The 72089-nt window shown below is 43.3% G+C and overlaps 1 protein-coding gene across 2 annotated transcripts; it reads left to right on the top strand.

Annotated features, from left to right (window-relative positions):
* Positions 1-3286: 3286 nt before the first annotated feature.
* On the top strand, positions 3287-33515 carry GPR20 (G protein-coupled receptor 20). Of its 2 annotated transcripts, XM_007436399.4 has the most exons (3): positions 3287-3416; positions 6306-6627; positions 31976-33515. In XM_007436399.4, the coding sequence occupies exon 3, from the start codon at positions 31997-31999 to the stop codon at positions 33026-33028; it is 1032 nt and encodes a 343-aa protein (XP_007436461.1). In that variant the 5' UTR covers positions 3287-3416; positions 6306-6627; positions 31976-31996; the 3' UTR covers positions 33029-33515. The 2 variants fall into 2 exon arrangements, with proteins under 2 accessions (XP_007436461.1, XP_025027742.1); XM_025171974.2 differs by lacking the exons at positions 3287-3416; positions 6306-6627 and adding an exon at positions 23588-23707.
* The last annotated feature ends 38574 nt before the right edge of the window (positions 33516-72089 follow it).

The following is a 72089-nucleotide window of genomic DNA, read 5'->3' on the forward strand; positions in this document are numbered from 1 at the left end:
TCTACTCTACTTGGTATCTTTTACTAATGTGATCTTGAGCATTAATTGTATAATTTCAGTAATTACCTGTTCATTCATAGACAATATCCTTTCTTCTGAAAGTACACCTTTGTTTTAAATTAAAAAGAAAAGAAGAAAAACCTGGCATAATTACCCTTCATGCTGGTTCTAAAGTAGGTCTTGAATCCAGGTCTGGGAAGGACTGTGGCCCAGTGCAACAACACGCGCAGGGAGTGTGAAGCCCAGTCTGTGGCTTCTCCCAGGGATGAAAATCTCAAATGAAGTTTTAGGTTTTAATGAAACATGCTTACAACATCAAGACATGTACAAAAGGGGTGAGGTTTGCATTGCAGTGCTCCATCCACCATCTGGCCATGTTTGACCTCACCTCGCAGACACCATTGGAGTCTCACCCTTCGGGTTGACTGAGGTTCAATTGAGCAATTTTCAATTGTGGGTTTGAAAGGTAGTCTCCCCCAAGTCAAGTCTGATTCCTTCCTCACAGACAAATCCATGGAGTTTTCTTAGCCATAATATGGAAGTGGTTCCCACTGGCTTTCTGTCAGTTGCTTTTTTAACCACCCATTCATGCCTACATCTCTTGATGGTCTCCAATTCTGACCCTTCTTTTTTCAGCCAAGGTTATGCTGTCCCCAGCTCAACAATTGTGAAAGGCCAGTTGCCTTTTTAGTTCTATGTAATTGTCTTGCTAGCTGCTCTGGCTGCTCTAAGTAGAAGAACAGGATACAAATATTCTAAATACATTAATTAAACTGAGCAAGGAGTCTCAGGATGGGTGCTGTAGCCCTACCCCTTCTCCTACCCCCACTTCCTCTCTCCCTCCTACCACAGCCTCATTTTTCAATTCGCAGGCAGAGGGTAACCCTTATAATCCTCTCTTCCTTACTGCAACTACCTGATCACAATCACAGCCTGTTTGGGACAGGAAAGAACTGGGTCTGGAGGCCCAATCTTAGCAATGTTATTTTTCTGCAAACCCCACTTGAACATTAGTGTACATACAGACACAAAGACAACGCCACCTTCCTCGGGCCAAAGATCTGAACGCAAACAAAAAGCCAACAAATCTTTCCCTTCTTTACCATGTCCCAAAGATTTTTGTTTTAAGGATTTTATGTATCATTTCTCCCGAATACAGTAGAGCATAATCTGAAATATGAGCATCAGACAACTGTCCTGGAAGATGCAGGTGTGCAGTACAAGGAAATTCTTCTACCTTCCGTTCGAAAGTTTGGAGTGACAACCAATGCATTGCGTGCCTTTGTACAGAACCACTTTGATCAGTTGCCCTCCCTACATCACTTTTTTCCATGTGTACCCAAACGGGAACGGGTTGCTATCATTCTCTGACAAATAATCAATTTAAAAATAGAAAATATACCCGCTATATATAGCAAAAGGCCAGAGCAGTCTTAGTTCATCTGCATTTTTTCTCAGTCTTAACCAACTAGAGAACCTAACCAAGAGAACTCATTCTTGGCCTGGTGCCCAAGAAAAAACTCACATCCCAAAGGCAGGATCCAGTGAGTGGCAGATCAGAACTAACAGTTCACAACTCTCAATATTTGTGAGAAACATAACATCCAGATGGTTGACGTGTGAATCTTGCCCACCACGTCAGGAAAGATCTTTTTTTCGGGGGGGGGGCGGGAATTAGCTGTGACACTCGTCCCAGTTATTCCAGTAAGTTTCTTTTGCAATAATCAAATATTCCAGATTCCTAATGTCACTTTTCTTCAACCGGATACCAAGCATGCAAAAGAGCCTAATGTGCAACTTAGTATATTTTTTTTATTTCTTAGTCATATATATATGCCCCCTCATTTAAAAAAAAATTGCTTACTCTGTTTACAATTTTTTTAAAAAAAAATGAAAATAGAATTTATCACAGCAACAGGGACAAACTGTGCAAGGAAAAACAGTCAGTACCAACAAATACATACTGCAAGCTTTCGAGGGATTCACCTTTTGTATTAATTGGCCCAGTAGTAGATTAGAAATCAAAGGGACTCTCTGAACAGATAGGATCAGACGGGTGCATTCAGTTCATATTTTGCTTCACCTTTCAGAGGCATCTTCCACAGATAACACATTACCGTAATCTAGCAAAGCTGATAGTAGTCAATGGCATGTAGTAGTTAAGGTGTTGGTCTAGGACTGGGAGGCCAGGGTTTAAGTCTCCCCTCAGCCATGGAAGCTCCTGGCATGACTTTTCACCAGTGATTGCCTTTCACCTCAACCTACCTCACAGGTTGTAGGGGAAAATAGGTTCTGCGCTGCAGTTAGATATCCGCCCGTATCCAATCAAAACACTAATACCATTTATTTATTTATTTATTTATTTATTTAACATATTTATATGGCTGCCCATCTCACAAAATGCAACTCTGGGCTGCGTACAATAAAAATGAACATGTGTTGGAATGGCGTGGGACTGGAAGGGGGGTAAAGAACGTGATCTCGTCTCCAGAGCAACGCACTGGAGATAAGAGGCGAAAGCTGACGCCCCCCTAACATTCCAGGAGAGAGTGAATTCCTGTTCCTGGGAACTGCCGGCCAGTCTGAGAAGATTCTGTAAACAAGCACTAGCTAATAAACCTTGCTGATTGAACCTGCACGGTCTCCAGGAGTTCCTTGGGCTAGGCCTGACAGAACAATATTTAAAAAAACATTCCGCAATTAAAACATGAATATTGTTAAAAGGCTAGGAGAGAGCATTAGATGTTACAAACAAGGTAGCTGCTTCATTACATCACCATTTCCTTGAGATCCCCAAGCCCGTTGATGCAGTCATGTTTTGAGGGACTTCCAGAAGGACATCAAGGCTGGGGCCAGTCTCCCCTCATCGATACTAGATGTTGTCCTTCTCTTAAACGGGGAACTAACTACAATGCTGTGAATTGCTATTGGGTTCCTATTCCTGTATATAATCCATCATGGAATTGAAAATCGGTGATCAGAAATCTCAACCAAATTCCCATGCAGGTTTCCTACTCATAGGAAGCCCTGCTCAGCTTTTCAGGAGGAGATGCTGGTCCAAGCAAGTGAGATAGAAATAAAATCTGGTGGAAAACCAGCTAAGATCGTTGGGCAGCAAAGGGTTAAAAAGCCTTGGAAACCCAACACGGCTGTAACATTTTCTGGCAGCATGTGATCAGTTTTGACGGCATTAGGTTTTAAGCTGGCAAAACATTAGTGGTTGTAACTGATCGTGGAATGCTAAGTCTACAAAAGATGTAGACAATGCTTGGTAAGAACTTGGTTTTGGCATCGGTGGCAATTCATTTTTCAGCAAGATGAAAGCCGAAGTTGAGAAGTTAATGCGAAGGAGTAAGGTCAACTCCATTTCTGAAAGGGAGGCAGAGAAACAGAGAGAAGTCAGCTCATAAAAGGAGGTGAGAACTCAGAAAAAAAATATTGGTTTTTTTCAGTCAATGAAATATTAACCCTCCCTCTCCTGTGTCCTAATTTTTTTTTTTGGGTGGGGGTGCAATGTCTTTGTCACAATTAAGGGGGGGGGAAACAACCCATGAGAAATGAAGCATTTTATCATGCACTGAAAATGTATTAATTTGTATCCAGCTGTGATTATACAGAGGAAGAAATATTCAGATGTTGTGGATAGTGTCAGGTGAGATCAAAGGATCAGCTAAGCAGTTGGCAACATCGCCCTGGACTTAAAGAGAGAAAACTCATTCCCATCTTCTGCAATGTGTTCCTCTTCAGTTGCGGAAGCCAAGAGTTGTCATCCCTGCCTTGTTTTAAGGCCTTGGCAGGTGTTGCAGGCAATTGAGTACTGGAAATTTTGCTTTCTTGTGCCGGAGAGAGCAGTGTGGCCTTGGGCTTGTCTTTTCTAACTCACTTCCCCCAAATTCATTCTTTGAGCAACTGATTTGCCCAAACTGGACTGAACCAGTTAGATGCCTCTAACTTGAGAGCTTCTCTGTGCAAAGCAGATGTTCTGCTGCTGAGTTGTGTGGCTCTCCTGCGTCTGATTCAGCAGGCTTCCTGGAAAATCATTTTCAAACCACTGGCACCCAAAGCGAATTTATTAGGGCCTCATTGTTGGAAGAACTGCCCGTTGCCAATGGTTTCTGCCCATCCAATAAGATCGGACAGAGTGGAGATGCTTCAAGTCCCCTGTCATCTAGTACAGGGTTCCTCGACCTTGGCAACTTTAAGACGGGTGGACTTCAACTTCCAGAATTCCCCAGCCAGCAAGGCTGGCTGGGGAATTCTGGGAGTTGAAGTCCACCCGTCTTAAAGTTGCCAAGGTCGAGGAACCCTGGTCTAGTAGGACCCCAAAATGTGTCTTTTCTATCGCAGTGCCTGCCCTCTGGAGTAGCATCCCCTTCGTCATTCACAGAGCTCCCACTCTACAATGGTTCTGCAAGTCTTTAAAACATGACTTTGCTCCTGGGGCTTGTCAGGCCCTTGGTGGATTTTGGTGGGTTATATACTGGGTGATGTTTGGGCATCACTGAAGAGAAGGAGGAGATCTCCAGAGTGAATTAATAACTCTGAAGTAGTGTCCCTGAGACACTCTTAGCCTTGACAGATAAAAGAATTAGCAGACACGTTCACACAGCATACTGACTTTGATTGGGTTTAACCTGGGTCCATTCTTCATATGTTGTATGAACCCAAGCTATAGGTTAGGTTATGCTTCAGTGTGCTGTGAAAACAAAAAAATGGGGGCAGTTTAATTCAATGTAAGCAGGATAAATATGTTGTGTGAATAAAGTTCCAGCCACCGTCATTCTGGGCTCATTTACTTATTTAATGATCAAGATTCAGAAACTGTGGGGACTATCTGGCAGCATATTAAATCCCTAATTTGGTACTTTCAAGATGCATCAGATTAAAGCCCCAGCAGTCCAGCTCCAATGGCCATGGTGGGATGGGTTGACGGGAACTGTAATCCATGATATACTGTTACGATAATCTTGTTTAGATATTCCAGATAAGAGTATGAGTCCTCCCCCCCAAAAAATAGCTTCTTCCAGTTTTATCAAGGAATTACATAATTCAGAGATAATTATGCTATTAGAGTCAGTTTGATGTAGTGGTTGAAGGCACTGAGCTAGAAACCAAGAGCCCATGAGTCCTAGTACTACATTACGTGCAAAGCCAGCTGGGTGACCTTGGCCAGTCCTTCACTCTCAACCCTAGGAAGAAGGAGGCAAGGGCCAATCACTTCTGAAAATGTGGCCAAGAACACTGCAGAGGTGCCAGGAGTCGAGACTGACTTAAAGGCACCAAAAAAAAAGTTTTTCCATGTTAAGAGTGGAAGAAGCTATTGAGGAGTAAAACAAATGATTGCAGATGTAGCTCCTGAAAAGCTTGGATCCCTTTAAAGATGATCCTACGGTTGCCTGGTGAATTTAACCCTTCTCACAACCCTTATATGAGGCTTCTCCCTTTTCCTTCCTTCCCTGTCCAATTACCTCTTCCCTTTGCCTCAACTCCATCCAGTGGTCTTCTCAACTCATTCTCTTCCCAGTGCAGCTACCCCATTTCGATCTTGCGTGAAGTGTGGTAGCAGCCAAGCCACAGAATTATCCTGTCATGTGCATCTCCTGTAGAAGAAGTTGCTAAAGAAGGTCAGGAGTTCCTCTGGTTTAGGATGTCTCAACAACTACCTATCCTTCTTTACTTCCCAACAACTCAGAGACATCTACAACACAGGAGCTTCAACAGCAGGGTCAAAAAAGTCAAGATGGCACTCACACCTGCACAATCAAAGCCTTTTTACATTATTGTGGCAGGGCTTCAGTCATGCAGCCATAGCCACCACCTTGACCCCCTCCCATGGATGCCCTAATGTTGCATGATTTTCCATGTGCTTCATTTACCATGTAAGTTGCATCAAGAAATGTCACTAGATTTGTTAAACACTGAATAAAGAACTACCTTCCTTCCTTCCTTCCTTCCTTCCTTCCTTCCTTCCTTCCTTCCTTCCTTCCTTCCTTCCTTCCTGTGTTACCACAGTATATCAGAGGGAAATTTTTCTCCCACTTCTCCTTACTTTCTAATCTTATAAGTTTTACTATGTTCCTTCTCAGAAATATTTTTTCTAAACTAAAAAAAGGCACACACACTTTAACTTTTCTTCAGGAAGCCAAGACATAAATCCTCTGGATGGCCCATTGCTGCATTATTTCAAGCCATCCCTCAACCAGATTTTTCTGAGACAGTATACAAAGTGTTCTGAAAAGCTATAAGATATTTCCTTGTTAAAGTCAATCTAACCCATAAACTCTTTTTTTTTTAATTCCCAACAGAACAGCAAAAGATGTGCAATCAATAAATCAATGCAGATATAAACAGGCTATTACATATGCTGTTTACTGGAGGCACGCTTTTGCAGACTAATATTTCCCACTCATAAGGACAGTGCTAAAGCAGAGCACTTCCCTTCCTGCTTTTTGCCAAAGTTTTTTGGATGCTAGAAAAAGAACTCTGACGTCAATCTCAAAGTAAACCCCAAAGCTTCGCTGCTAAAGGATTGAGTTAGTGCTCTGGAGTTACGAGAACTGTTGGTTGAATCCTCGACCTGGAAGGAGGATCTCGGTGGGAGCTCGTTCAGCCTAGTGGAATAGACAGGTAAGGATCTTGGGGCGATGGGGAAGGCGGGGAGCACAAGACAGACTGGACCACCATGTAGAAAAGGGAGTGAAAGAGAGACAGAGGAACAAGGAAGAGGAAGACGTTCTCTGCAGCTTTTCCTCTTGTTATACATGAGGTCCAGCGTGCTGTAAGAAGGCATCTGGGTTTTGGATGCAGCCGAGACTGGGGGGCACCCATTGGGTATATTTTTTATGCAGTGGATTGAAAAGAGTTCAACAAAGGTAGGAATCGGTCCATGGGGTGAAACCTGAGAAAGTGCAATGGGCAAAAAATTACCATAAGCCAAGCCCTAATTCCTAAAGTTCTGGATGCTCTGCTAGTAGATTTAGTGACCATCGCTTTTTGCAAATCTCGAGAACACGTTTTGCTTCATTTGCATTGTAAGGAGATGGCAAAGCTGACCGGATTCTCAGAAATCACAAAAAATTCACAGGCAGCAGGCAGGGGGTGACTGGAACTGGGAATCTGGCTTGCCCATTTTGCAAGATAAAACTGGTATTTTGGGTACTGTCTAAGGAGAGGAAAGAGAATATTATGGGTGAAAAGAGATTCATTTCCGGAATGTGGTTAAAACTCAACCTCTTTCATTGCAATATGCGTGCATGTACGTGCTGATTGTCTGTGACGAGTAGGTATCTCCTAGGTCTTAGGGTATCAAGACAAGGAGATTGTGTAAATCAAAGGCTAATTGATTCCTTGAGGACATTAAAGGCACAAATGGTAAGTATGAGTAAGAAACAGAGATATAATATGCTGTCCAAAAATTATTAGTCTAAAAACATCCAGTGTTTGGGAAGGTTGTGTTGAGAAGGTTTTGATGAAGAGAGATGTGGAGGAATTGTAGACAATCTGGTTGGCAGGAGTGTCTGCTGGGGGGTGTCAAAAAAGTCAAGATGATGGTCATGACTGCATGATGTGCATCATATGCACAATGCACATAAAAAGGGCAGGCCTTTGATCAGGCAGTTATGGACACCCTGTGGACTTTCTTAAACCTCCCTGAAGACACCACTGCTGGCTGAGATGCTGTATGCGCCATCTTGGCTCCCCACCTGTTGGACCATCCATGGACCACCTCTGCAGATGAAAGGGAGCCAGAGCTTCACTTGAAGGTCCCGTTGCAAAATCAGTGTTATGTGGCACATTGTTTCCTCTGTACAAACTCCTAACCTTAGGGGATGTGATCCCGGGGCAGAGTGCATTCATCCTTCCCCCCACCCCTGCCCTCCTCTCTCCCTCACAGGCAGAGGGATTCTTTCAACCTATGCAGAAGATTATTTGGGCCTTTTCATTTGTCATGGTCTGCTCTGTATCCATTCCAATGTCAAAGATGGAGCTCAGGCCCCTGTTTTTAGCTAAATATGTTGGAAGCCCCAAGTCTTGGAACAGAATGTTTATTTGCATGCATTTACCCAAATCTATATGCCACCTTGGATCAGATGCTGCTTACTGGCCCCCTACATTATAATTTGCAGACTTCCCAGTCAAACCTTTATGAGCTTAGCCTCCCGTTCTAGCTGACTGAGTAAGTGAGATAAAGGGCTGGCAGACATCCCTCCCCACACAGATAATGTCATGTATGTCCCAGGGAGAGGGCGGTTATACAAGCAAAGCCTCAGAGTGGTCAGCCAGTTAGCCAGAGGAAAAGGAAGAGCATCGCTTTGTCCAGGCATGAAATGCCATACGTGCTATAAAGGATGACCCAGGTTTTTGTATAACTCCTGCTCTCATTGGCTGGGCAAGCTCTGCATATATAAAAATAGAGGATTGATAAAGATAGTAAACAGACAGAATCATGTAGGCTGGATTTTATAGACCCCCCAGGTGCCTAAGTAGCAATCAGTTCCAGGAAACTGAGCACTACCCAATTTTTCTTCCACTGCATAGGAAAGCTTTGGAGGCAGCAGGAGATCTCACGGCTGTTTTTTTCCCAGTCTCCATAGGTGGAAGCGTAGGTTAGAAGGATCAGAGCTGGTGAGTCCTTGCATGGTAAACCACTAAAGAACCCCAAAGCTGTAGGCTAGGCTAGGAATTTGAGGAAACATCTGAGAAGTAGATGCTAGCAACCCTCTTCCACAGTGTTGCCAAGAAAAGCGTATGGTGGCATCCATGGAAATCACTAGGAATCAGGTTCAACTCAGATGTGTTCTTATTATCTTCATAAGGACATAGCCGATGGGAAGCCTACAAACCGGTAGAAGCAGGGAATGACTTCTACATCAACCAGTAGAAAATCTCAGCTTCCAGGGTTCTCCATTCCAACCCTTTGAGAAATCCACCAGCTTTAGGACACTATATTCTACCTTTAGCTCTTGTTGACAGAAATTAAGCAATTATCCTGGATTATCAGCAAGTACCCAAACTCACAAAAGATAGCACATCAGCTGGTTACCTGCCCACCCACACAAGTACGATGATTGCTTCAATGGTGAAATCCTTATGGACATGAGTGGGGTCCAATATCCGATGACTGTGGAGCATAACTTAGTTGGACCATCCTAATGTTCTAGTTCAGATCCATTCAGCTTTTCAAATCATCTTGCCTAAGGTCTATAACTGGTACAAATCCTAAGTGGTTCATATTGCATGATTCACAAAAGTAATTTGAGGAACCGTATTTGTTCAAGAGAAATAAATAGATTTAAATAGTGGTCATACCCCCTGGGATGCCATGCCTGTAGAATGCTTTTGTAGGTGGGGAGGTAGAATTTGCTTACTCAATCCTCCACATCCTGGCCAAATTGCAATTTGGAGTAGAGGAAGAAATGTCTGTTATTCCCACTGCAGACACTAAAAGGACCAGTTTTAAAGTATTCTCAGAACACATGTAACTACAGGTGGACCTTTTTTGAGCTATCATCTCAACTAAGTCCATTATGCCACTGTGCCCAGACTGAGGTTGCTCCCAAATCTTTTGGTGGTACAACATATCCAAGAGATCTAGAATCTCAGAACCCATCCCTGAAACAATTCTGCAACCAAGGTGCCTTGAAATATTACTGTTGGAAAGTGATGTGTTACTGTGCTGCTACCCAGAAATCAGAGCTTCCAGCCAAAGGTAATGGAGATGCAACTTCAGAGGTGGTGATTCTTTGCATCGTAATAACCACTTTGGGTGTTAGGAGCAGAGAGAGCAAGCCAAAGAGTCCCTTCCTTCCTTCCTTCCTTCCTTCCTTCCTTCCTTCCTTCCTTCCTTCCTTCCTTCCTTCCTTCCTTCCTTCCTTCCTTCCTTCCATAATCACCTAGGCTCTCCCCTTTAGCCTCCTTTCTAAGTGAAAAATTCACTGCTTCCTTCTTTCTTCTATTTTTATTTATTTATTCAAAATAAATGACAGTTGTAAGTAAAACAGCCATTGTATGGCCACCCATCTTACGTACCATAACCCTGAGCTGTTCACAAGCTCACTTTGCCCACCACAAGGTCAGAAAGCTAAAAGATGCCCAGCAGGTAACTCTCTTCTCTTCTCTTGTGCTTTTGAACCTGAAGCACCTGTCATTAGCTACTCTTAATAGCCTTACCTAAACTCTCCTCCAAGTTGTATCTGAACTCTTGGTGACTTTATGGGCATGCTGTTTTCTCACCAACAGTATGGAAGTAGTTTAAATTTGCTTTTGGGCGGGATGTTATTTCAACTTCCCAGTCTCCTCTACTAGTGGTCTCCCATCCAAGTGTTAACCAGCTGAGATCCTGCTTAGTTTTTTCAAATCAGGGTTGATTGGGTGGTGGCACTTGTGGGGTCCAGCAAAAAATTGTATGTTATTCACACTTCACAGATGTGTCAGTGTGCTTTCACACCTTTGAAATTGATTACTTCAATCATTTCGGATGCTTCTATGCTGCTGCACGTTTTACAGCTCATAAAGTTGGAGGATATGACACGATTAATGAAGAAGACAGGACAATCAGGAATTTCCAGGCTGTAAATCACTCCCTTGATTATTAATTACAAAAGGTGAAGATAAACCAAAACCCATATTAGTTGCAGTACACTACATCAGTTACAAGAATGAGTTGATGTTATATACTTAAATCAAGAGCACATAAAGGGGAGATCAGGGATGTCAATGGGAAGGGTCAAAAAAGTCAAGATGGGGGCAGCCACTGAAGCCACCGTCTTGATTTTTACTTCCCTGCAGATACACCCCGGTGAGATAAAGATTTCAGGACAAGTTACAATAGTGTGATGGTGGCATTCATCAAAATAATATCACCTGGAAATCACTGCGAAGTGGGGAATTTAAGGACAGGACCAGGGTTTTTCCTGGTGTGCAGCCCAGCACAAAGTAGGTCATTCTAAACCAGGTTTGTGTGGTTGCCAATGGGAGTTTGTAGAAGTCTCCTGCTTCTGTGGGAAAAATTGAAACTAAATGCAAAAGGAGGAAGTAACATAGCCAGAAATGTGCTTGTTCGTGGACTGGCCCTATGAAAACCAGGGAGAAATAGCTTGGATCCACGGTGAGCAAGACACTTGCCATCTAACTTCTCAACTTTTTTACCCTGGAGAAACCCTTGAAACCCTTTTCAGCTCTCAGGGAACCCCTAATAAAAATTGCAAAAAAAAAAAAGAAAGAAAAACCACAAAAACCATCCACATTTTGCAACATTTACAACAGCAAAGTGGCAGCCAGCAATTGAGCTGTGGCACGTAACACATCCTCGTCGCTGTGAGCACTAGCGTTGCCCGGTGCATCAAATTCAAAAAATGATGTTACTTCTTTTTCGGTCAGGATTTCTCGCAGAACCCTGGGGTTCCACGTAAGCCCACCTGAGTTGCTGTACATACTGATGGGATATTTATATATTCTGCATTAATGCTAAAGGCTATCAAATTCCAAGTTTCTGGAGGGGTTTCTTCCGTTCTGTGCAAGCTTCAAAATGTCATTATATGTGAACCTAAGAAAACAATCAAGTGTGCACCCACACACACATCACACAGGTGTGTCTTAGTGGCATACTATAAAGATTGTGTCCTATAGAGCAGTGTTTCTCAACCTTTCCACAGCTGGCTGGGGAATTCTGGGAGTTGAAGTCCACCTATCTTAAAGTTGCCAAGGTTGAGAAACACTGCTATAGAGCAATTCTACTTTTTTCGCAGGAAACTCCTGGAATTTAGCAAAGGCATAATTCAAGGAATCAGGAATTGCAATATTGGAAGTAGGAGAGTATGGGGAGACCTATCATGTAGATTAAACCTTGCTAATGTTTTTAGAAACATAGACATCCCTTGTTTGCTTAAATCTTTGGCCAGTGGAAGGACATGTTTCCATTGTGTCCTGTGACCTGAACTTCATGGTTTTGAAAAGTTTGAAAATCTTGGAATAGTTTTTTTTTAAAATCAGATAATATGTACGCCATGTTTTCCAGGCAGATAATCTAGACATTTTATGGAAACTGCATGGCAAATATTTGTATGCAAGCATGTAGGGGTATTAGATGCACAGAAGAAGGGTTGGAGCTTTAATTGTCTAGCTGTTGTCACCATCTTGACTTCTTTTGACAACCTCCTTCTACAGACACACCCACGAGCATGTCCTGCACATGTTATAAGACCTGTTTGATCGTGGATTAATTTACACAAAAGCAATTTCATTCCACTTTCAACCTCTGTTTGGATTGTCCCAAAACAGAGGTGAAGGAGGCCATCATGATGTTTCTTTCTTAACTAGGAAGATGGGAAATTTTGATTCAGATCATTAGTGGCCTTGTGAAGAATCATTCCTTTGGTGCTTTGGGTAACCCCTCATGTGGTAACGTACAGGGACAGAAAGTTGTATCCCCTATAATGTGAATTCAGTTCTTACGCTACGGGTGAAATGGAGGGAGATACCCATGGTATTACAAAACAGTGTGTAGAAACATCTGTCACTAAAGAAAGCTACTATGTCCAAAGTCCTAGGGGCGTGGATAGCCACATTTTTTGCATGCTTACAATGGGAAAGTAGTTCAGTGGGACAGTTGTTCATGACACATGGTTTCCATTAAATGTATCCTAATTTGATTCGTGGCATTTCAGTTCAAAAGAACCTCAGGTGACAAATAAAAGGAAAGATTGCAATGAAACTTAGAGAATGGTCAGATCGGACAACAATGGCCTAGTGGGCCAGTAGTTTGGCCTGGGAGAAGAACCATAATTGGGGTGCTCAGTTTCTTGAGAAAGAATCATAGTTTTGTGTGCAAGGTTCACGGTCCACTTCCTGGAATCTCTACTTTTGAAGAGTAGAAAAGATAGAAACTATCTTTTCCTCGGAATCTGGAGAGTCATGGCCATTTAGGGCAATGTTATGTGCGTCCTGTGTCCTTATGCTTTTCACAAATTCAAGGTTTCTATTTCAGAAAGTTTTTTAGGAAACCTTACTTTTTTTTATGGGGTTTCTCGTAAATTTAAATTTATGCTGGTGGGGAGTCTTCTGTGCTCTCTCTTTACCCTCCAGTGCTGTTTGGTTCCATGTTTTCTCGCAGCAGAAGAATGAGTAACAAGTTATATAAATATGCCAGATAATCATGGGAAGTCTTTACATCTTCCCAATTTATACACACACGCACGGAGACTGGCATTTCACTATATTCCTTGTCTGTGACTAAATACCATCTCACTAAGACAATTCAATAGTGATTTATTCTTCTCCAGAAATTCAAAGCTGTGTGAGCACCAGCAATGTGATGTGTTGTGTTACCAAGGGTGGGGTTTTTTTTGCGGGTCATGATATCCTGGTGAAATAGTCAAGGAGGTTGAATGCACAAGAATTTCTTTGCCTCCATGCTTGCTAAAAGGATTTCTAACAGTAAGCTACACACTGCAGCACACACCAGAAATAATGCATTTTTCCCCAAGTTGGTCTATTTGATACTCTAAATTTAAAAAGATATGGAGTCCTTGAAGTCACAGTTGACTCCTGTGAATCCATGGACATGTCCACATAGTTTTCTTGCCAATAGTGGGAAGAATTTCCCAATCTGCTCTGGGATTTTCTGGCAGTTTCTCACCCAAGTATAATACTAATTAGGTTCAACCCTGCTTAGCTTTTTGCAAAGAGTCAAGGTTGGCTTGGTAGGGCCACTTAGGGGAGCATAGTCTAAATCAGTGTTTTTCAACCTTGTCAACTTTAGGATGTGTGGACTTCAACTCCCAGTCCACACATCTTAAAGTTGACAAGGTTGAGAAACACTGGTCTAAATCAAACAAGCCAAAAGTAGAAAAGATGCAGGAGTTACTGACCAGGGTTTAGGCAAGGAATGCATTCCTTTATCAGCAGGTCTTTCTCCTAAATAAAGCATCTTGTATTAGGGGGAAAGATGTGTGAACTGGGATCTTGAAAGCCAATCAGTTGGAAAAGCATGTGATGGGGGAAAGGTGGACAGCCAATGCTTTTGTGTTGCACGTTCTGTCAAATTAATATCCTATTCCCCAGTGCACGTACCTAAATAAATAAATCATTCCAAGGACCTTTGGCTTGTCCCATGTCCTGAAGAACTTGCCACTAAGCCTGCACTATTGCGGACACATAGAAAATCAGTAGTGGAGACAGAGAACCTTAATTAGTGAGAGAGGGGCTCAGGGAAGTCTTTAAAGTGGATTTTTGCGGGAGACTAACAGAAGAAATTCAATTTACAAAGCCTCCAGGCTGGAATTTCTAGTATGGCAGTGTTGGTGCAGGCTGTAATTGATCTGTGAAAGAAGATAATAATCTTAGTTTCTGAATGCCAGGAAATAAACTAGTACTTCAATGTGCCTTGGAGAGATGTCAGCGGCAACTGTATTTGATTCCTGGGGAATTCCAGGAGTGAGTAGCAACATCCTTAGGAAGATCATCAAACTCTGGAGGGGAGGGGGAGTGAGAACAAAACTGCATCTTCTAATCCAGTGTTTCTCAACCTTGGCTCTTTTTGGCTCAACCTTGGCTCAACCTTTTGCTCTTCCTCCTATTGAGGGAAAAAAAGATGCAGTGTTTCTTCTTTATCAGTAGAGAGAGCTATAACACTAAAAAAAAGGGTCAGGTCCATGGCTGAAGTCAAACAAAACTTTGCAAAGAAATGAGGAAAAGATTTCAAATGAGCAAAGCAATAACAAGGGAACAAGGGAGGAAGATGTAAAAAATTGCCCTGGCCGTTTCTGAGGTCTGGCCTTTAGCAAACCACACAAAATCCTGTGCAGTCTTCAGCCAGCAGAAGTTGCAAACCCCTGTTTGATAAGAACCCACGGAGAAGGGCATGCAGGTCGACAGCAATGCATTGATGGTGCAGGGGTGCTGCTTCCCAGGAATTGGAAATAAATATTAGAAATAGCAAAAAGAGGGGAGTTGGCCAGCCCTACTCTGCGGGCTTCGGTTTCATCTGGAGGAAGCAAGTGTACTTATTTTTCATGGCAGGAACTCCATCTGGCTCAGGGAGAAGTAAGAATTCCCCGCAGGTTACTCTGAGCTCAGCATTCAGGCCAGCCTCTCTTTTCTTCCCTCTGCCTCTGAAAAAGCGCCTGTATTGGTCACCCATGCTCCTGACCTTAAGGGTGGTCATAGAAGAGAAAAAAAATATGTATTCATCTGCAAAACGAAGGGAAGCCGAACGTTGCACCGGGCAGATTTCTGTGGGCGGGGGAATCCTTTCATCTGCTTGTGCTTCGAAAAGTAAAGTGCCAGCAAGCTTGTGTAGGTAGGGCTGTCTGCAGAGGGAGGTCAAAAAAGTCAAGATGGCCGCTGCCACCGCCTGATTGAAACCCTTCCCCTTTTTAGGTGTGAAGCAAGTGAAAAAGGGACATGGCTTCAGTCTTGTGAATGTGGCTACCAGCTGGGCATTTGGACGTCCCCACAGAATTTTTTTTTCTCCCTTATCATTAACGAACATGACGGAGTAATAGCTTTTATCTAGTGAGATTAAACAGAGACAATTTCTTTTCTTTTCTTTTTTCTGGCTCGTTTGAATAGGAACATAATTTATTATCCCTTAGGGCCCCATTGAAGGAACCCTAGTGAAGTTATCATATAAAAATGGATTAATCCATTCGCTGGCAATCCCACCTCCACACTTTGAAATCTGTCCTCATCAGTTAAATGCATTGAATCAACCCTGCCTTATATTCAAAAGGCAGGATAATTATATTTTGAATAAAATAAATAGTTGGTGTGTACCAGTTACTGCCGATAGCATTCGTTCCAAACCTGCTTTTAACTTCCCGCAGTTCGCCCAAAGAAGCATTTTGTCTTGTGGTTTTATTCTGAAGCACCAAATCTGGGGTGCCCTCACAGGGAAGAGGTCAAAAAAGGCAAGATGGAGACTGCAACCATTGCAGATGAAGGCCCCCTCTTTTTCATGTATTGCAGACAAATCATCATAGCCCTGACTCCATTCAATTTGACAAAGCTGTGAGGGTCCAATATCATATCAAGTGAATGCATGGAATCAAGGTCCTGAATCACATTGATGCAATTTAATTCAGATGATAGAAAGGCTTTCTGGGGTCAAGGAGAAGGCTTCTTGTTGACCTGAAGCAAACTTTTTAAACCAATTCACCTGTTGCATGAGCTGTAGCTACCTAAATTTCATTTAAATATCCAGTAAGCAAAAAATTCCTGATGTCAAGATCCATACAAGAGTGGAAGAATCTTCCTATGGAGGTTGTAGGTTCTCCATCTTTGGAGCTTTTTTTTAAAAAAAGGCTGAACAGTTTTCCTGCACATTGCAGAGGGTGGGACTAGATCAATGTTTTTCAAACTTGGCAACTCTCAGATGTGTGGGCTTCAATTCCCAGAATTCCCCAGCCAGCCATGCTTTAAGAGGTGTGGACTTCAATGGCTGGAGAGTTCTGGGAGTTGAAGTCCACACATCTGAAAGTTGCCAAGCTTGAAAAGCACTGGACTAGGTGATCTTTGTGTTCTCTTCGAACTCCACAACGCTGCAGTTCTCTGATTCATATGTGCAGGTTGATTCCGCAAGCCAGTTTGATAATTTGAATTAGAGGGATTCAGTTCTTTGAATTGAATCAGTTCGGTGCACCCAATGAAACTTGATTTGCGCAGGTGAACATTTTCCAGATATGGAGATAAAGTGCAGAGTGTGAAAAGAAAAACCTCTAAGCCAGTGTTGTCCAAACTTGGCCACTTTAAGATGAGTGGACTTCAACTCCCAGAATTCCCCAGCCAGCCATGCTGGGAGTTGAAGTCCACTCATCTTAAAGTGGCCAAGTTTGGACAACACTGCTCTAAGCTGTTCATGGAGAAGAAGCAAAGTATATATATTTCAAAATGGCAACCAAAGAGACAATCAAAATACCTGCCATGATTGAGGGGGCCCTGGCAGGTTCCCCTTGGGGCCATTCATACAAATACCATAGTCCTTAGCCCTCATTCCACCCGTTCCCTCTCTTTGCACTCACTGGATCTCTTAGCAGCATCAAGAGTGGCATATTTTGAGCTGCGCTTGAAATGTTGGAGGAGGTTGAGAGCTTCAGAGCAGAGCAGCATCACCACTCCTGCAAAGAGCTTCAAAAGAGAGGGAAGAAGAGAGAAGAGATGGAACCAGGCTTTTGGTATCTGTCACCCATCATCTAACACCTATCTATCTTTAAAGCCATTTAGGTCACTCAGTTTGGGCTTCTTCCAACCTGGAGAGGAGATCTAGGTGTGCATCTGGTATTCTGGTCCTAGGGCTGAGGATATCATGGACAGAGGTGGGCAACTGCCACCAGCTCACAAGCCATACGTGCTGTTGCACAGCCAGTGGAGAGGGGTACCAGGGCAGATTTTAAAAAGCAAGAGGGTGTCTGTTGTCATCCAGTCCTTCTGGAGTCTTTCACCCTCCCAATGAAGGCCCTGGTGGTACTCCAAGAGAGGGCAGGATTACTTTTTAATTTGTGTTACGTGGCATAACGTGAGAGCCAGGGTGATGTAGCAGTTAAGATGCTGGAGTAGGAACAAGAAGATCCAGGGTCTAATCCTCCCTTAAGCATGGCTGCTTCCTGGGGGGCTTTGGGCCAATCACAATCTCTCAGACCAAGAGCCAGTATGGCGTAGCTGTGAAGTTGTTGGAATAGGAACAGGGAGACCTGAGTTCTAGTCCCCTTTCAGCCATGGAAGTTCCCTAAGGGGACTTTGGATCAGTCCTTCCCTTTCAACCCTAGACATGAAAGTCAAAAAACATCTATCAACCAACTGTCACTGGACCAGATTGATAGATTGATTATTTATTTATTTATTTATTTATTTATTTATTTATTTATTTATTTATTTAGTGAACTTGTCCCCACCCATCTCCCCACAATGGTCCATAGCCTTCAAGGAAGAGGCCTTCATCCTACAGTGGGCTGAATCGGACTAATAATATTCATCGTCAACATCATCGTCATCATCCATAACCCCATAATTGTTTTCTAGAGGCAAAGACCTTTAAGAGATTCCCAATAAGATCATGTGTCTTCTAGCCTTGACCTCTGTCTGCTGACTTCAGTCTCCTCTGCAGTCATAAAATCATACCTTTGTAGAAGCCTTATAGGTTATCTATCCTGCTTTTGACCATTTGTGCAAGAGAGAAAAGTTCAACGGAAAGACACCTCTGTCCATTAGCACTATTTCATTGTCAATAGCCCAATCTTCCCCAAAGGTCTTACTGTATTTTCACAACAATCTTGTAAAGCAGATTAAATTAAGTGGGAGTAACTGACCCAATGAACTTCGTGAGAAGGGGTGCCAGGAAATTAATCCCTATTTGTCCTATAACTCTGCTAACCATATTCCCCCTGAATCAAAAGTAAGAGGAAAAATTTACATGCAGGCCAAGAGTTTACCAGAGCGTACACAGAGCGTTTCCTCTGAAACTCTTTTAAAGGAATGACACCATACGGCAAATCAGTTTATTTAACAAAGGTTCTGAACCCTGAGATTGATTGTCGTTTCATGAAATGAGATTTTGTGAGTCATCTGATGAAATTTCAGCTCATTTCATTCCATAAGCCATTCATGAAAATATTCTTTTAGGTTGCAAGAAAAATACCACAAGGATGACAATCCATCAGAATTCAACAGCAGTGTAAAGCAGATGTGTGTGTGTGTGTGTGTGTGTGTGTGCGTGCGTGCGTGTGTACACATCTATATCCATATCTATATCGCCTGTATCTACCTCAATATTCCAGGCATTCACTATTCAACAGCCACACTTGCCTCCAATCTCTGTTAAGGAGTAAAAAGTCAGCTTTCTCCATCTACAGAGGTACAAGCTTTTGTATTTCATCATCTTGCTGTTATTTAAAATCTTTAAGCCATTACTTGATTCTGAGAAGCATCCCATTGCTTGGGGTTCTTTTTTTATTATTTATGTATGTATGTATTTCTGGTGCCTTCGAGTCAGTGTTGACTTCTAGAAACTGCCTGGATAAGTCCCTGCAGTTTTCTTGGCAAGATTTCAGAAGTAGTTTGCCCTTGTCTCCTTCCTAGGGCTGGGAGAGAGGGACTAGCCCAAGGTCACCCAGCTGGCTTCATGCCTAAGGCAGGACTAGAACTCAGGGTCTCCCAATTTCTAGCCTGTTGTCTTAACCACTACACCCAACTGGGTCTCCAGTGCTTGGTTTAGCCATACAGAAATGCAAAGAGGTATATAGAGACCACAAAGCTAGCTCAAAGTCTAGCCTTTGTCCCCAACAAGAAGGGCATTTCTTAACATGAAAGAGAGAGAGCAAGTGGGTGCCCAGTTAAGCCTATAACACGATTCAAACTCATGTCTCTGTAGCATGACCTCTAGGCCCATTGACTCTAAAGTCAGGGATCCCTTCTGTTGAGAAGCTCCAAGCAATCATTTCGGTCAGTAGCAGAAATGTCATTTCTCAATGGCCTGGCACAGCCTTCTGATGGCAGTTCCTTTCTGCCCCTCCTATCCCCCCTCTCATTCTGGGAGTCGCCAACAGATAGGAGCTGTCTCTTCTTGGTCTGCTATCCATCACAGAGGCTTCACAATTGCCTGGGAAACCTGTGTCTCCTTGGCAGCATCTCAACAGCCAGCTGGAAATTTTGCAGCTGTTGACCAAGGCTTGCACAAGGCCATCCTCCAGAGCAGAAACTGCAGAGGACAGCAAGATGGTAGGGCACGGCTGAGCAGGATAGGGGGCAAAGGCTGTCTGAATGCCTTGATCTTATCAACAAGTTTGCTTCCATGGTCAAGGGGCCACAGAAATGGGACATGCTGGCTGGGTAATTCTGGGAGTTGAAGTCCAGACATCTTACAGTTGCCAGGTTTGAAAAACAGTGATCTAGGTCACCATGGAAGGTTTAGATCTCTTGACAAAGTCTCTTTCAGAGCATTTAGAGCTGAGAAAGTCTCTCTTCTTGAGACCCAGAAAAGCCTCTGCCATCTGTATGCTAATAAACAGCTAATAAGTTGTCTTACTCCTGAGAAAGCCAATGCATGGGATGGACTTGAACTGAAATCACCCTTTGAGCTGTTGGTGTCTGGGAGATCAAAGCTGTTAATCATCTTGAGAATGGTGCTTCTGAAGCTCTTCAGAAGAGATGTCCATGGCAACTCCACGGCACAACCCACAGCAGGGTGTCTGCAGGGTATGGTCCAAAAAGTCAAAATGGCAGCTCCACCTGTAAAAAAGAGCTATACAGCTATGATCTGCAGCTGTGTCCTTTCTTAAAACTTTGGTGAACAGTCAGATCTTTCTCAGCTCTGTGGAAGTAGCAATGCTGAATGAGTGTTGGGCTGAACTCCTTGTGGAAACCCATGAGCAATTCTTCCTCTATTAGTGTCACGGGGAGCATCCTCTTGTAGACATCCCAAGTAGGTATGGGCAGAAGCTGTGTGCTTAACCAGGGCAGATCCATTGATCAAATGGCTCGGCTGCTGGAACCAACTCTATCGGTCCTCGCTTGGTCCTTGGTGCTGAGGCCAGTGCAACTTCAGTGCATGGGAATTGTCTCGCTCGTTAGGCCAAGTGATCAATTATCCAGAAACTCTCTCCTGAGTTGAGCTCAGCATCTGGTGACTCAAAGTCCCTTCCATGTACTTTCCTTAGCCACCGTACAGAATGCCATGGCCTTTTTCTGTGATGCTTGTTCAACTTCCCAACCTAGTCTGTAGCCCTGTTTGTACCTGGTGGTCTCCCAACCATGGACTAACCAGGTTTGGCCTTCCTAAGCATTTTTTGAGATCAGGCAAGGTTGCCCCTCCTACTGTGACTGACTCATGAGCTAAACACGGTGGATATTATAGGATATTCATCTTCTTCCCCCCACTCGTATCTGGAACAGACGCTTCTGCAGGGGTGCTTAGCACACCATTATGGCTACAGCCCAGTTTTTAAATGCCTGCAAGACTCAGGCTGCATCCATACATCACCCTAAGCTAAAGTTTGGGTTGATCATGTTTTGTTGACCAGTTCCCACATAACATTAAGTAAAGACAGTAGCTGCCAAGCCACAGAGACTGAGTGACAGAGTCTAATCTTTGACCCATGTTACCCAAAGCCATCCAGTGATGGGAACCGTCTCCACGTTGTCAAGGAGAGGGAGGATTTTCTCAGCCTTTGCTTTCTGATCCTTTTAACTAGGCTGAACTTTGACAAATGCATACACTCACACACAGAGACATGCACACAGACACGCACACACAGTGCTTTTGCACACAAGGGTTCTTGCTCACTAAAGAAAGCTGCTGAATACTGCAGGACTATAAACAGAGTCTCAAGCAAAGGTTGGCTTTTCTCATCACTTCTTACCTGATCATGCTGGTCTCCTTAACTTTAGGACCAATTCTGCCAGTGTTTCTCAACCTTGGCAACTTGAAGATGTGTGGACTTCAACTCCCAGAATTGAATGGCTGGCTGGGGGATTCTGGGAGTTGAAGTCCACACATCTTCAAGTTGCCAAGGTTGAGAAACACTGAGTTAGAAAAAGGGTGAAGGATCAAGTGGTTGGGGCACTTATTGACAGAAATTTTTTCCCTACCTTCTTAAGACATTGTGGTCTTTGCCCTGGGAGATGGGTTCATTATATTCTCTATACATGATTCCATTGGAGAGGAGACCCTCCTCAGGATTTGGGGTGAGGCTAATGAAACTCAGCGCTCTTTCTTCTTGCCCTCAGAAGCAGCTACTGAATGGGTGCAAGAGGCAAGAGAATAAACTGAGCCCCAGAGCAGAGACCGAAAAAGAACTCGTTGTTGACCCGATGAGCAGAAATTCCAGTTTTGCAAGATACTTCTGAATGCACCAAATGTGGTCGCAATCTTTTCCAAGTCAGAGAAATATTCAAGCTACACCTCTTTCTGGAAAATGGAAACCTTGCCATCGAATGGACCAGAAGGTTTCTGTGTGGTATTGCCCAGATATTCCCTGTATCCATGTGGCATGTTTAGCCGTGGTTAGTGTAACCACGGTTCACTCCACTAACCCAACCTTTTGCATTTGCACGATGCGCCGAACCATCAATTAATCCCTCAGGTGAGGCTGACACAAACAGGCCAAACCATGGTTGGTAAATTAACAGTTGAGTGTGTCCCATGACCACTGCCATTTTACGAGTCTTCCTCCAGCTATGATCTTGTTTTGCAGATCATTTTAAAGGTCCTGCTTTGAAACTTTTGAAGTGGGATATTTGAGGGAACAGAGTTTGGTCCTTGCTGTGTTCCCGCTGAACTGAAAACTGGTGGGGAGGCTAATCGTGGTCTTTGTAGAACAGGGGCCTTTTTAAGGAGGCTAAACGCTTAGCTTCCTAAGTCACAGAACATCCTCCCAACCGATCCATGAAGATATTCCTCTGTTGGCGTACGGAATAAACGGCTAGAAACTGGATTTTAGAATTTGCTGGCCTTGTTTATGCCTTTTATGCTTTGATTCTAAATTAATATTTATGTGCAGAAGGGTTAAGTTTGTTTTTCTTTCTTTTCTGTGACCACTTTGGGTAGATTTGCTCAAAGGCACAGGGGCACACATTTGCAGATAAAACCATAATTGAAACCACTTTGCACAGCTTAAATGTTCAGCGACTTTCCTGTCACTTCATAAATTTTCCGGCAGCCTCGGCATTCAGCCAATGGCTTGCAAAGACATTTAGAAAACTGGAGGAGGATCAGGAGTTTGATTTCTTTTTTTACTGTTTGGTTCCCAGTGCCTGTGGTTATGCCCAGCACCTATTTTTGCTCTCAGTGCTATACTTAGAAGAGAAAAAAGACAGGGACCCCAGTCTCCCTGACCCATGCCTTGCTTTCTGCTCTGCATCCCTTTCAGACATCTGGAATCCAAAGTTTCAGATCTGAAGGTGATTTCCCTCCCCCCCCCCCTTGGTTTCAGCATTTGTCCATTTCAGGGTGCTCTGAAAGGTAAGTGCACGATCTTTCCTTTCTTCTGTCCTCCATGTCTAGCTTCAAAGAGTAGGCAGGGCGCTGAAGGGTCTTCTATGCTCCCTCCTTCCACAGAGCCTGCAAATACTTACATGGCCCTTGGTTTTCTTATTTTTAGGTACCACTTAATTTTCATTGGCTGATTCTGGCTCATCCCCCCCACCCCACCAAAAAAAAAAAAATAGCAGGGCAGGGCAGGGCAGGTCAGGCAGGAGAAGGAAGGAAGGAAGGAAGGAAGGAAGGAAGGAAGGAAGGAAGGAAGGAAGGAAGGAAGGAAGGAAGGAAGGAAGGAAGGAAGGAAGGAAGGAAGGAAGGAAGGAGGCAAGCACCCAGTGTAACCCACAACCTGCTATAAAATGTTGCTTCCCAACATGCAGAAAGGCATTGACTTAATTTTCAGTGCAAACATGGAAGGCTTTGAGCCAGAAGATGGAGCAAAACTGGGAAAGGACTTGCTTGCTTCTGCTCCAACGGCTCCCGCACGCTTCCCCCGCGTGGGGCCCTCCAGATGGGTTGGGACTACGGCTCCCAGAAGTCCCAGCTGGCATGGGTTGACAAAGGCTGGACCCAGCGCCCAATGGAAATTAGGCAGCTTCCTCTGCGAATGTCACAAACTTGAGTTGCAAACCCCAGATGTGGTATTAAAAATAGTTTTGTGGATCTCGGCTTTAGAAACAAATGTGATTTTTGGTGAGTCAGAAGCAAATCTTCCAGCAAGGTTTGAGAGAGTGGCTGGTAAGATTTTTTCTTTCTTTCTAAGTAGATTTTACCTTATTTTGGGGGAGGGGTGAATTGTTTGTCCTTCTGTCTTTTGGAGGAAGAATGGTTTTGTTTTTCCAAAATGGCACTGACTTAAGGGCATCTGTATACGACAGGCTTATTTTATCTATATTTATGTTCTTGGAAAGTTGATGCTTGATGTTTCTCCAGAAGTCATTATTGGTGCTCTCAAATGGTTATAACCCCAAATAGCTAAGGAATAATGGCATGGACAGTGAGCATGGTTTGGTTTATTGTTGCTTGGAAACAGGCAAGGTTCTAGTCCTCATGTGTCACAGAGATGTATTTGCCCAATTGTGCCCAATGTCTGCTGAAAGTGGAAGTATTTTTAATGGTCATGGCTATTCTCCAGCCCACAGAGAAGCAACAACAATCATACTGAACTTGTCTAAACTATGTAAATTATCTGATTCAGACTTATGACCAAACTATTTTGATTAAGTACAGTAATTATTTTAAATTCTGTTTGACTGGAAGATTGGGGCAGTGGGGGTAAGGAGGGACTGCTTAACTGTCTTGTTCTCAACTATTCTTTTACTGAAATTTGCTCTGCTCAAAAGGTAAAATAAATCCTAAGGTAGAGATACATAAATTGTTGCTTTCCAGATGCTTTGTGTTAAAAATCCCTAAATTTCTGACCCTCAGCAATATTGGATAAGAGTCAAAACATTTAAGAGGCCCTACAATGAAAGTTAATTTTGTACTTTTTTCCCCCTCGAACAAAGGCATGTAAAAGAGCAGGAACGTTGAAGAAGCAGCTTGATGTTGGCTTCTTCTCTAGCAAAGTTGATGTCCCAACTGTGGAGGGGGTGAATTTATGTGGTTTCCCCCTCCATTTCCAGCCACACCAGTCACATCTTCCAGCCAGCCTCCAAGTTTGTAGAAGTCTTTTTTCATGACTTGAAGGGACATTTGGTGTCATTAGTGGCTTTGTAAGAGAGCAATGCAAGAGGAGAATGTCCCCTTTTAATTAAGCCCGAAGGGCAACCAATATGCGTGGTCCCAGTCCTGTCCCACAAGGCAGCTTGAGGACTTCCAGATGTTTTAAACATCCAGCAGCTCCCAGCAAGGTCAATGCAGGATATGGTGTGAACTGGAGCCCCAGACATCTGGGTTAGATTCTCAGATTTAGCTGGAGGACATGCAAGATCAAAACTCCACCCAGGCAGGATTCTCATGAATGACATTTTCTAGAGCACTGTGTTTCAAACTTTAAGATGTGTGTGCTCCAACTCCCAGAAGTCCCCAACCAGCATGGTGACTGGGGAATTCTGGGAGTTGAAAACCACACATTTTAAGGTTGCCAAGATTGAAAAACACTGTTCTAGAGTCATCAAACCACTCTCCTGCTGATGAGGTGAGCTATTATATCACCTCAAGGATGGCTGGATGACGTAGACCATAGCAGCTTCCCTCGTTGAATAAACCATGATATAAACAAGCTCTGACAACCTCTTTTTTCCATGATGCCAGACTATGTACTATGAGTAGAGTTTTTGAAGGGGGTAACTCTATTTAACCTTGCAAAAAGTTGATGGAGGGGATAGAAATGACCATGGTCTTCAAATACTTAAATAGCTGTCCCATAGGAGAAGGTCAAGATGAGTTCCCTCAAGCACCAGAATGCAAGACATTGAAAGAGTGTCTGTTGAAACCTCATGATAGCGACAGCAGAAGACGTAATTAACAGACAGGATGGATGTGTAAAAGCTGAATGGGCAGGCAGAGATTGCTCTAATTTGGATCTGTGCTATGATTAGGCAATTGCATCTCAAAGCTTGCATGACCCTTTCCAAGCCTAGGAGTCTTTCTGAAGAGTCACGCACCAGACCGTGGAAACCCTTTATGAACTTTTTGCTGAGAATGGACAAAAAAGAACGGATGATTTGGGATTTACTGATCAAAAAGGGTGGTTTATGGGAAGAAAGCAACCATGAAATACAATTTAGAAGGGCGGGAATGGTAATAATTATGTTTGTAACTGCTGTAAAGAAGATCAGAAGTCACTCCTTTAAATATTTTTCTTTTTCTTTCTTTTTCTTCTCTTGTCTTGACTTTTAGCGCTTTTCACGTTTTCTTTTATCTTTTCATATCTTTTATCTTTTTTCTAATTCTTTCCTTATGTTTCTGTAGTTTTTAATCCTGTAAAAAAAAATAACCCATAAAAATTATATATAAAATAAGAGTCATGCATCAGACCAAAGGCCACTGAATCCATCAACTAATTCCCCATGAGGCCAACCCAGTACATCTGAGAAGCTCACCTGCAGAACTTGAGTGCAGACATATCCTGGCACATTTGTTCCCCATCATACCACCTATGGCATTAAGCCAACATATAGCCACCTTGACCAGAAACCTTGGATAGTACCTGTCAACCCCATTATGCAAGCCAAGGTAAGAAATCATCTCCACGAGACAGTTAAAACTACACTCATTAGTGTTGGTTATAGCAGAAGAATCTTACAAGTCTGATTGTGCTTCATTCCTTCCCTCCCCCCCCCCCATACTCATATGAAATAGGGGAGTGTCTGCCTGAATCTTTTGCACATACCTTCTTCTTGTTTTGAACCTAAGCCATGGTTTTCCCCTTGTCCCTTTGGTAACAGATCTGCCCTATCAAGGTCATCTTCTTTACTCTCGAGGTCACCCTTCCTCATGAAATACCATAGCTAATCCTCCTTCAAATCCCTCCCCCCTCCCAGTTGATAGCTATCATTACATCTTGTGGTTGAGAGATCCACAGGTTAAGAATGCACCAATGCTTTGCAATGCAGCAATGCATCCTTCTTTTTGCTCACCCTGACTCTTCCGCTATCCAGCTTCCTTATATCCTGGGCTCCAATCAAGACAGAAAGAAAAATATCTCGTTATTATCACCACTCCTGATATGCATTTCAAACCTTTTATCAAGTTCCCTTCTCCACTTCCACATCTCTTTGAATGCAGGACAGTAGCAATTTTTCCTTGCAAGAAAACCTTGACCATTCTGGCTCCCTTTTTCTGCACCACTTCCAGCTCTCAAAAGCCTTGTTTGAATTTGCACGTGTGTGTTTGGGACTGTAAATCTTTCCTGGTGTCATTTCACCCTTATTAGGCCCTTAAACATTTTATGTAAGTATTACAGCTGTCCGGAGCTTGGCTTGACGAGAGGATGTTTACAATCCATGTGCTCAACAAGGCGTCTTTCAACCAGATGCCTTTTATTTCATGAGAAGTGTCAAGATGCATTTTTGTGGCTTTTTTGTTTTTCTGCAGTTGGATTCTGGATCTCCTTAAAGGCTCAGCCACAAGCAGCTTAGATGCTGCATGCCTTGTTTAATGCTGTGGTGCAGACAGGGAGCATGGAAAATGTTTATAGGGATTGAAAGTACGTGTCTATCAGGAAAAGCATGGAGGGCTGGCTTTTCAAATAGTGGCTATTCAAATCGAGGTGAAATCTCCAGGACGACCTTCCCCATGCACGCTGGCTCTGGATTAGGGGAGCTGAAGTCCAGCACCTATTTCAGGGTCTCTGGTTTATTTTTCCAGGATCACTGAACATAATGGTTTGTGAGAATAACCTTGGGAGACAGAAGGAGTGTCCTCCTCCTGTCTCCCAAGGCTATTCTCACAGACCATTTCACTGGATATCAGTTGCCAGGCAGAGCAGGTGGGAAAGACTTCTGCATTTATCACTGGATATCGCCTGGAAGTACGTGGTTATCCTTATGGGAAATGTCATCCAACCCTACCATCTTCCAAGCATGAAATATGAAGGGTTACCTTCATATTTCATAAAGCGGGTTATCTACCTACACCTTCCTAGTGTTGAATGAGTCATGTGGATTAGTCCTGCCAACCAATGCAACATTTCTCCACTGAATGCCCATCTGATCTTAGCAGCAACAGCAGTGGTCAATGATTAACCATGTGGCCCCAAGATCTCCTCCCCACAAGCTCAGATAATGCATCTCCCTCTTATAGTCTAAGATCCTACAGGGAGAGCCTCCACATCCATGACAAGTCCACTTCAGACCATGACTATTTGAAAGACAATTGTGGCCAGGTAATACACAGTGGACCATGGAAGCATGGCTTCATTCTTTCAAGGACACACGAGGAGGTTCTGGTGTGGATGAAACTTATTCGTTTTCCATTTGAGGCTTTATTGTTGTAAATTATTCTTAATGAAAAACGAAACCCTCAACTTCAATAGCATAACCTATCACATCTGCAGGGGTTTTTCCCCCCATCATGCTAGGAGGCATGTCTCTGTCAGAAGCCCTGAGACAATGGCCATAGACATGGGATCAAGGACAGGAATCCAATGTTATGAGATAGTGTTAAGCAGGGGAGACACCACTGCAACTATCTAAGACATTTTGCTTCTAACCTGTAGCCTGCAGGAGATCAATATTAGGAATGCTAACCAGGCAGAATGTGATCTACCTAAGGGCTGCCCCCAGGATCCTATGCACCATTGCAAGAGATGTTTATTTGTTGGATACCAGTACCCCCGTCATAAGGAAGTCAAATTTCCAAAGATAAATAAACCAATGTCATCACCACTCCCAGAGTTTGAAGGGGACTGAGGGGCCATCAAGTCCAACCTCCTGATTGGCGCAGGAATCCAAATTCAAACGCCCTTGACAGATGGCCATCGTCAGTGAACACATCCCTGAACACATCTAGCAAAAAACAGTTCACCATCTCCCTTGGTAACTGGATCCACTGTTTGGGTTGGAAGTTTTTCCAGCCAAATTTTGCCTTCTGAGGAGCATCCATGGGAGGAATCCAAAGAGTCAAGATGGTGACCATGATTGCACGGGCAAAGCTCTGCCCCTTATTTACACATTTTGATTTTTTTCGTGCATTGGCCACATGATCCCAGCCTCCATCTTGACTTGTTTTGACCTAAGACCTTCCCCCCACACCACCACCCTGTGCCTTCCTGTAAGTGAAGTCCATTATTCCATATTCCTACAGTCAAGAACAACAGACTCCCACTCAGGTACTTGAGAAGTGCTATCCTATCCATCCAATGGGAACAGACGTTCGGTCCTTCTGCTTTAAAAAGATTTTAAATAAATACACTTCATTTAGAAGAAGCTTTGAGATGCATATCTTGAGTAGCCTCTGCCAAGGTTTAACGTTTAATTTAAATAAGCTTTAATTATAACTACTTTGTGGGCTGTGAAGGATTTACAAGCGTGGTACAAGACATCTTGAACCATATAACCTTCTGATTCTCTCTAATAAAATGTATTTATTAGGTTTGAAGTGTACACTCAGATAATCCCAGCCATCTCAGGAGCTTTTTCTCAAAAAATCTCTTCAGATAGTTATGAGAGAATGTAACACTGGACAACGCGGGGAAAATTAACCTCTGAATACAAATCTCATGTTAAAACTAAGGAGGACCACGTGATAATATGAGAGGTCCAATAACTTGGTGATATAAGCCAGAAGCAGATAGAAGTTAATCCAGGATTAACTTTCTTTCACGTAATTTGGAGCAGATCACTAGGAATTTTGGACTATTTAAACAAGGATGATTTTGTATCCATCTTAATTCGGCTTCTGTTTGCAAGGAAGCTTTGGGGAAGAGAGGAACAGTCTGAATCCAAATCCCATTTTTGGCCACGAGCTCAGAGAGGTCTTATTCTGCAGTCTTCGTCCACCTTCTCGAGTCACAATTTTGCACCCGCTGCTCTTGGCTTGATCTGGAGGGGGTCATCATAAAAAAGGAAATTGGAGCCCCTACCATTTCTAAAATCTGCTTCAGGTAGGAAATGCTTTTTTGCAGAAGATACGTAGGTGCATGCCTTAAGTAAAGACCCTTGGTGATTTTCTGCCAAGATACCACCCTTCTTTAACCCAGCCCCTTGCAGATGATGGGTTATGGAAGGCCGAGGAGACCAATATTCTGACTTAATCAAAAGCCATGATCACCAAATAATTGAATTATTTTCATGGGTCTCATGAAAGACACGACGATGTCCAAATACGTGAAGATTAGCAGTTTTGCTTTCATTTCTCCAATGGCTTACTTCAGCTAAGTAAATGTTTGCAGAATCCACCATCCCCTTTTAACCTTGCCAACAAATGCCATTCCAAGGCGATTTTGTCCATTGCTACTAGAAAACTTCACAGCTCTTCCCATGAACCGAGAAAACGTCAGGCCAACAAGGAGGCTGTGAGGCTGTGCAGAAGACAGATGAATTAAATATCTGACAGATGGTAGAACTTACTTTTCAGAAAGTAAGAACTGTGACATATTACACAAATATTTATTTCTGGGCTTAGGGTTTCACCTGGAAGGCTATGGCTCTGAATGTCTTTTTTGGGCTTAAAGTTCCCCACAAGCAGAAATGTAGCACTGCGAGGAGAAAGTTGGCTGTAGTTTTTTTCTCGCTGAAGAAATTCTGGGAGTTTCAGTGTTGTTCACTTAGAAGGACCCAAGATGAGAGTCCTTTGGGTGTCATTGGTAATCCTGCATCCTAACTTGGGGGATCTGGAACATCAAGAGCTGCATGAAGTTATTTTGGATCTAGGGGTATCAGGTCTTGCTGCCAAGAATGCGGGCAGCTGAACAGAGGAAGGGGTTTCCAGACCCCTCACCTTCACGATCTTTCCTTCAGCTTCCCCGCTTACAGATTCTCCTTCGTGCTTCACGGTGGCAGATCTTTCCGTTCCTCCCGGGCACCGAAGATCACAGCTTCACGCTTTCCACAAAAGTAAAATACCATATTTGGCCAATCTGAGCCCGAGCTGAGCTGAGACACAAGCAAAGAGGGAAAATGTTTAACCCTTCATGTATAAATAATATGATAAATTACCAGAGGAACTTTTAAACACAGAGCTGTTGGAAAATTAAAGCAAGACACACAAGAGGATTAGACCCAGATATTAAGAACAGGGCAGGAATAATAAATGTCAGCTTGATGGATCGGTTTCGAGTCAAAAGAGATGCAGAAAGCTGAGATGGGGGGCGGGGGAGGTTAAATGTTTGTTGGGTTTTTTTTTTATCCTGCCTTTATTATTTTATAAATAACTCAAGGTGGCACACACACCTAATGGTCTTCCCTCCTCCTATTTTTCCCACAACAACAACCCTGTGAGGTGGGTTGGGCTGAGAGAGAGGGACTGGCCCAAAGTCACCCAGCTGGCTTTTGAAAGGGTTTTTTCCCCTCCCTAAGTATTTCTTGGCTTTTAAGAGCATATTTTGAAAGCAAAAACTCTTCCCCAACTTCACCCTTTGCTCTGACACTGTGTCCTACGCTGCATTTACATGACTCAGTAAACTTGGTTCATCTAACCTTGGCTGTTTTTTTTCCGCTTTGGGTGTTACACAAACCCAACCAATGTGTCAAGTTCATGTTTAAAATAGTTCATGAGCCTAGGAAATGGGTTAATGCATTAACCAGGTTAATCACAGTGTGTAAAAGCAGCTATTCTCACTCCCCCCCCTTTCTTTCCTCCTCCCCTGCTGCCAAAAATGGTTAGCAAGGCCTTTCCAACAGCACGAGAAGCTCTACTACGATTTGGCTGCGAGGAAAATCCCCCAATCCATGTAAGGCATGTTGCAGCCCATTCAAGGTCAAAAACCATCCTGCCAGCTCCTGCAGGATCTTCTTTTAAAGCCAGGCCCATGGGCAGCTTTTGACTTTTTAACATCTTCGGTACACCGCTTGAGTTTCTTTTTTTTTTAAAAAAGAAGAGCTAAGATAGCTTATGGATTCTAACATAAAATAGAGACAAGTGCAGCTTTAAAATGGAGAAATGGACGAGATGGTTCTACCATAATTGTGCGGGGTTTAAGGGAACAGATTCTTCCTTCGTATTGATGCAGAAAGGAAGAACTTTGCCCAGAAGCCATCGTATTTAGGCCATGGAATTTCATGAAAAGTCAGGAGGACCATGAAGAACTTGCGTAGATTTCTGTCCTGTCCCGAAATACTGGAAGAACTGGGACCTAGTTAAAGGATGGCTTTCCACAAATCTGTTGGGCCACCTGTATTCCATGCTTTGATTCTGGGGAGTAAAAACAACAGGATCTTTTTCACTCATGGAGTAGTTGGGATAGTGGCAAATAAGGGCAAAGACGGGCAAGCTTTGGGCCGTATCCTCCTTGTTTTTTTCCAGAAGTTAGACATGGCCTCAATGTATCTTTCTGAGATTACAATATTGAGCAATGTAGACATCAGCCATGAACCTGCATCTTTGCTTCTTGTCTTGTAGGTACCACTAGAGGTGCTGACCATGGAGCCTTCCAACCATTCTACTGTGTCATCCAACTACACTGATATGTTTAACAAATTTGTCCACCTGGATGGAGAACTGTCAGACAAATTTTATACCTTGTGGATAGTCCTGGTGGTGATTAATACCATCATCTTCCTGATGGGTGTGGTGTTGAACTCTTTAGCACTCTATGTCTTCTGCTTCCGCACAAAGACAAAAACCACGTCGGTCATCTACACAATCAATCTCATTGTCACCGATCTGCTGGTGGGCTTCTCTTTGCCTGTCCGGATCATTGTGCACTACAGCGCCAAGAACTGCCAGACCTGTGCCCTTGTTCACATCTTCACCTATTTTGTCAACATGTACTGCAGCATCCTCTTCCTGACTTGTATCTGCATTGACCGGTACCTGGCTATTGTCCAGGTAGATGCCTCGCGCAAGTGGAGGAATCCCAACTACGCCAAAGGTATCTGTGCTTTCATCTGGACCTTCGCCACCGCGCTCACCTTCTCCATCCTCATCCTGGCCATGAAGTTCTCCTACTGCTGCATTGCCCAGATCTTGCCCTTGATGGTCTGCGAGTATTTCTTCCCCCTAATCATCATCACATTCTTCACCACCAGGATCATGTGCGCTCTTTCCAAGCCCACTCTCATGCACCAGAGCCGGGAGAGACGGATGCGAGCTGTGCAGCTCCTCATCACGGTCCTCATCATCTTCATGATCTGCTTCACTCCCTTCCATGTGCGCCAGCTTGCCATTGCCATCAACCCAGCCATGTCATACAACCTCAGCCTGGTTGTTTATCATGTGACTGTCACCTTAAGCAGCCTCAACAGTTGCATGGATCCCATCGTCTACTGCTTTGTCACCAACAACTTTCAGTCAACCATGAAAAACATCTTCAGGAAGCCGGAATTTGAGCAAACCAGTGGGGAGGTCATCAGTGTAAACAAGGGGTCTGGCTCAAATGCAATTATAGCATTTGCAAATGCTATAGGGAACCCCTTGGGCTTGCCTTCTCCTAACACCACCACAAACTCCTAGACTTGAGAGGGTTAAGAGGACGTAGATGATACTATTCCCTTCTCTAAAATTGTTTCCGAACATCGTAGCAGGGTTTCAGAATTCTTCAAGCTCTCCAATGACACACTCCATTTATTTATGGCAGCTGGTTTTGTCATCTGGGAAATTATTGTTGGATTGCATACAGCTTTGCAGCTCCTAACCGTTTCCCCAATCCAGGAATTTACAGAGAAAGGAACAGACACAGCACCGTATTTTGCTAGGTCTGTTCACTCTCCAAGATGACTTGGAGGACCAGGGGGAAAAAAAAGGATTTTACAACGCCTGTTCTTACACTTTGGACAGAAGGATATGTAACAAGACTTGCCTTTTGAAATGGGAATAATTCAGGATCCCAGTCACTGTGGGAAATTGGGCTGGTAATTTGAAAAGACATTATGCCTAACCCAACTGAATGCCAGAATCATGACAGTAATAAACAAAAGATCTACAACTATGATACACTGTACTTTATGCTGTGAGAGAAATTTATTTCTCAAGAACGTTTTTTTATTTTTGCACAAAGTAACCCAGGATGACTGAGCCAAATTAAATGCTGCATAGAGTCCCAGTGGACTGTTTCCATGCTAAAAAGCAAATACTGACAAAAAAAGGGTGATTTTCAGTAAATCTGCTTCACTTCCCCTCCCTCCACTGGGCTGGTCTTTCTACTTTGGGTGGAAGTTGTCTGCAAGAATCTTGCAATAGGAAAACACAAAATGAGGGCTACGCACCAGCATAGCCCCAGAGGCCCCTACTGCCAGCCCTCCAGGGAGGGGGCAAAGAAGTCTAGAGGGCACCCGAGATCACGCAGTGAAACCCATGGCCCTTTTTTAAAAAAAATGATTCTTATTAAAGATTTTCATGGAAATGAAAGATAAACATGAAATACTGTAAAGTAAGATTAAGGAAAAGAGAAAGAGAAGAAACAGTGTGAAAAGTAGTACAAATATATATAGAAAAGATATATAAAGAAGCCACTTCTGATCTTTTCAGCAGCTATGAACTTATCATCTCTCCCCCCTCTTTAAAATTACATTGCGTAGTTCAGCTCTTCCCATATTCAACCCTTGTTAATCAGCAAGTCCATAAATCAGCAGGGTTTTTTTTTCCACTTTCAGCAAAAAGTCCATAAGAGGATCCCAGTCTTTAATAAAAGCCGTGGCCCTTTTTAGGTGTTTTGTGTGGGTAACGCATATAAAAAAGCAGGACTTTGCACAGTCGTGGCTGTCATCTTGACTTTTTTGCCTCCCCCTTGGGTACCCCACGCATATACACACACACTGTTTCTCTGCTGAGAACACACACGCACGTAGAACAGCAACACTGAGATTTCTTCGTGCGGCTTCGAAGCCTAATGCCATTCCCAGCATTTCATCTGCAACGTGAAACCACCAAATTGCTAAACTTGGAATATATTGTATCGTAAAAATATGTTCTCATAGTGAGGAAAAGATCCCCAATTATTTCTCTTCTTCTCACTCGAAGCAGCACTGGGAACAGGCCCACTAAAATATGATTCCCCTCTGCTTAGAAAGGTCTTGCAACAGCTAAAATAAGACAAGACTTCGTCCCTCGGGAGAAAGATAGGGAATAAAAAGATTTGATGGCAATTAATTCAGAAGTGTGAACACCAAGACCAGAGAGAAAAATAAATACTACTATTATTTACCACTGTTGAAAAGGGGGAGAAGTTACTAATTGTTGAAATATTCCTGCAAGTTAACGGGCTACTATTCCCATTTAAAGGTGGTAGAAACTGAAGATGCCAGAATCTGAGGGGTCCAAGCAGTTAAGGGTGCCAAAGTTCAGCGTGAGCTTCATCTTAGGTTTCAAGCTTCAGAAGTGTACATGGACAACACACCATTGCTCCATATTCTAATGTAGAAAGTATTTTGGAAAAAGGAATACTGGCAAGTTTTTAAACATTTCTAGAGAGTGCCAAGTTGGTGGTGATGGTGAAGATCTGTTAGAGTCTTTGCAGAAGATGGTTCCTTTAATATAACCACAGACAGATAGGATAATCCTTCTCCAGGAAGGAAACCATTTTACAGAAAAGAGATTTGTTCTCTTATCTGAAGTATTTTTGTGTTTTTTTATTTGTCTGGGTAGTTGTCACGCAAGACCTATCTTAGCAGATGGCTTATCTAGTGGGCCTTGTTTGGTTGTGGAAGCTAAGCAGGGTCAGGCCTGGTGAGGACTAGGATGGGAGATTTCCCAGACATATCCAGAGTGTAGGCTAGATGGGAAAGTCAAAAACACATCCCCGAAAATGGTAATGTCAAACGTTTCTGTCGTGCAGGAAAATACCCAGGGGTGTCCACAGGGAGGGGGAGGGAATAAAGTCAAGATGGTGGTCACACTGTAACTCTGCCTTTTTACATGCATCGCAACATACATTAAAAAATGTGTGGGCCTTCGGTGCCACAGTTGCGGCCATCATCTTGAGCTTTTTCACTCCCCTGCAGCTATCTCGAAACATGCTTGTAAGACATCTGTCCATACATAGAACATCCTCTGGTTGTTACATTTTGGAAATCATCAGAGGTATTCACAGGTGGGTCAATAGCATCAAAATGGGGGGGGGGGGGGGCACAAATAGACACTTGAAGCCCTGTCCCTTTATATCAAAAGTGATGGGGTTCGAGTGTCCAATCACACCCACCATTTTGATGCTGTTGATTTCCCCCACCCCTGAGGACCTCCTTGTCACCAAACAAGCTTTTCTGATGTGACCCTAGTTTCAGGTCAACTCCTTAATTCTGTACTACAGCTACTAATCTCTCTCTCTTTGAGAAAATATTGATAATTCTATCTGGAATGCTTGGTCTTCTATGCCCAGGTGGTCCATGATTAAGGTACCTGGTTAGGACTGAGGATAGATCTGTTTAGATCTATCCTCAGCTATTGAAGCTTTGGGCCAGACATTCTCTCTCAGCCTACACATCTTCCAGGGTTTCTGTTGTGGGGAAAAGTTGGAGGAAGCTATCCTTGATAGCAATCTAATAAGTTAAGAATTGTAATTTGGGGTGGAGTCACAATCCAAAAATGATGAGTAACACCATTGACCTGGAGAACATCTTGCTGGTATCTTGCTGGTTCAGAGCAAATAACTGGGATCAGAGAACCTGCCATATGACTGACCAGTTTGTGCTTGAAGATCTCCAGTGACACAGAGAGAAAGAGATCTAGCCCTCTAGTGAAAAACTCAGCAGTTCTATCATCAAATTTCTCCTAATGTTGACCATTTGCTAGTCTGATGTTTTAAACCTACAGAGGAGGAGTTTATACAGTATTTGTAGCTCATTCTAAGATTGCAATTTGGTGCCAAATTTTCTTAGGAATAACTCCATTGCGAATCAGGAAAAAGTTACTTTCAAGTAACAGTGGACAAGATCAATGTAGATAATTTAATTTTTTTTCCAACGTGCATATCAAATGAAGTTTCAACACGTGATGAAGTTATCCACTACAAATGAAGCCGATTCAGAGTGAAGGCATTGCTTCTTTTTCAGGCACAAGCATAACCCTGACCAATCAGGGATCATTCAGTGATAGAGGGATGACGTCATTGATCCCTGTGACCAATCAGAGCTGTCTTCTCAGTGACATCACTGAAAATAGGGAAAAAGCAAATCAATTAAAGCAAACATGTTTGGCAAGAGGCATTAAAATGTATTTCTATACTTCCTGGAGTAACTTTAGCTTTATTTCAGTAAACTGGTTTTGGAAGCTGGACTGTTATCCATTCTGAATCTCTAATTCTGTACAATTTACTTGACCGTCTTTACTTTAAGCAGGGCTTTAATTGTGTGATGGCAACCAGCCTTTTGACTTTTCTGATACATATCACCCATGGAGAGCCCTGAAAGCAGATCCATTTCTTCCTCCATTCCCTACTGGTGGGATCTCTTCCTACATTGTGGAGTGGAAGGCTTAATTTCATGGTGTACTTTTCCTTCCACCCTTCAAGCATTGACACCCTTCATACATCATGCTAAGCCCTGCTTTTGAGGAATTCTGGTTTACTGAATGAGCTACTGTTGGCTAAGTTTACCCACAATGCAGATTGCCATCTGGTTTCCAACCCACAAAGGCCAATCCCCAAAATCAAACTAGTCACATCACAGACATTCAGGAGAAAGCACAATGACACTTTCTACCTTCACATTGCACGCAGGATGGTATCATTACAGAAATGGTGAGAATTACATACAGGTAGTCCTCACTTACCATTCGAATGACATTTACACAATGTTGTAAGATAAACAGCTGGGCGACCAATCCTTACATTTACGATCGTCGCAGTGTCCCATGGTTAACGTGTCGCCATTTGTGCACTTCACAACCAGCTTCCAACAAGCAGAGTCAATGGAGAAGCCGGCAGTGAAATCACAAATCATGGTCACGTGATGACTCACTTAATGACCAAGGGAGATTCTCTTAACAACCATGGTGGAAGTGAGGTCATAAGTCCGTCATGGTCACATGATGTCTTGCTTAATCACTGTGTCACTTAGCGATGGAGTTGTTAGTCCCAATTGTGGTTGCTAAGCGAGGACTACCTGTACTGTCCCTCATTTGCATCCTCTGTATGATGATGCCCTGACACACGTGACATCACTTCCCCCTCACCTCTCCTTGGAGACAGCCATGAATCACATGATGGTTTAACTTAGTGCATGGACAATTTTTCTGTCCCCCTCCCCACAACCAAGGTGCCTCCCATTCTCTACTCTTTTGTCCTTTCCCTGCCCCTCCTTATGTACAAAAGCTGTCCAGTCACTGCTACAGCAGCCTTGCTCTGCTCGGGTTCATATGCTGGGGTCCCAAACAGATCAAGCTTACCATGAACTAAACAAATGATTGGCCCTCACAATGGGCATCTGGTTTCCACAGCTGTATTGCTGCAATACGAATGTGATTTTCCCTTCCGCATTCCCAGCTTAGCCTATAGCCTGGCATTGCCTTGTGGTCTGCCCTCCAAGCCAGACCTTGTGTAGCTTTTTCAGATCGGCCAAAGCCAGCCAAGTCCATTTTTAAAAACTTTTGAAAGTGCCACCAGCCTCTAGATGGCACCTGGAACGCCTTCTGCTTGTCCCACAATTTGACTCTGGAAGCCAGGGAGGCCTTTGAACACCCTCAAATGGAGAGGGAAGAGCGTGTAACAGTGAGGGAGAGACAGACGGGGTTGCGTACCAAGCCAAGCCATAACGTGCTTTTGCTGGGTTTTGCTTGTGGTGGTGTGTCGTGTATTTTTTTAAAAAACCAGTTAAGCAAACTGGATCTTACTGCAATGGGAAGATATTGGCATGGCACCCTTTTTAAAGGTGATCGGCAGAATTCTCGGGAAAGGATCTGAGCGACAACAATGAACAATATTTGGAAATATGCAGTAGTTCAGGAACACAAATCAGCTGGTTGCTCTCCAGCCAGTCACCGATAAAATCAGTGAACATGAAAGTCTGTCATCTCTTTGTTGAGTTATGATGGGGCTGGAACATCTGGCATGAACATGGAGTTGAAGGTTGCCTGATGAATTCAGTAAGTGCAATATATGTTGGGAGCAAAGCTTCCAGGGGAATTAATGGAATGCGCAGGAAAGAATTCACCATCCAGCAGAGAGTAAGCAAGATTATTTCATTTATTTATTTATTTATTTATTTATTCATTCATTCATTCATAATTCAAATTTGTCACCACCCATCTCACTGTGGGGTGACTCTGGGCGGTTTACAGTCAAAATAGAATCAATATTGATTAAAATAGATAAATATTAATTAACTAATTAAAATATGTTAAAAACACACTTCCTTTATAATACTTCCAAGAGGCAGGTGTTCATTAGGTGTTCATAAGGTCAGGGCACATTACAGGATGCCTCCCTGGCAGTTTAATGAATTTTGAGGCACATTTGTGAAGGATGCTTGTGGGGACGTTAGAGGTATGTGGTGAATGTCCATGGAGTTTTGTAGGCAGACGGTAAAGTGTTGTTGGCTGAAAACCCAAATGATTTTCAGCAAATATTCGATAGCCTGTATGATGCAACGTGGAGGATGGAAGTGAAAATTAATGTATTGAACACCAAGGCAAGCTGTGTTGGACAGGAGAAATAACCCTACTTACCCAAAAGGGAACAACAAAGAGGCATTTGTATGTGTGTCCTTTTTAAGTCATATATTGTCTCACAGGTGAGGTAGAACCATTTATAAGCATTTTAATAAAGAAATAAGATTGGCATTTGCCAAGGGCTGTGCTGTTAAAAGGCATGGAAGCCAGAATTAATTTAAAAATCAGCAACTTTAGAATTTAGTCACTAGTGAGATCTGGGCTGCTGTGATGGTGGGTGGGAAAGACCTTGGGGGACAGGGCAAAGAGATGCCGCCTAGGGAACAGCCAGATAAGAGGGGGCATAGCCCGCAACTGGATAGCGGGTGGGGCAAGAGGCTCAGAAGGGACCCTCCCTAGTTTCTCGGGCGGTAAAGGTGAAGGCAGGAGAACTGCAGTTTCAGACTTGCAAGATTCTGTTCATGTAGCTTTACAATGAAGTAGAATTAGCTCGTCTGGTCGTGTTGCCTGTCTGGTCTACCTGGGAAGGCTGACAGCTGCAAGACTGCAGAAAACCACTTTTTTGGTGCCTTCAAGTCAATCTTGACTCTTGGCCACTGCCTGGACTAGTCCTTGCAGTGTTTTCTTGGCAGCATTTTCAGAAGGGGTTGGCCCCGGCCTCCTCCTTCCCAGGGCTGAGAGAGAGGGACTGGCCCAGGGTCACCCAGCTGGCTTCGTGCCTAAGGCGGGACTACAACTCACGGTCTCCTGGTTTCTCGCCTGATGCCTTCACCACTGCACGAAACGCTCTGACAGACAGCCACGAGGTGGCAGCCACTGGATTCCTAAACCTCCCAACCTTGGTTCCCACTTGGGGGGGGTCCCATTTTTTCGGCCTGGAACACCACATAGGACTTTCCGCTTTGCTTCCCTGAGCTGAAGGGACCCAACCATCCCGGATAATAGAAACGTGCGAGCCGTCCATCCTTTGTCAGAACGTTCAGCAAGAGCTGCTTAGAGGTAAATATTTGCCTGCGGTGTTTAGATTATGCTCCATTAATAGCAGGAAATTAAACAACTGGACAGTCTCCGAGGACACCCACCTTTCTTCACTGTCTGGATGATAAAAGGACACTTTGATCTCAAGTTAATAGAAATGGAAGGTTTTAATTTTCAAATGAAGCCACCCAAAGCGAAAGAAGCTGGTTGCCAAACTCCGAGGCCTTCAACACATGCCCTCTTCACTGCAGAAAGATGGCCTGTCCTCTTAACTGCTATGGGTCAGACAGGCAGAATTTCAACAGGTGCAGCTTCCCAACCCCGACTAGGAAAAGTTGCATCTGTTGGATTTCAGGCATCTAGCTCTCTGTGGTAGCTTACGCAGGCCACCAAAGCTGCTCTAGGTGGCAGGTGTAACCTCTCTTTTTGAAATGTATTTATATTTATTAAGAATTTTTTGTAGAATAAAAGACAAACCAAAAGGGAAAAAAAAGGAGGGAGGGAGGGAGGGAGGGAGGGAGGGAGGGAGAAAGAGAAAGAAAAAGAAAGAAAGAAAGAAAGAAAGAAAGAAAGAAAGAAAGAAAGAAAGAAAGAAGAGAGAGAGAGAGAGAGAGAGAGAAAGAAAGAAGAGAGAGAAAGAGAGAGAGAGAAAGAAAAAGAAAGAAAGAAAGAAAGAAAGAAAGAAAGAAAGAAAGAAAGAAAGAAAGAAAGAAAGAAAGAAAGAAAAGGAAGGAAGGAAGGAAGGAAGGAAGGAAGGAAGGAAGGAAGGAAGGAAGGAAGGAAGGAAGGAAGGAAGAGAAAGAAAGAAAGAAAGAAAGAAAGAAAGAAAGAAAGAAAGAGAGAGAGAGAGAGAGAGAGAGAGAAAAAAGAGAGAAAAAAGAGAGAAAAAGAAACTAAGGCTAAAGAATATATAAATAACTTCCGACCTTCTTTTCAACAGATAATTACAATCTTATAATCTTCCTCCTCCCTCTTACACAAGTCCTGTCAGCCCCTCATTTAATCCACATCCTTCTTAGTCTTCACATCCATAAATCATCAATTCATTTCTTCCTTCTTCCAGCAAGAAGTCCTTATAAGGTTTCCAGTCTTTCAGAAAAGTTTGGGTTGTTTTTTTCCCCGACCAAACGGGTCCGTTTTGCCATTTCTGCGAATTCTGACATTTTCACAATCCATTCCTCCCCGCGGGGATTCCAGCGCTCTTCCATCATTGCGCACGCAAAATCCATGGGCCAGCCGTCTTTTCTCACTCCTCGTTCATAAGCGCCAATAAAAAGAATCCGGGTTTCTTCGCAATATTAATCTTTTAAATCCTTTGCTTCACCGGGGCAGGTGTCATCGGAAAGAGATCTGGGATATTTGAACATTCAGCATTTCAGCAGAAACTGGGAAAAGAAACGAAGCCAAAGAACCCTCCAGAGAAACGATCTCCAACGTGGGATCCCCAGATGTGCTGGACTTCACAGCATAATTCACAGCATGTTCACTAAGGATTCTGGGAGTCAGTAACATGCCTCCATGCCTATGTGCTGGCCCAATGGACCGGTGGCTAAATTTGCCGTTCTTATTGTTGATTTAAAGGGGAAGGTCAAAAAAGTCAAAAGGGTGCCCCCCCAGCCATGCAATCAAAGTGGGATCCCTGTCTTGTGAGCGTCACATGTAGAAAGCATGCTGGCTGGGGAATTCTGGGAGTTGAAGTCCACCCATCCTAAAGATGCTGAGGTTGAGAAACACTGCTCTACAACAAGAAAATAGCACCCCTGGAATCCCTGCAGTGTCTGTTTCTTGACCTAGCCTACCTGGAAAGGCTGACAGGCCGCCCTTTTGACTTTTTTGACCCTCCTCCTCTCCTTGCAGACTCCCCCTGCTTGTCCTGTATTAAGGTTGTCGAAAGCCTCCATCAAGAGCTGAAGACGAAGAGGGCTTGGCTGTCAGAAGAGCACATCGACAGCCGGCGTGCTTTTCTCAAGCACGCGAGAGCCGCGTTTTGCAACGGCTGTCGGGCCGCGTCCTTAAAATCCAGGCAAATCTGTGTTAATTTTTCTTGGCAAGAGAAAAGAGACCATCGCTGCCCTCTGCTGAGAAGAAACTTAGCTGCTTTGGTTTCGTCTTGTAAATCAGGGTTCCTCTACCTCAGCAACTTTAAGATGGGTGGACTTCAACTCCCAGAATTCCCCAGCCTGGCTGGGCAATTCTGGGAGTTGAAGTCCACCCATCTTAAAGTTGCTGAGGTTGAGGAACCCTGCTGTAAATCATTGGGTGGCTCAGAGCACAAATCCAGCATCCTGGACGGGAGGTCTCTAGCATATAAATTTAATAATAAATAAAATAAAAATAAGATCGAAGTCCCCCTACAGCAAGGGGAGATGGGAAAATTCCCCTTGGTTCTGCTTTGAAATTGCACATAGCGTTTGGAAGGTTTTTCTAGCGCCGGGCTTGGAGGCCACATGACACATGTAAAAAGGGGTGGGGCTTCAGGGACACATCTGTGGCTGCCATCTTGACTTGGGTGACTCCCCTCCGTGGACACCTCTGTGTACGACTGTATTGCGCTGGCATCTGACTTTCGGTTACCTAATCCATGATTTCTACGACTAAGACTACTCCATCCATTAACCCCAAACTGAGATCCATGAAAAGAGAAGGTGTCAGCCTTGCGAGGTAGTCCAGGCAGGAAGCACACCCAGATGAACTAATTCTACTTTATTGTAAGGTTACATGAGCAGAATCTTGCAAGTCTGAAAGTACATTTCTCCCCCGTCGCCTTTACAGCCCAAGAAACTAGGGAGGGTCCCTTATGAGACACTTTCCATACCCCATTTCATTCTGTGGGCTCAGCCGCCCCTTATCCAACCACTCCCCTGGCTGTGGCTCTCGTCCTTGTCTCCCAAGATCATTCCCACATTACAGGAGAACAAATAGGTTTGATCTTCCAGGAATGTGATGAACAGCCCCAATGACCCCCCAGTCTTCTTTTTCCCAAGGCTACCCATACCCAGTACCCCCAGATCTCTTCTTAGTTTCTAGTCCCCGGATCATCCTCACTGTCCTTCTCTGACCCTATTCCGGTTTCTCTGAATCCTTCCTGAAGTGCGGTACCCCAAACCAGACAGGTATTCGAGATAGGGCCTGATCAAAGCAGAATAAAATAAAGCTATTACTTCCCCAATTTGAAAATGATCCTTCTGTTGAAACAGCCTAAAACTGCATTTGCCTTTTCTGCAGCCACATCACGTTGCTGGCTCATGGTCCTTCCTTTTTAACCACTTTTCTGCTTCTTTCTCTTCCCAGCGCAGCTTCTTCTTCCCATCTTCCTCGCTCCAAATTTTCTTTTGTTGTTGTTTTGGGTGGAAAAGGAATGTTTGTGTGTCTTTGTGTGGGGCCTGGTGTGTGTCTGTGTGTAAGGATGCTTCGTGTCTGTGTGAGACAATGCTTTGCACATGCAGGAGGAGGACCAGTGAATTCCATACAGGGGATAATTTATTTTACAAGCAGTTGATTTTAAGAACTAAAGATTTATTCCATTAAAATCAATATTTTGGTCCTGGCCGTGCCTGTTTTGGGAAGGTAGCTTCTGGATGTTATATATGTGTGCACACACAGTGACACAGATGGCTGCAAATTTCTTTTCCTGTGAGGGTCCCCAGCTTTAGTTTTAGCTGGAATTAGCAACCCTAGATTTACAAGATGAGGAAATGGAGCATGCAGAAGACTTTTGCTGGTGTGACTTCCTTTTCTGCCTTTTTGGGGGAATCTGGAACTCAGATTCACCCTTCTTTTGGGCGAATACGTCATTTCAATATCTTTTACACACAAAGGATTACCAAGCCAGATATTCCCCATTCGATACCTGTGTCTCAGAGTCCATTTTCCATAGGGCAGAGCTTTGCATACATCTCTGTTAAATTTTATTTTGTTACGTTTAGCTCTTTTCTCCAACCCATCAAGATAATTCTGGATTTGGTTTCCATCTTCTAGCAGAGAAGATGGGTGGACTTCAACTCCCAGAATTCCCCAGCCAACGTTGCACAAACACATGACAGTACGGAGGGCGTGCAAGCCGTTTGTAACCTTGCAGACTTCTTGTAAGAATACAGTTAACTCCCTGGAGGAAAGACAAGGAGGGACATGAAATAAAGTACAGCCAACCAGATCTCAGTCAGTTGTTTCCCCTAACCCACACACAACCCTCCCCCCAAAACCAGGTTTTACCTCCCAGAATGTGCCACTGAAGCATTGCCCGGTTGTGGCTGCCACTATGAATTTTTTAGGCCCTCCTTCCACAGACACCCCTGGGTAAATCCAGCCTATTTTGATGGCCCCAACTGGGGTAGATTGAGCTAAAGAAAATGCCCACACAACTCACAGTGTTGATCTTAAAAGCAGCCATGAATTTGGGACCATATGAGGATGCGCCAATGAGGTCTGCAAATGCAGAATTGCCTCCTTTCGCTGGCATGGTTCTCCAGGGATGACTTCAGCCCTCCAACCTCTGTTCTGGGTAACTTGGAGCGCAGTCGTTTTGTGATCTGGTTTGCACTTCCAATTAAACTGTAATTTATCCCGTCCTTGTTTACTGAACCAGCCACAATGATCTGGGCTTTCACAACACCCTAAGCCATAAGCCGTGGCTCGACAAGTACCACGGCTGGGTGCACCCAGCCCGTTAACAAACCAAATGCTGGCTTAGCCTGACCTGTGAACTTGGTTGGTTGGTGCATGTTTGTTTCAGGAGATTCCACAGTATCATTGAATGTAAAGGTTGAAAGGAGATGCTGTTGCCCCTTTGATTCAGCAGGTGCTACAGGTGGGCTTCAACTCATCACCCAGTTTTGGTACTTTCTTGGCCCCCAACTCCTGCACTGAAGCATTGGTACTCACGTGCTATTCCCTGTGTGGCCACAGGATGGAGCCCACCTAAAGAGAGAGCTCTGCTTTCCTCTGTCCTTCAGCTTCTCCATCCCTGTATTTCTATTTATCCAGATAAACACACCTTTTTTCCCTTGCCATAAATTCTCTTTGCCACTGCACAGCCAAAGCGCCTGCAATTGTAATCCTCAGGCACATCTCCGGACCCCTTTCCCAGTAAACGTCTCTTAGCAAACTGCTTCTTGAGCAATGCATAGAAGGATCCACTTTCCAGTGTTAGGTTAATGGGATCCAAGCTGGAGAGTCTGGCCAGGGGAGGGATCTTGGAACCTTGCCTCCCTGCAGCATTAAAGTCCCATCCACCTATCCTTGAGCCTGTAGAGAACAAAAACAGCATGAAATTGACTGTCCCCAGCATCCGCCTTTCTCCTGTCTCCAGTCCCTGCCAGCACCCTGACGTATCTCCAGGAGGAGAGGGGGATGAAGCTTCACAGATTTTACATACTTTGAAGCTAGCCTTGGTGGTGTCAGAATCAACCTCTTAAGTACATGCTTTCTTACACTTTGGATCAGTGTTTCTCAACCTTGGCTGGCTGGGAAATTCTGGGAGTTGAAGCCCACGCACCTTAAAGTCGCCAAGGCCGAGAAACACTGCCTTAGATGCACAGCCTTACAGGGATACCTCAAGGAGCCTATTGAGTCGAGTTTCGTGGCTCAGAAGAGCCAGCCAGCTTCAACTGATCAAGTGGATCCAGAATCAGGCAGAGGCGTCGTACACTAATAACTAACCCCTGAGCTTCTCTAAGTCCGTGGTTTCAGGGAGTCAAAGAGCACCCTGAACAGACTAAATGAGAGCATTGTTAATCAGATATTGACAGGGTCCCCAATTGTCCTTCCCTCCAACTTTTGGGGATCCATCTCATGCTGACCTTTGAGGAGCAGAACCTTGTCCACAAGCAGAGCAGCACTGCAAAGGAAAGGCGATTCTTTTTCAGTCTCTGCCTCTCTCTCTTCAGTCCAGAAACATTCTCTTTATTTTATTCTCCATTTCCAAGTGTAGACGTGCCTCAGCTGAACGTGCTCCCCTTGATACATGTACGTGTTCGAATATGCAAATGGGTGAGATTACTACATCTTTAAATTTCCCTTTATTGTGACCTCAAACATTTTGGCTTGCTTTGCTGTGGCAAGAGTCTCTTTCTCTTTGGGTATTGAACTCTTTTAATCACTTTTTGAAACCTTCCTTGTGTCTCCTATCATTTTCTGAACTTCTGCTTCATCTTTCTCTCATCGAACTGCATTTGCTACTCTCTGAACGTGGTGCCTCTCTTTTGGTGAATTTAAGAATGAGCCCAATTTTCATCAGCCTTGGTTGACAGGGGGGTTTTGGGACCTTAGTTCTGCCCATATGGCGTGGATTCCTGCCCCACCTGGCTAATGAAAGCAGCCCAGGAGGGGCTGGGAGTTGGATCCAGGCAGAGATCAATGCCACTTGAGGAAGGGAGAAGTTCCACCAGCTTTGAAGGAACCACTGTTCTGCCTGCTTCTCAGGGGCTCAGTCTTATTTTGTGTTCTCTTTCTCCAGATTATTCCTGACATGCATGATTTGATATACCTCTATCATGACTCCCGTTACTCTTCCTTCCAAGCTAAAGAGAGCCAATTCTTGTAGTAGATAACTATCATCCTATCTCCAGCCTCCTCTTTCTGGGGAAGGTTGTTGCTGGAGCAAAAATTACAAAGTGCTCTGGAGGATATGGAATCATAGGATTGAAAGAGAGCTTGGAGGTCTTCTGGTCCAACCCTGCCCAGGGCAGGAATCCTCGTACCATCCCTGACAAATGGCTGTCCAACCTTTGTTGGAAAGCCTCCAGTGATGGAGCTCCCAAGACTCCAGGAGGCAAGTCATTCTCCTCTCCTCACATTTTTAGAACTCAAGGACCTTCACTAAAGCAAGCTTCAGAAGACTCAGGACCAAGAGGAGATCCTTTTCCATAGAAGACCAATTCAATGGTGAAATTGCTGGCCAAAGTTGTGGTGATGGAAGTCAATGTGTTGGTTTTCAGAGGAACTCAGATTGGTTCCTGAAAATCAGACTATGAATGGCTACTTATACCAATGGCTGTTGATTAGCTCTGAACCTGGAGAACTGTCTGGGTTGGGAAGTGGCAGGGAAAGGAGACAATTGTCCTCCTGTTCTGATTGTGAGCATTTCCAGTTGGCCCTTGTAGGACACCAGAGCTGGACTAGATGGACTTAGGGGCTGATCCAGCCTCAGGGCTCTTCTGAGGTTCTTTGAGGCTGATATTCTGGTTAAAAGCTCATCTTGACTTCTGATATTCTCGGTGGACTGACAGCACGGGTGCACTTCTGCATGACTGCATCTACTCAGCACTCTTCAGCACCCCTCAGCAGTGTGGGATTGCAACTCCCAGCATCCCCAGCCAGCATCCCCTCTTTGTTGCCAAATTCAGTTTTGGGGCCTCTACTCTGACATTATATGATTATTTCAAACTTTAAAGGTTTTGTTTTCCATGCAGATATTTGACACTTATGCAGATGGTTGGGGGTTTTTTTCCTAACAGTGTTCATCTTGTTGTAATGTATCTTAATTAATATTTATTCTATTTTAATTAATATTTATGCTTTTTACTGTAAACCGCCCAGAGTCACTCTTCACTGAGATAGGTGGTGACCAGTTTAAAATGTAAATAAATAAATATAAATCTTGCCTATTTTGGTTCTTGTTTTCTCTCCTCTCCTTTTTCACTTTAATTGTCATTTCTACTATTAACGTGGGGAGCTGAATGTCCTCCAAAGAGAGATCTTGGTCCTCTTTTTTTTTCACTTTAGTATGTCAAATTATATGTACAGCTAACGCTGGTGAGGTAAGAATAGTAATATTTATATTTTTGCATTGCATGAACTTCATGGGTATCCAAGCGTTGATAACAAGATTTGAGTTTCAGCATAACTATCTGGCTGAGGGATTTAATTGATGGCATTGTGTTGCATCTCTAAGCTCGAGGTTGCAATTCTTTACCCAAAGGAAGCCCTATTTAGCCCAATGGGATTTATTTCTGCCTACTGAAATCAAACCTGGCTGGCCTAGGAAGGAAAACAGGGTTGAATTGGGCTGGTACTTGGGTGGGACACCACTAGGAGTTCCCAGGGTCATAGGCTAAAGTGGGAAGTTGAAAAATCTCTGAAGAAGACCACAGCTAAACTCTTCTGTACTGTTGTCCAGAGAAGTATACTCATCAGTCCATGAAGCCACCAAAAACTGACTTTGACTCAAGAGCCAAAGAAACTTAACTTAGAGTACAATTGGACATTAACCACGTGAGGATCTAAGATTGATCCTGTGAGCAAGGGAGTAAGCAGTTTTCCTTCCAGGCTGCAGACAAAATGGGAGAGCAAAAAACAATGAAAAGTAGAGTAAAACTATGTGACCCAACTGGTCATGTGGACGCCACTCCGCAGGACAAATGAAACAGGTTCCCCTTTAGTCCTTGTGAGTCAAAATCACATGCTTCCCTTTCTGAAAACTCCCCTCCTATTTTCTCTCACTGCCACTGGAGGACAAGGAGACATGGCCATCAGACTGCCCAGGTATAGGAGACACTCATCACCTAGAATCCTAGACTTCCAGCATTATTCCACACGTCTTTATCTTCCGACGACACCTGCTTTATCCGTTTCTCCCAGTAGGTGGCAGTGCATAGCAGAAGTTGACTGATCTTGAAAAGCTAAGGAGGGTCTGGCTTGATTAGTACCTGGATGGGAGACTACAGGAAATCTCAGAGCTGCATGCTAGGGTGGGAAATGCAAAATACATTTGGGAAGAAGGCAGGAGCAAATCCTCTCTGTATGGTGACCAAGAAGAATAGCCCAAGGAGTCCTCAGGAGTTGAGGTCAATTGAAAGCTTCTTTTTCCTTCATTTTAAAGGAATTTTTTCCCATGAGGCTTCACCCTAGTTAGGTGCAACTGGCCCTGAACCACCAGCACATTTTCAGCTGAGTTTTTAAGAGATTTCCATTCCGTATATAAACACCCTTATTAGATCAGCATCCTTTTTAAGACGATTTTTGAGCAGTGCAAAATAGGAAGTGTGGCATGAAAACACAGCAATGCAGAAATAACATCAGGGTATTAGCATATCCCAAATAAAACTCAGGGCAGAATTAGCTGAAAGTTGGGTCAAATCCTGACGGATTATTTAATGGACTGTTTGAACTGCAGCACATTTGACCAGGTGAAGCATAACACTAACTTGCATCTGCCAAAAGAAGAGAACTATAACATTGGCCAATTCTCCCTGGTCTGTTAGTCAAGAGTAGAGCAACATGGTTGATAGGACTGTCTTGGTCAAAGAAATTGTATAGGAGAAAACCCTGAATATCAAACTGGAGGGATTTGGAGGGAGATCCCAAGGATAACCTGGATCAGTTGCCTCCAAATTTCTTTCGTGTGGCCAAGTGTTCATTGTGACACCAGAGATTTGTCACTGAAGTGGAAGCTGACAGATCTTCCAGCAGATCTGGTCCTGAAGCACTTTCGAATCTGCTCTTTTTAATCCTCCAGAATGCAATCAACTTCCCTTCATCCCACCCCCGTCCCCATGAAGTGGCCTTGATCTTGACCTCCACCCATGAGTGAGACAGTTGTCTATGCATGCCCCAGTGTTAAAGAAGACTTTTTTTCTCATTCAAAGACCTCCCAAGGGAGCCAACTTGTGAATAATCTCTTATTCTGCTGGAAGGAAGCCAGAAGAATTCCTGTGGCTGAGAACAGAAGAGATGGGTTGGTAGTGTGAACAGACAGCAAATTCCATGCTGGTATAGCTTTTGCACACCCCAGGGTGGGTAGAGGGCACTGCAACTCAACATCGGGAAATGCTATAAAATGTCACAAGTGCATCCAGGTTGGCAACTAAACTAATGAAGCCAACATGGTTCTGGTGTTGGATCAGAGAGGCCCAAGGACAACTCCACAGTCATTGGAGATGCTTCTAAGCTGCAAAAATCTAGGTAACCATGGCAAAAACAGACTGAAAACACCAGGCCTTTTCTGCTATCTAATGATCCTCTGGAATCTGCAGCCTAGATCCAATAACCCAATTTTGGATCATTCATTCTCTGAGCCCAACCTTCCTCTTAGAAGTATCATTTTGGGGCTAAAAGAAGGAAGATGCTTATGTCAGCCAACTTGCACTCCTGGAGAAAAGGCAAGATATAAATCTGATCGTTCAGTCTATAAACACAGGGAAAGATTTAGCAGTTCTCCACAATCTAGACCAGTGTTTCTGAACCTTGACAACTTTAAGATGGGTGGACTTCAACTCCCAGAATTCCCCAGCCAGCATTGCTGGCTGGGGAATTCTGAGAGTTGAAGGCCACATGTCTTAAAGTTGCCAAGGTTCAGAAACACTGGTCTAGATATTCACCTACAGCTCTTAGCATTCCAAGCCACCATGTATGGGGAGTCCCAATCTATTTGAAAGGCATTTAGTTGGGAAAGAATACATCGATTTTATTCTCCCCTAATACACAGGCATTTGTATAGCTTTTTGGAAGCCAGTAATATGTGTTACTTAATTGTAATCCCCATCACAGTCCTGTAAAGTTCACCCATTTTTATTACCCATTGTGCTCATGGAGGCTCATCAACACTTAGTATATTAGCACCCATCAATTCATGAGGAGCGTAGCTCCTAGAGGCTGCTTCGATGGACAGATACCAACTTCTGCCCAATTGTCGAGCACTTCCAGCCAATCAATTCATCCTTTCCGTCTCACCAAACTGCATAAATCGTCATTTTAACTGGGGTTCACGGGTTTGTTTACGGTGGACATGTGTGCATGAAAGAAGGAAGCATTCCCTGAAATATTTCAATGTTAGTAGCAGCAGATTTCCATTTGTGACAGTCCATTTGCCCACAAGCAGAAAGGAATATTAGACACAAGGAATATTACATCCTGAGGAGGTGTCAGAACCCTGTGAGATACCTCCTGATCTGGGGAACTATTGATCGGCTTGCAAAATTCTCTCTAGATTAGAGATCCTGGCTTGCAGAGAATCGTGTGAGCGTGCTTGAAGTAAACTGACCTTTGGTTTCTCTTCTGACATCCTGGCCAGCTGGCCAGCAATGTATTTACCATTAGCAAAGAATGCTGTAGCTGTCATAGCTATGATTAATGCTGATGATCTAGTCTCCTGATTCTCTATTCTATTGTACTAAAAAGAGTTATATGAAAGTTATGATTGACTCAATGGTAGGTAGCACAGATCAACATCTATGGGATCATCTGGTGACACACATAGAAAAAATTGTGGCTTGCAATGTAAGAAGAGTGGAAGTACATGAAAGGGAGGGAGGGAGGGAGGAAGGAAGGAAGGAAGGTTAAGATATGGAGATAGTTTACTGACTGAATGGTTATGAAACCTGTTTAATGTGTGGGTGAAGATTGCACCTCTGCTTGTCGGTTGCAAGAATGCCTTTATTTTATTTATGCAAAGGGAAAGTAGACAGTAGCAAAAGTGAATGCAGAAACTAAGCAGGGTTCATTTGTTATACAAGCCTGGGAAGATATTTGGTAGAAGCCTGATCGAGAGGGGCATGAGAGAGGACAATGAACATTATCTGGGAAGTGTGTTGCACCTTGATGTCAAGTAGTGGATCTGCTGAACAGATTTTTGCTCTTCAGTGGGTCACTGAGAATTGATGAATGTGAGAAAGCCTACTGAAAGGATCTGACGAAGTAAATAGGCTTGAATTCTGCAATATTTTGCATGAATATGGAGTAGAAAGTTGGTTCCTAAATGCAATAAGAAAGATATATGCTGGAAGTAGAGCATGCATGAGAATAAATAGAATGTCTAGTGAATGGTTCAACATTGAGCAGAGAGTAAGACGGGGTGGGGGGGGTGCCCCCTTGGTTGTTTAATGTATTGACAGATACATTTAATTATTTCTTTATTTATTAAATTTATATGCCACCCACCTCCCCCAGAGGGTGACTCCGGGCGGCTCGCAATTAAAATCAAACAGTAAAAACAGTAAAAATATAAATATCCATTACATTAGCTAAAAAATAATATTACATTAAAAAACGGTATACATAAAAAGACTATAAAATTCAAGATGACGGGGGGAGGGCAGAATCAATTACCCCTCGAGCCAAGTCCAGCAATGCAATGATGTTGGACATGTGTTAGTGGGGATGTGAACGCACCTGTCTTTTAGTATGCAGATGACTCTGTCTTGTTCACAGAGAACCTGAATGATTTGCAGCGAACCTTAGACAAAGTTTATGATGCGGTGAGGAGCAATGGACTGGAAAATTAATATATCACAGACCAAGATAGTTAGCTGTGTTTGACAAGGAAAATGGACTGAATGATTGCAAATTATAAATAAATGCCAGAAACCAAAGGGATGAATTTGTCTACCTTGGTGGAATGCTTAATAAAGATGGGGAAATTTCAAGACATAGTAGCAAAGTAATGAGCAATATGGGGTCTGTTGAGAAGGGTGGATCCGTGTTGAGAAAAAAAAAATCCAAAATGGTTGTGAATAAGAGCAAATTTCTGCTCACCTTTTTATATGGACCTGCGAGTTGGATGTGTCAGGAGAAACATCCAGTAAGTTGAATGCTGTGGGAAGGGGTTACTTAAGGGTATGTAATAAAATAAGAAGAAGAATAAGGGGGTGCTGAATGAATGGGGATTGACTACCACAGTGAGTAGTCAATACAAATGAAATATGGCAGAGTTGGTCATATAAAGCAGAGTTCCTCATCCTTGGCAACTTTAAGATGGGTGGACTTCAACTCCCAGAATTCTGGGAGTTGAAGTCCACCCGTCTTCAAGTTGCCAAGGTTGAGGAACCCTGATATAGAGAAAATGAATGAGTACAAAAATATCTGAAGGAAGAGTCAATGGGTCAGGAGGAAGACTGAGAAAGCCATCTTTAGGTGGAATAGATGAGATTCTCAAAAAATGAGAGGTGAGAAGTTTAAAGGTAAGAATGAAGTAAGGTATGGTGTGGAGGAAGTACTGATGTTTGCAAGGACAGAAAGCTATGGAGGAAGGTAGGGAATGGTGTGGTGGTAAATTAGTTTTAACGATGCTTTCTTTTCTTATCTGACGTCTTCATTTTCGTTGGCTCACTGGTTGTTGGTTTTTTCCCCTACATTCTGCATAAAGTTGTTTCCCTGCAAGACAAATGTGTGATGGGTTAGCATGTATGTAAAAGAAAATATTTCTTTTACAAGGGGCTGGCATGTAACTAGCTCATAACCAAACAAAGTCATGAAGCCCGCTCTTCAGCCTGGAGAATTAAGATATGAGGGGTTGTTTGTCTACTCCCTTCCTTTAAACCAGTGCTTCTCAATCTCAGCAACTTTAAGATGGGTGGACTTCAACTCCCAGAATTCCCCAGCCAGCATGCTGGCTGGGGAATTCTGGGAGTTGAAGTCCACCCATCTTAAAGTTGCTGAGATTGAGAAGCACTGCTCTGAGCAACAGCTTTCAAAATACAAAAATAATTTGAACCCACATTTCTGAAACCCACACAGAGTTGAGCAATGGGAAGCACTTTTTGATTCATCCTGTTTAACTGACATTTTTTGCTGTATAGGCGGCATTGATCTATATGGGCCAGAATTTTAAACCCTTGATTTTGACAGCAAAACAAGATGGAGTGCATCGAAGTGAAGTCTTATAAGGGAAAGATGCAGTACAGTATATAAACGACATGAGGTTTTTTTTTTCCATAGGCATGGATAACAAAATAGCTGGCACACTGTGTCCTCTAGCATATTTTATAAATAGATTGCATGCTTTCGTGCTCTATAAAATGATTTTTCATCCATTTAATAGAGTACATCCACCATAGGAATTTCTGCGATGATCCAATGATTTTTTTTTTTTAATGATGACTTCAATGGCCTTTGCAGATGTTCAAGCTCTAATAGCTTTGAATAAAATGCATTGATAAATTATACTTTCTGGCTGCTGGCAATTTAGATTATTTTTAAGTGTTGTTACTTAGAGATGTTAGGCGTGGAACAATTTGTGAATATTCATCCTCAGCAGTTCAGGGATCAGCTGCTTTCTGTACAATTCCCTGCACAGTTCTTACCCACTTTTCTTGAATGTTTGTTATATCTGCTTGATCCTCTTTGATGTTATAAAAAAATCATCTGAACTAGTTTAGATAACATTGTGCATATCTGGAGACTCATGCAACAAATATTGATGGTTTTAATTTAGGAAACCAAATGGATATAGGTTCTTGGATCTGTCTATATCATAGAACATTCCCTACAAAACAACCCTGATGAATTTTGAATTAACTTAGAGTTTTTTTGTCCTTGCACCCTAAATCTAGTCGCACAGGAGGTAGAACAACTTGAGAATTGGAGTACTTTGACAGAGAAACCAATTTCCTGGAGGGATGGTGAGCTCTCCCTTATGGGTGGTTTTCGAGCTGGACAGCTATCTGCTCAAAAGTCAGGTCTACAAGCACTGTGGTTAGAACAATCAAACAACTGCATCTGTGAAGTTTAGCAGGAGGGAAGAACCAAGTCTCATGGCCACATCAGTCAATAAGCGTATATAGCTTGATGGAAAGAGAAGAAGAGGATGACCAGCAACAAGGCGGATGCACTCACAGTGGCAATCAGTACACCTCTTGAAAACCTGAAGGCCAGGTTGGGGACAGACCCTCCTGGAGAACATCTATCTATGTGATCACTAAGAATCAATACCAGCTTGATGGCACATAATCAATATGTAGCTTAGCAAGAGTGCAATCTAGGTAACTATATTGCCTCTCATTTAGAGGTTACTTTGAGGAGACCATCTAAGGAAGTGGCAATATCTAGCTATCTTTGCCTGGGTTGAAAGCTAAGAAAGATTGATCGTGATTAGTACTTGGATGGGAGACGACCAGGAATGCTTGAGACTGTAGGCTAGACTGTGGAGTTCTTGGTGCTCTCTGAGCTTGGTTGTTTGCTTGCAGATGTTTCATTACCCAACTAGCATCATCTGTCTTCATCAGTGTAGACTAGACTTCAAAGTAAAAACAATCGCTAGAGGAGGTGATGGCAAACTTCCTTATTGTTGCTTGTGTTTATGACTCATTGGTGGTGGAAGGCAATTCAAGGGCACCTAGATCTAAACAAACTCATCTTTTTTCAGCATTGTATGTGCAGCCTTTTCTCTTGAGCATGAGATCATATTATAATAAATTAGATTCAAGGGCCCACTAATTCTTCCACCACCATCCTATGCATGTGTTCCTCAGAGCACTTCTTCTGTCAAAATGCTCCCAGGTCATGCTCCTGACATGCAGATTTATAGCTGTAAAAGTCCCTAGGAGCTCAAGTGAAAAACAGTGCTACTTCCTCATAGTTTAAGAAGAGCATACAAAACACTGAAACCAGGAAAGAATGAAGGCTCCTGAAAACAGAATGGCTGTCACCAGTGAATGACAGCCCAAGATTTATCCTTTACCAAAAGAGAGAAGCAAAACAGGTTATATGGGGAGATGAGCTGAATTGCAACATAAGATTGCACAGGCATTAATGCCACATCAGGGTCAAAAATATCCAGAGTCATATAAGCCTCTGGGGATATAGGAAATTGGAAGATCTAGTTTATTGTCAGCCCTACAAGGTAAAAGATTAGGAAACTGACTCTAGAGGAAGAGTAGAATTTTACTTTATTGAGATAGACTCTAGTGACAGAATCTGATTGCACTTCTCCTCCCCTCCCTCACTGAGTCAGGGAGGAGCTATCTTGAGTCTCTTCCTAAAACTAACACAGGTTATCCTCATTTAGTGACCACAATTGGGACCGGCAACTCAGTCATTAAGCAAAGTGGTCACTAAGTGAAACTGTGACTGTGCTTATGATCTTCCTTCAACTTTCCTTTGCTTTCCAGACTTGAGAAGATCATAAATGGGAGGATTGGTGATGAATTTCATCACCATCGTAAGTGTGAACAGTTGCTAAAGAAGGACTATCTGTACTACTTTAACTAATGATACTATGAAGAATAAAAATAATATCAACTTCTTGGATAGTCCCATCAACCCTTGGGGGTCAATATTGGCCACATTGGGGAACCCTGCCCTCTATCCTTTGGTATTTGCTACATCTGTCAGTTGCTTATTTATTACATCTTTAAACACACAACAACATAAAGACATCCACAGAAGGGAGTCAAAAAAGACAAGTTGGTGGCCACACTTGCAGGATTAAAGCTCTACCCTTTTTTTACATGCAATGTAGAAAAGAGACATGGTAACTGAGGCCACCTCTTGACTCCTTCTGTAGACACCCTGCAGAACCCCAACAGCAACAAAACCCTAGATTGGGCAGAATTGGGAATGAGGTATAGAAGATGAGGATGTCTACAGGACTATCATCTTCACTGAATGCCTTAACGTGCAACTGTAAAGTTCACAGAATATGCATTTAAAAAAAAAAAGTTCCTAGTCCCTATTAATATTGAATTTGACTGTTCCTTTCAATAATTTATTAGGAGCGTGCAAAAGCAAATAAATAGTACAAGTAAATGCAAAAAAAATACTGAAATAATGAAAACTAAGGAAGAATATCAAGTGTCTGAACAGGGTAGGACTTATGAAAGTAGCGGTAAACATGAGGTTCAGTAGAGTCAGACTTAAAAGCAAAGACGTTCTTGGTTCCATGATATGGGGGAGAAGGCAGCTAGATCTTTGGGAGCTGAATCTGCATGCATTTTCGTGGGTTGTAGAATAGCAAAACTACCTAAAGATTTTCAGCATTTACCATGGAATGATTCTGCAACATTTTATGACAAAGGGTATAAGGTCTTGCTGGACCATACCCAGACCTCAATATTTTCAATGCTTGGCTGAAGCTAAACAACGCCTTGAAATTTTGGTGAGAAATAGCCCATTCATTTTCTACTGTTAACTCTTTTGCCCCAAGGGGGAAAATAAAAACCGATCAAGAATATCTTATCTTCAGGCATTGAAATATATCTAGGAAAGGAGCATTGCTGTAAAATTAAAAATGAATCGCCTCTACGGTCTAAGGAAAGAAATTGCTGAAGGGGCCCCCCAAGTTTTAGAGCCTAAAACGAGGCAATATCGCACACTCCCAGGAGGTATGACTTCTTGTAGCTGAAGCTGGAATTCAGTCTTACGACGACTCGAGTTAGGATTTAGAGATCATTCCGTGCCAGGGTTTGCTAAAACAAATGGTTACCCTTTAAGACTTTGTGTTTAATTCAGCATGCTGTGGTTTCTTTTGCACTCACACTCATACTTAATCCTTTATCTTACATTGTTTATGTCTCCATGTCTTCATGAATATATAGTAACTATCATTGCATATAATTATAGCTAGGTGGAAGATCTTGCCTTTTTCTTTATCTCCCTAAAGTACAGGATATGGAAGGAGGGGTTAACTAGGAAGGTAAACTCCAATTAAAATTTAGGAAAACATCCCTAACGGTAAGACCATTTATCTAGAAAAATGTGGGCTGCCCTTTACTGGGTGTGATCAAGTGGAGGTTGGACAGTATCTGTCCTCGAAGTCTGGCGGTCTTAATTTAGATCACTGCTAGGTGGCACTATCTAGTCAACCCTGGACTAGATCTTCAAAAACTAAGCAAGGTTAGTCCTGGTTAGAACCTGGATGGAAGATCCCTAGGAGATGTTGGCTAGATTGGAAAGCCAAAAACCAAAACCTACACCCAGGAAGAAGACAATAGCAAAGGACTTGTCTTGTTGCCAAGAAAATTTCACGAACTTGTTAGAGGTGCTGCCCCAGAGCGTACCAGATGTGAGACCTTATTTGCGAGGTTGGGCTGCTGCTACTGCATCCTCTGCCCTGTCATGCAGCTGCTCTCCTGCCTGAGTTACAGGAGCAGGATAGGTGGTGGAATTTCCCAGGCTTACGGAGCAGGGGAACATCAGCCATCCATCCTTGGGTGAAGCCTCCTTTGAAGGGGAGTCAGAAGCAGCTCAGCTCAGAAGGTCTACCATCTTGTCAACCATGGACCTGACTCAAGTCATCAAGGCCCTGACCCACATTGGAAGTCACAAGTTAGATCTGGTTTTTATCTCAGGGCAGTGGCAATGTGATCTGGTCAGACCACTCTCTGATTGCTTTAGATCTCCTTGATGCTGTGGGGAAGAGGACCTATTCAGTCAGTCTGCCCAAGGCACCCGATGGACCCAGCTGCATTTCAGAGTAAACAGAGAATGCCCTGAAGCTGAAATGAGACCTTACTCATCACTTAGAATGAGACGGTGCTGATGGCCTTGGATCGGAATATGCCTTTGTGGCCTCTCCCTGTTTGTGGATCACAGGAGGCTCCCTAGTTTTCAGAGGAGCTCCAGGAGAAGAAATGACAGAAGAGATGCTTAGAGAAAGACAAGGAGTAAGTCCAACCAAACATGCATAAGAGCCTATATTACTATATGTGTCTGCCCCCACGCAGTATGTTTTATCATGTTTTATTATTTTATCATTTCCTTCTGTATCTGATGCTTTTAACCCTTGTTAGCGGCCCAGAATCACCTGCCAAGCGGATGGCCATATTAATCAAATCCAATCAATCATGTGAAAGAATCAGTAGGGGTCCAAAAAACAATTCAAAGGAGACATTATTTCACTGAACAGGTATGGACTTGGATTTCATCAATCCCTTCTAGTGGTTGGATTGTAATCAGCATCTTCCCTTAATCAGCATCTTTCAATTACCTTTCTTGGCCCCTTCTGAGATGTGAAAAGCCTGTGAAACCTTTGAAAGTTTTCTGAAGCTGTACATTCCCTCCTGATGATGATGGTGCAATGGATCCTGCTCTAATCCAACATTTCGTAAATGTCTTCGGAGATTACAGTAAAGCATTGTTTGCTCTTCAAATCTCTGGGGACAAGCACACCCCCACTGCATAAGCTCCAACTGCATTCTTACGTAAGAATTTCTGAAGATCTCCTCTGCACATCCTTACAAAGGCAATTACATCATCTCAGACCTTTATTTATCAGAAGTGATCCTTTTCATTAAGCAAAACAGCCCTTGGAAAGAGAGAGACCGTGCAACCGAATTCAGGAACATGCCTGAGAGGGGAGATTGTATCAGTCTAAGAAACCGATTGAACTCTAAGATGTAAGACAGTCAAGTCAAGAGTAAGAGAGGAGCTTTTGAACTCCTTACCTCCTGAGACCTCTCCACATACATTTGTTTCCCAAGGAGCAACTATGCAGCTCTTGGAAGCCCTTTACATCAGGAATCACCCACTACTGAGGAGATGCAGTCTTGGAATCTCCAACAGAAGACGACAAGTCACAAGGTTCATAATCAACCTTCTTAAGAACTGCCTAAGCTGGGCAGAGCAGAAGAACGATTCCAAACTTGGTACCCTCCCATTAGTTGGGGATGATGGAAGTTTTGTTCCAAGACATCTACAGGATGCTAGCTGGGGAAAGATAATTCTGTGGTGGATTGACCACCACCTCAAGGTGGCAACCTGAAGATGCAACCTCACTCCTCTGGTTCAGGCACATGTTCATAGTATCCACCTCACCAATAAAAGTAAGAGAAGGGACTCAAAATTCTTTGCTCTGCTTTGTTGTTACCTGTCAAAGTGACGTCATAGAAAACTCACGAATAATGCTTTTTTCCCCCTTGTGGAAAGTTTATTACTAGCTGTTATCTCACTACAAAACTCTTAATCAGGAGATCCATCTAAGGAAAAACTTCATTTGTATCCATGAATCCCAAAAGGAAATGATCCAAGAGAGAGGATGAACCTATAAGATGGCTTGTTTTCAACCAAATGTTGACAATTAGAGAGATCCAGGCACATGCATGCAGAAGAAGGAGGACTCTGAAAAATGATAGCAGGCTGGCCAAATCCAGAATCCTCTTCGTGGCTGCTGCACTGGCATAAGCAGATCTTTACATTATTTTGTTTTTTCCCCTGCTGCCTCTTTCCATGCAATTAGATATAACAACTAGGTTTGTACAAGTACAGTAAACTAGCTTTAAAACCCCTTTTAATAAAAGGGGTTAGGCACAGTCATATACACTGAATATAATAAAAAAATAAAGATCTTGGCAGGTGAATTAGGCCATCATATGATTTATTTGTTTAGACATACCATGTTATGCAGGGCTTACCAGAGAAAACCATGGGTTTGTCAGGAATAAATCTTGCCAAACTAATCTTGCTTCACCTTCCGGTCAGAAATAGATTGTGGGAATGCTGTAAATGTAATATAACCTGATTTAAGTCAAACATTTGACAAAGTATTTCATGACTAGCAAATTATTATAATTAGCATATTATAATAATTATAATAATTATATTAGTATATGATTATAATTATAAATATGATTAAAATAATTATAAATATTACAGTTATTATATTATTATAAAGATTCGCAAATGATTAGCAAATTCATTAACTGAGTACTGGATGGTATAACGATTAAGTGGATACATAGCTCAGAAATCATATTCAAAGAGTTCTCATCAATTATTTTTCATGGAAGTGAAGAAATATCTTGAGCTGGTCCTTCCCCAGCATTTTTGTTAATGATATGGACGAAGAGGTAGAGTGAATGCTTCTGAAATTTGCAGATGACAACACAAAACTCTGTTGAAACCTAACTTCCTAGAAGACAGAAGTGAAATGATGGAGATGGGCTAAAAATAATAAAATAAATTAAAATTTAATAGAGACATATGTGAATTACCCACTTAGGAAAATGAAATCAGACGCACAGCTATGCAATGGGGAATATCTGGTTTGGTAGTAGCTCGTGTGAAAAATGTCCTGGAATAACCTCTTTGCCCAGAAGAAAGATGTCCGTGAATTCAAGATGACCTCTCAAAAATAGAAGAACAGACAGAAAAAGAAACTATACAGAGAAAAATGTCCTGCTGTGCTCAGCTCCCCCATTTTTCTTACGTAGGGTTGCCAACTTCAGCTGAAACGAATGCAGGAGATTCCTACCCCAAGAAAGAAATTTGCACACAGGACACGCATGAAAAACAGGCAGAGCTTTGATTGCACCATCACAGCTGACATCTTGACTCCTTTTACCATACCCTGCAGACACCCTGGATCTCCCTAGGCTCAGAAAGCCCCAGCTAAAGGTATGTATATACAGCAATGTTTCTCAACCTTGGCAACTTGAAGACGTGTGGACTTCAACTTCCAGGATTCCCCAGCCAGCCATGCTGGCTGGGGAATCCTGGGAGTTGAAGTCCACACGTCTTCAAGTTGCCAAGGTTGAGAAACACTGATATGCAGTATTGTCTCCAACCTTCCCCAAAGTGGTGTCCGCAAGACATGTTGCATTTCATCTCCAATGATACCCAGCAAACATGGTCAACAAGGATCATGGAACCCTGGTGAGCTCTTTCGCCCTTCCCCAACCCGATATCCCACAGCAGCCTGGCTGGGGATTATGGAAGTTGTATTCCAACTCATCCCATAGGACAAGAGAGAAGCTATTCTGCAGAAACTGAATCCGGATTAAGCCCCAGTAGCCCTGAAATTTCCCACCCCTCAGAAGCGGGGTGCCAGACACGTATAACCCCTGAGAGAGTTTGCCATGCTTGCTGGCTGATTTCAGAGTTTCTGTTCAGCATTCTGCCCCACTGTGATTGATGATTTTAAAAATAACAATCGTTTTTATCTTGTTTGTCTTGCTTCGGCTTCTATTTTCCTTCTGGCTATTTTAATATTTGAACCCCCATGCAGGGTTTATTGTGAAAGGCAAGTTATAAATATACTAAATAAATAAAGTTCCAAAATGCAACCAAGGCCTCGGAAGAGGCAGGAGAGAAGAAAGCCGCTTCTTTCAACGGGTAAGCCTCGGAGGGCTCCAATACAAAAATCCAGCCTACGTTGTGAATGGATGTAAGAGCATTTATTGAAAAAACTTCAAGAAACTCATGAGGGACAGTTGCAAGGTTATCAGCATCAGACAGTTCCACTATCTGGTTTTGAAAAAGCAAAGCGATGGTGCCTTGGAAGTCTGGCCTGGAAGATAAGCACGTAATTGCTTGTTGTAATCATCTGGCAAGCGAAAACACCTTGGCTGGGTAGGTGGCAGCTGACCCTGGACGACTTCAGAAACTTAGCACCTAATTAGAACTTGGATGGGAGACCACTAGGAAATGCTTGAGGCTAGACTTGGGGAAGTGATGAAAGCAGCAGGCTAGAGACCAGGAGACGGCGAGTTCTTGTCCTGTCTTAGGCACGGAGCCAGCTGGGTGACGTATCACCTGCCTATCAAGTATTAAACAGCATATGAAAATTTCAAATTAAAAAGAAGAAACGTTGTTGTAAAGTATCATGAAAGCTATGCCAAAGGGTCTTGTTTGATTAAGGAGGGAACAACAATTATTTTTATAAAAGACTGGAAACCGTTTATGGACCTTTTGCTGAAAATGGACAAAAATGAAGTGGTGATTTCGGGATTTATTGATTAAAAAGGTTGGTTTCTGGGAGGAAGGGAACCGTGATATGTAACCTGGGAGGGTGGAAATGGTAAGTAGCGTGTTTGTAACTGATGCAAAGAAGATCAGAAGTCGCTTCTTTAGATGTTTTTCTTTTTCTTTTGCTATCTTTCACTTTTTCTTTTATTCTTTTATATCTCCTTTTTTCTACTTTCTTTTTTTGTTTCTGTGGTTTTTTAAACTTATGTAAAATTTTCTTTTAATAAAATTACACACACACACACAAATATAAGCTGTACCAAAGGGAAACATAGTGGATATTTTTTTTTTAGTAGGAAAAAAAAAGCCTTTTCAAAAATTGATAAATTACAGTGTGCTTCTATCCAATCCCCAATATCTGGAGTAAGTGCTTTAACAGTTTCTCAAAATAATTCTTTTAGCAATTCCTCATAGCTGATATAATCAATGTTTCTCAACAACAGCAAATTCTACGCTTTTGGAACATAATTCTACATAGCATGAACACCTTTAACATTTAGAAATGTCCCCATAAACCTACTCATCTAGATTTAAAATCAGGTGTAACCAAGAGATTTCAGATTGTAGGAATGTGGCCAAGGGTGTCCTCAGGGAGGGAGTCAAAAACCTCAAGGTGGCAGACACAAATATACAAGAGAAGCCCCCCCTTTTTACATGCATCAAAAAAGTCAAGATGTCAAGCACAGCCATACAACCCATGCGCGTAAAAAAGGTGTGAGACTTTGCCTGGTTGTGGCCAGCAACTTGACTTTTTTGACCCCACCACCCTGAGGACATCCCCCAATGGCCTCCTTGAAATCCCATTTATAGAACCTTAGATTGCCTTCAGACCCAACTAGATTAAATGGAGCTGTATTTTGCAGTTGAGCCGCTTGTGGAAACTGTGATCCTAGCTCAGTGTTTCTCAACCTTGGCAACTTTAAGATGTGTGGACTTCACCTCCCAGAATTCCCCAGCCAGCAAGACTGGCTGGGGAATTCTGGGAGGTGAAGTCCACATGTCTTAGTTGCCAAGGTTGAGAAACACTGTCCTAGCCTATGTGAACCCATAATTATGCTTTGCTAGCCTAGTTTTGGGTTTATCATGTTTTGTGAATCCAGTCACAGAGCTGGAAGACACCTTGCAGGACACTAAGTCCTATCTCTGCTCAACGCAGGCAACCAAATTAAGCAACAAAAATCTGGTTGAAACAATGTCTGTTAAACTCCTGCTCCTAAATAAGAAAGATATCAAAGTGCTGATTCCATGAAAGATCTCTAACCTTTTTTTTTCCTCCTGGATCCCCCTTCAGCTTTTTCTTTTCTCTTAAAATACAGCTTCTGCTCTTGTTTGGGATCTACCAAGCCTCCAACATGCAGCTTGCTCATTAGTGCTGGAGCATTTAAGCTAGAAACTGTTGCCATGACAGCGTAAAGGATGAAGATGTTTGGGCTGATTAGGACATTAAACGCCAGCTCCCAGGGAGCAAATCATTTTGATTGATTGATTGTTGATTGATTGATTGATGGGTTGGTTGAGTTCCTTATTTGCAACAATAGTGTCACTGAGGCTCGGAGTTCACCCTCGTAAGGACATTGGAGGGAATGGATAATGCAGAGTCAGGAGAGACAAACCTGGCCCACAGTGAATGTTAAGTTCCAAAATGAATAAAAATAAAAATGGGTTTAAAAATGTTTACCGTGGCATCTACAGAGGAAGGTCAAAAAAGTCAATGGGATACCACAACTGCACAATCAAAGCAATTGCAGCCACCATCTTGACTTTCTGACAGCCACCCCCCCCCCCCCAGATAACTCTAGGAATCAGCATTTGAGTCCCCCATTGGGGGAAGATGGGTGGGGGACAAATGTAATAAATAAATAAATAAATAAATAAATTTTGGTTCCTATATTGTGCTTAGTCATCAAATGGTATGTAGTGGGGTGGGCCTAGCCTTTGTGGCTAACAAAACATGGTTTATGGCATGTCATATTAAGTGTGTCACATCAGTTATGGCTTACTCAAGGGGTTCACACAACACAAGAAACCATGTTATGACTTAGCGCAACGTGTGAACCCCCCATAATGTTGTTTTGTGGTTTTGATTTCATGAACACAGCAATAGCGATTTGTAAACCACACTTTATTGCTTACCATGATATAGGAACTCAGTGATCTGTGACTTATTCAGTAAGGTCCACTCCTATTTATGGATCCGGCTGTAATGTGACCCGTTCATCTGGGCATCATAAGACAAAATCTGAACCTAGCCCTTGTGATTATAAGCCATATTTTATGGGTTAACATGCTATGCCCTGCCAGTCATAGGGGCTTGGTCCTTAAAACATGATTGTTACAAACCATAGTTTAGCACCATGTGTAAATCAGGTAAAGTTGTTAGATGCTTTCTGTAAAATAGAAGCAGGTTTCCAAATTACAAACCAACCGGTACAATCCCTGGGCTTAGTCATGAAGGTAACGCCAAGCAGCCCATTGTGGTAAAGCGGTAAGGTGGAGAGCTTCGAAAAGACAAAAGGTCCTAAGGTGAAGAGCGTAATGATGTAGTCAGCCGTCCCTTTAATGGGCAAAGCATTGCAATCCCACAGCAGAAGCAGCAAAATGATTCTTTGGAGGCAAGGGCATCTGCAGGGAGGGGGGTCGAAAAAGTCAAGATGGCAGCCCCAACTATATGATTGAACCCTGCCCTTTTGATGTGCATTGTGACATGCATAAAAAGGGGCAGGGCTTCATTGGCATAGTGGTGGCCACCATCTTGATATGTTTTAATTTCTTCCCCCATCCCTACAGATACGCCTGCTTGTTAACCTAGAACTAGAAAGTATGTACAACAGAGCAGCCTACAGCTTCCTCTTTGTGAGGCTGTGTTGTAGACACACAACACAAACGGCACACTGACCTCATACTTTCCGTGGATCATCCGTAACTTCACCTTCTGGATCGCCTCCACCTGTGGGGGGGCATATTTTTCCTCCTATAACGACAAAGCACTCCCTCCCCTTAACGGAACTTGAAGTGCCTTCACCCCCATGTTCCCCACGAGCTTTGCACCCCTGTGCTCCCCCCTCCACAACCCGAGGCATTGCGGCCACCCCTGGATTGGTTGATCTATTTCGCCTCCTCTCATGGCAGCCGTTGCAACACTGAGCTGGGGGTCGCCAGGAATTGCGAGTCCGCTCAGCCAGCCATCTTTTATCCTGATGCCTGCTGATCTCATCCATCAGCGAGCAAGGAAAGGGAGAGGCTGGGAGAGATGGGAGGGAGGGAGGAAGGAAAGATCGAGGGGAGGGGAGGGGAGGGGAGGGGAGGGGAGAGGAGAGGAGAGGAGAGGAGAGGAGAGGAAAGGTAAGGAAAGGAAAGGAAAGGAAAGGAAAGGAAAGGAAAGGAAAGGAAAGGAAAGGAAAGGAAAGGAAAGGAAAGGAAAGGAAAGGAAAGGAAAGGTGGAGAAGGGGGAGTGAGGAGAAGGGAAAGGGGGAGTGAGGAGGGAAGGGAAGGGAAGGGAAGGGAAGGGAAGGGAAGGGAAGGGAAGGGAAGGGAAGGGAAGGGAAGGGAAGGGAAGGGAAGGGAAGGGAAGGGAAGGGAAGGGAGAATTTCCATCCATGGATGAGCCAGGCTGGTCTAGGTTGTTTTCAAAGATGATGACAGCAGAAGGAACATCCAAGGGGGATGGGGACCTCTGAGGTTCTCACCCCAAAGGCTCACTGTGGGAATAGAGACAAAAGCGAAGGGTGAGTCCATACAAATCAGTTCCTCCCATCACTAGCACTCTGTGAGCAGGAGCTCTTCCACTGATGGATAGATGGGGAGCCCAGGGTTGGCCCCACTCCTGCTCTTTCAGTGAACAGGGGAGCGATGGCTGGCAAGGAACCACCTTTTCCCTCCTGCCTCCCTTCTGCCCACCTTCAGAAAGCGCTGGAGGAGAGACTGCAGAAATGCTTTGCTGAGAGGCTGTCAGCCCAGCTGAATTCCCAGTCCTCTGCGTGCAGCTGGCACGAAGCACTGCGATGGGGTGGACTCCTAAGGCCGATTGGTCAGGATAACAATTGTATGTCTTCACACTAGAGAGCGCAAGGCAATGTTCCAGATGAACAGGAAAAGGACTGTAGAAAGCCACGGAGGTGGCCTTGAAGGGAATATTCAGAAGCTCTTACAGAAACAAGGGCAGACGCTTTCCTGAAGTTCGTTCAGCAGCCATGAGGCGCCCTGGGAAGGGAGACAGTGTTAGGAAGAGGCTCAGGCTGGCTCCTCCCTGCCTCAATGGGATATCGGGGGTGGGGGAGGAGAAAAACCATCAGACTTGCAAGGTTCTGTTTGCATCACATTCCCCTTGCACTCCCCCCCCCCCCGAATAAAGGCATCATGATCTTGTTTAGATCAGAATTGTACAAACCATGGGAGTTCTTGTGCCATACTATGGAAACTAAAGTTGGACTTTGAAGAAGCAGGAGAGGAAGAGTATTGACGCCTTTGAACTTTGGTGTTGGAGAAGACTCCTGAGAAGACCATGGACAGCCAAGAAAACAGATCAACCCAGAGTTCTCCCTTGAGGCACAAATGACCAGGTTCAAATTATCCTACTTTGGACATATGACGCAAAAACTTAGTTCTCTAGAAAAGGCTCTGACGCTGGGAAAGATGGAAGGGAAGAGAAGAGGAGGATGACCAGCAGCAAGGTGGACGGACTCAGCTGCAGTGGCGATGGGCGTACCAGGTTAGGGACAGATCGTCATGGAGAAAGTTATCTGTGTGGTCACTAGGAGCTGAAAACGTTATGGCACATAATCAATCAATCAATCAATCAACAGAACATTGGACGGAGAAGGGGAGTTTCTGTTGGTGCAGCTTGTCCCAGCACTGCATGACAACTACATGCACCCATGTGCTCTGTTTTAACAAATGTACTTAAAACATACAGTTACAGCCTTGGTTTCTTCATGAAATCCAAGGTGGTAATATACTGGGGTATTTCTCATCTGGCAAGAGAGGTGTATTTTCAGATCAAAACCTAGCATCAATGGAGTTGGGTGCGTGTGTGTGTCAAGGCGCAACTTCATAGTCTAAGACCTGCCCATTTTTTACATGATTGTGCATACAATTAATGTAAAAAAAAAAAAAGAACATGGCTTTTATCATATAGTAATTCCTACTAACTTCGTTTTTTCAATCCTCCCCCCACTCACCCCCAGCAACCAAGTTGCCCCGTCTGGGGTGAACCATTCCCTCCCCTCTTTTCAGTTCAAACTTGCCAGATCAAATAGTAGAACGGTAAATATTTCTTTTTTCCCCCTCCTGTGCAAAGAAGCATGCACAGAATCAGAGCAAAATGCAATGAAGTGTGCTAAAAGTACAAACAAGATAGCAGCAGCTCAGATACCAGGAGTGTGAAATTAATAGCAAAATTAACAGATGTGTAATAAATCCTTTTAAAAACCCGTTGATAGAAAATTCTCTTCACTGCTAAAACCTCACCAGATGGCAACATCTGGTTGACCTGTCTGGGATTAGGAATCCCACAGGGTTGGTTTTGCTTAATCAAAGGTTTCCTGTCTAGTCTTGCTCCCTACCCCCTATGCCTGTTGTGTGTGCATGTGTGTGTGCGCCTTCAAGGCAGTGTTGGCTTCTGGTGACTGCCTGGACAAGTTCCTGCAGTTTCTTGGCAAGGTTCTTCAGGAGTGGTTTACCATTGCCTGCTTCCTAGGTCTGAGGGACACTGACTGGCCCAAAGTCACCCATCTGGCTTTGTGCCTAAGTCAGAACTAGAACTCACAGTCTCCCGGTTTCTAGACTGGTGCCTTAACCACTACACCAAACTGGCTCTCTCTTTCCCCCGTGTGGTGCTCCCCAATTGTGTTGAACTTGCAAGGTCCTCTAGAAGTTACACATCTGGCTGGTGCTTTGAACTGCTTACAGTTTTTGGAGATCTGGAACATAATATGAAGTCTGGACCTCTGGCCCAAGTCATGGGTCTCACTACTATGGCCCTTTCTTTAGCTGGTCTGAAGAATTTGGGCAAAAGGACTTTTCTGACCGCAAGATCACTTTTCTGGTTGTAAAGCATAATGCTTAACACTTCTCTGTTGGACTCTCCTGATACAATCCAGCAATTTTTAAGCAATGTCTCCTCTATTATCTTGGCACCAAATAAATATTACCAAAATGTTACACTCCTAAAGTGTGAATGCGTCTACTCAATAGAAAAATCCTGAGTAGGATGAAGCGTTTTACCCCAAAAGGAAACTGATATCAGTAAAAGTGAACTTGTTTGTTCATGGAAAGGCCCATTTCTTTCTCAAGAGACATTATTTGGGAAATGGCTTTGAAGCATTTATAAAACAACAATGACTAACAATTTCTGGTGACACTTTTGCTGCCTCTTCAGTCTTTTGAAACCAACCTTCTGACTTTCTCCTCAAATTCCCTTTAACAACAATGAGAAGGACAGTAGGCCAGATTGCAATCAGCCTTTTTTCCTTTTTTTTTTTAAACCACAGAAGAAAAGGTTCCCTGGTGCCAAACATCTCCCTGTAAATGAATAAATCCAAATGTAATCCAGTAGACTAATAAAAAAAAACTGTGGTTCTCTAGAGACCATCCCACTGTTATTTTTAATTTGCAGAAATGTCCCAACAAGGTCCCATTGGTTAGGCTCCAGATCGCTTGGAAAAAAAAACACACACACACACAATAATTTTTATGTTGGAAGAGTTTCACATTACAAGTTCATTTTTATTTAAACTAAAACAAAACGTTCTCTTTCTCTTGTTCTTTCCTAACCTGGAACCTTTCCAATACATTGGACTACAAGCCTTCAGATGGTACGGATGATTGGGACGGTGGCTGCCCTTGTTGAAAACCTTAGAAGCTTCATGCAGGTGGGAAGAACACATTTTTGGCTACTCCTCTTCATATACAGTGGTACCTCTAGTTACGAACTTAATCCGTTCCGTGACTCTGGTTGCAACTCGAGTTGGTCGCAACTCGAGTTAAATTTTCCCATAAGTTTCAATGTAAATACAGCTAATCCACCCTCCGAATTTGGTCGCACCCCGAGGTAAATTTCCCCCATAAGGTTCAATGTAAATACGGCTAAACAGTTCTGAAACATATGCATTTTATTTTTAAACCTCAAAAACCTTCCAAACACCACAAAAACCTTCCAAACACCACAAAACACACCACAAGCCTCACCGAACGTCTCCTTGCTACCGCGATCTCACCCACAGGAAGCCACGACCGCGTGGCAGCAGGGAAAATGGCCGTGGATCCGGTTCGTAACTCGAGGCAGAGTTCTCAAGTCAAGGTAAATTTTTGGGGCCGGAGCTGGTTGTATCTCGAAAAATTCGTAAGGAGGGGCGTTCATAACTCGAGGTACCAATGTATTCGAAATCCCTGTGTAAGACAGTGTTCATAATAGTGGCACAGTCAAGAACAGTAACTACACTGAAGGCTGTAGGTTAGTGATACCAACCTAGACACATTAATATAAATCTGCCTTAAAAATCAGTTTTAAGCTACATCAAAAGAAATGTAATCTGTATCCCAGCAAAACAATAGTTCCACTAATTCTAAAAGGGGAATAGAGGGCATCATCACCAAGATTAAGTCCTGTGAATTGGCCTTTTTAATGAGCATATCTATCTCTTGGTTGATCTCAAAAAGTTAAGCAGGGTCACGGTTAGCTAGTTCTTGAATGGGAGACCACCAGAAATTTCAGGGCTGTAGACTAGAGTGGAAAGTTCATTTTTTTTAAACTTATCCTGGAAGAAGGCAACGGCAAAACAGTTCCTCATCATTGTTAAGAAAACTACTGTACATGAAGGCAACAAGTGGCCTAAATAGGTTCAGCACCTAACCAACCTTGGTTGATCCCGGAGAAGCTAAGCAAGATTGCAACTGATTATTTAGGCATTTATTTATTACAGTTCTTTGCAGGCTTCCTGGTTTACTAGGCTCTAGGTCAGTGTTGTGCAAACTTGGCCACTTTAAGATCTGGGAATTGAAGTCCACTCATCTTAAAGTGGCCAAGTTTGGACAACACTGCTCTAGGTGAACCACATAAATAAAACCCAATTTACACTTGTAACAATATATGTAAAACAAAACCATCCAGAAAGTACCATCCCAGGTTAAAACTCTTCCCCACCAAATGTTCTCTGGGAGACAAATGTTCATTGCTTTCCTGGAAGAAAGGATGATGGATACGAAAAGAATCTTCCCAAGTAAAGCTGGTCACACTTCACATTGTGAGACCCATCTCAAGCTTTAGGTGGGCTCCTTTCCTACCTGAGGACACCAGTATTTTAGAACCCCCAGACATGAGTATTGGGTTCATGAGTTCAGTTCCTGATAGAGGGTTTCAGCCTTATAGAAGTTGAAACTACTGATGTCTGATGAGTCCCCAGTAGGATGAAACCAGTCATGTAGTGTCTCCTGGTGGCCAATATAGGTCCTAATACTGTACATGATGTACACTGGGGAAAATAAGAGAAATTCGCCCCTGCCCAAGAGGGAAGGGGTAGAAGTCACTTAAGACCCCATATATGGGCATGACATAATGTAACATACATCTGCTCTGAGAGCTTAAGGGAAGGTGGACTGAGCATACTATTCAGATAGAAGCCCAGAACACTAGATCTACACAGGTGGTACTGGCATACCACTGCCTAGTTCTAGAATTTCAGCAGGTGGGAGTAGGTACTGTGGTCGTTTTTTTTCATCTGTTTACCCTACAGAAGAATATCCCACATAAATGCAGTGAGGCCCCATCCTTCCATGGCACACTCCATGGGATACCTCCAGGTGCTGTATCTGTGGCTGCTGGCATTCCCTTGTAACACTAATCCATTTGGGAGGTGGGGTTGAAACTGACAGAAGTTCTGTCGCTTTCCGTACTAGTCCAAATGATGAGAAGAAAGGGGAAAGCTGCCTATCGGGTTTCTGCAAAACTGGTAAACGCCTGTCTCCAAATATCCAGGTGACAGGCTGGTGGCTTGGAGTGGGGCCAGAAGCTTCTTCCCACACCCCATTCTTCCTGTCACTTGGGCTTTCAGAAGATGGGAAAACCTGTGTTCAGAAATAGCCCAAGTGACAGGTTACCAGTGCTGAGCACTTCCCTCAGGCAATTGGGAAGGTAGTAAACACTTCCATGCCAGGCACCCAACAGAACTCACAGGATGTGCCTCGTGATATCAGCATGCGCGTGTGGTAATTTGATTCCCCTTCCTGCTCCTTTGCAGAAACCCATGCTTCATGGGTCATTCCAACCCTGAATGGCCTCCAGATTACTTGAATGAAGGTTTGTACCCAGCCAGTGTCTCCAGCTCTGAGAGCTACCTGATGGACTGAAACCAGTTCAGGGAGCTTGCTGGAATGGCTACCACCTAAATGACATTGAGTGACATGGTAGACAAGATCAACATTTATTTTCTCCCTTTTCTCTGCAGCTTGATGAGATGGCTGCAGTTGGTTAACAAAAGGGTAGAGCAGTGTTTCTCAACCTTAGCAACTTCAAGAGGTGTGGACTTTAGCTCCCAGAATTCCCCAGCCAGCGTATTGGCTGGGAAATTCTGGGAGTTGGAGACCACCCATCTTAAAGTTGCCAAGGCTG

Source organism: Python bivittatus, unplaced genomic scaffold (assembly GCF_059951505.1).
Source record: "Python bivittatus isolate LINGU-HERP-01145 unplaced genomic scaffold, Pbiv_v1 ctg000590_np1212, whole genome shotgun sequence".
Lineage (NCBI taxonomy): Eukaryota > Metazoa > Chordata > Lepidosauria > Squamata > Pythonidae > Python > Python bivittatus.

What these genes read in the sequence shown, in the direction of transcription:
- GPR20 (XM_007436399.4), top strand. Translation starts at nt 31,997, where the DNA reads ATGGAGCCTTCCAACCATTCTACTGTGTCATCCAACTACACTGATATG.